This window comes from Oncorhynchus clarkii, chromosome 21 (genome assembly GCF_045791955.1).
Source record: "Oncorhynchus clarkii lewisi isolate Uvic-CL-2024 chromosome 21, UVic_Ocla_1.0, whole genome shotgun sequence".
NCBI lineage: Eukaryota > Metazoa > Chordata > Actinopteri > Salmoniformes > Salmonidae > Oncorhynchus > Oncorhynchus clarkii.
Window position 1 is genome coordinate 28,912,939 of NC_092167.1, and position 72,089 is coordinate 28,985,027.

At 42.6% G+C, this 72,089-nt stretch overlaps 3 protein-coding genes across 4 annotated transcripts; 1 reads left to right on the top strand and 2 right to left on the bottom strand.

Moving 5' to 3' along the window:
• The first annotated feature begins 19,317 nt into the window (after positions 1-19,317).
• On the top strand, positions 19,318-21,498 carry LOC139379379 (VGF nerve growth factor inducible). The gene has a single exon (XM_071122188.1). It carries the CDS (start codon positions 19,329-19,331, stop codon positions 21,489-21,491), a length of 2,163 nt encoding a protein of 720 aa, XP_070978289.1. The 5' UTR covers positions 19,318-19,328; the 3' UTR covers positions 21,492-21,498.
• A 10,131-nt stretch (positions 21,499-31,629) lies between these two features.
• Positions 31,630-51,427, bottom strand: LOC139378832 (adaptor related protein complex 1 subunit sigma 1). 2 transcript variants are annotated; one of them, XR_011628338.1, is made up of 6 exons: positions 51,253-51,427; positions 42,051-42,229; positions 38,382-38,490; positions 34,415-34,552; positions 33,199-33,951; positions 31,630-33,102 (listed from the first exon to the last, which is right to left on the bottom strand). XR_011628338.1 is itself a non-coding variant. In XM_071121370.1 (5 exons), the coding sequence occupies exons 1-5, from the start codon at positions 51,253-51,255 to the stop codon at positions 33,904-33,906; spliced, it is 477 nt and encodes a 158-aa protein (XP_070977471.1). In that variant the 5' UTR covers positions 51,256-51,412; the 3' UTR covers positions 31,630-33,903. The 2 variants fall into 2 exon arrangements, 1 of the variants encoding a protein (XP_070977471.1); XM_071121370.1 differs by having other exon boundaries at positions 31,630-33,951; positions 51,253-51,412.
• Positions 51,428-52,108: 681 nt separating this feature from the next.
• LOC139379382 (serpin peptidase inhibitor, clade E (nexin, plasminogen activator inhibitor type 1), member 1) lies at positions 52,109-59,456 on the bottom strand. The gene is made up of 8 exons (XM_071122189.1): positions 59,237-59,456; positions 57,458-57,696; positions 55,151-55,375; positions 54,696-54,890; positions 54,036-54,335; positions 53,610-53,696; positions 53,228-53,311; positions 52,109-52,948 (listed from the first exon to the last, which is right to left on the bottom strand). Exons 2-8 carry the CDS (start codon positions 57,693-57,695, stop codon positions 52,911-52,913), a joined length of 1,167 nt encoding a protein of 388 aa, XP_070978290.1. The 5' UTR covers position 57,696; positions 59,237-59,456; the 3' UTR covers positions 52,109-52,910.
• Between the last annotated feature and the right edge of the window lie 12,633 nt (positions 59,457-72,089).

The window sequence follows — 72,089 nt, forward strand, 5'->3', positions numbered from 1 at the left end:
CACACACACACACACACACACACAGACGCACACACTAACATTACCAGACATGCCACCAGTGGCCTTTTCACAGTCCCCAAATCCAGAACAAATTCAAGAAAGCGTACAGTATTATATAGAGCCATTATTGCATGGAACTCCCTTCCATCTCATATTGCTCAAATGAACATCAAACCTGTTTTTTTTTTTTTTTTTAAATAAAGCAACACCTCCTGGCACAACGCCTCTCCCCTATTTGACCTAGATATTGTGTGTCTGTATTGATATGTAGGCTATGTGTGCCATTTTAAAATGTATGTAGTACATTTATGTAGTATATATTATGTTTTTGTCCATTAATGTTCTGTATTATGTCATGTTTCATGTTTTGTGTGGACTCCAGGAAGAGTAGCTGCTGCTTCATAACAGCTAATGGTGATCCTAATAAAACGCTAAAAATACCAACATTCTCTGACTCCCAATAATTCGCATTCACAATGAGAACTTGTCTCATGAGTTCTAAAGTTTAGCCTCTTAATTTTGCTTCTCAATAGAATAGATTTAGGGACAGGCTATGAGGTGTAGGCCAGGGCCCTGACTCAATCTAGTAGCAATCACGACATAGATGGAAAAGCCTTACAAGAAATCATGTGGCAAAGACTACAGCCTAGAAAAATTATTCAAGAATAGTAATATTAGGGTAGAAATATGTCAATCATGATGAATGGAATTGAATGTAGCCTAGGTTTTTTTTTGTAACCCATAAATCTCTAGCAAAACGCACAATACAAAGATGAATCAGCAGCGACTAGCATTCAAGCCTTCAGCTGCTGTGAAATGTAGGAAATCCTTGGGTATCCTGTTCTCATGTAACGCACTGCCACTGAAATCTGCGCTTATCTGGCGCCTTAGCCAAACATATTAGCCATAAAGGCTAGGCTTACTATTTCATTCTGGATATCGTGGTGAATGTATTTCGCATTGCCATGATTTTAGGTCATTTAGAATAGCCTACATCTGTTTCTCATAGAATTTCCATTCACCTGACAGGCCATTTGTGATATTTTGGGCAAAAGTAGAGTATACTCTAACACCGTGCATCACAACTACACCACTGATGTCTGGCTTTTTTGTGCTGTGTTTTTATGCTGGAAAATGTTGGCCCAGTCACCTTTACTCAACCCCTGCCACAAGGCAATTTCTGCCTACACCTCTGGCACAAACAGTTGAATTGGCAACCTAATATTTAAATGCAATATAATTTGGGGAGACACCAGTGAACACGAACAAATGTGACTCCTGAACCGATCCCTGTTCAAATGGCCTACTGAGGAAATAAAATAGAGACCGCAACATAAAAAGACTACAGCAAACATAGACTACTAGACTAAATGATTGGGTTTAAAGCCTGCAGAGGTTTTTGTGAATGGAATGCGGCAGAGCATGCTGCATCCAATAAAATAACTCCCTGGCTGAATACAGAATGACAGAATGAGCTGGAGCTGTCCAGCCGCTGTCTGGTGCCAGAATGAATAGGCTACAGCTAGCAAGACGCATTGATCAAAGGCAACTGAGAAACTATACAGACCAAACCCATTATCACGTTCATGCAAAATAGTCAGTGCTTGTAAAATAGGAGGGTATTTATCAATTGATTGAAAATGAAAAGGAGTTAGTTGGCCACGCTTTTAAGCACACATTCATAATATAAAATCGGTGGTCTAGGTCTATAGGCAAATTATTTATCCCCCAAGAACATTTACCCAGGATTTTTCAACAACAACAATCTTTGCGACATGTCTAATTGAAACAGTAGATAGAGAAGACATTTTCTATAGATCAACAACATTTTATCCATTTGAAAGGGTTGGATTTTTCTTTGGTCAAACTTTCTTTACTATGACAAATTATAATGAAAACAGTGTTTTTCTAATAAATCAAATCAACGTTTATTTGTCACATGCGCCGAATACAACAAGTGTAGACCTTACCGTGAAATGCTTACTAACAAGCCCTTGTCCTGTTCAAGAAAAGTTAAGAAAATATTTACAAAATAAACTAAAAAATAATAAAAAGTAACACAATAAAATAAAAAGGCTATACACAGGGGGTACAGGTACCAAGTCAATGTGCGGGGGTACAGGTTAGTCGAGGTAATTTGTACATGTAGGTAGAGGTGAAGTGACTATGCATAGAATATAAACAGCAAGTAGCAGCAGTGTACAAAACAAATGTGGGGGTGTCAATGTAAATAGTGCAGTGGCCATTTCATTAATTATTCAGCAGTCTTATAGCTTGGTGGTAGAAGCTGTTAATGGCACGCTACGTTACAGCGTGCCGTGTGGTAGCAGAGAAAACAGTCTATGACTTCGGTGACTGGAGTCTGTGACAATTTTTTGTGCTTTCCTCTGACACCGGCTATTATATAGGTCCTGGATGGCAGCAAGCTTGGCCCCAGTGATGTACTGGGTCTACGCAGTACCCTCTGTAGCGTCTTACGGTCAGATGCTGAGCAGTTGCCATACCAGGCGGTGATGCAACGGGTCAGGATGCTCTCGATGGTGCAGCTGTAGAACTTTTTGAGGATCTGGGGACCTATGCCAAATCTTTTCAGTCTCCTGAGGGGGAAAATGTGTTGTCGTGCCCTCTTCACTACCATCTTGGTGTGTTTGGACCATGATAGTTCGTTGCTGATGTGGACACCAAGGAACTTGAATCTCTCGACCCATTCCACTACAGCCCGTAAATGCTGTCGTCCACGATCAGCTCCTTTGTCTTGCTCACATTGAGGGAGAGGCTGTTGTCCTGGCATCACACTGCCAGGTCTCTGACCTACCTATAGGCTGTCTCATCGGGAGTACAGGAGGGGACTAAGTACACACCCCTGAGGGGCCCCAGTGTTGAGGATCAGCATGGTAGACGTGTTGTTGCCTACCCTTACCACCTGGGGGCGGCCCATCAGGAAGTCCAGGATCCAGTTGCAGAGGGAGGAGTTTAGTCCCAGGGTCCTTAGCTTAGTGATGAGCTTCATGGGCACTATGGTGTTGAATGCTGAGCTGTAATCAATGAACAGCATTCTCACAAAAGGTGTTCCTTTTGTCCAGGTGGGAAAGAGCAGTGTAGAATACGATTGAGATTGCTGTGGATCTGTTGGTGAGGTATGCAAATTGGAGTGGGTCTAGGATATCTGGGAGGATGCTGTTGATGTGAGCCATGACCAGCCTTTCAAAGCACTTCATGGCTACAGATGTGAGTGTTATGGGCGGTAATAATTTAGGCAGGTTCGCTTCCTTGGGCACAGGGTCTATGGGGGTCTGCTTGAAACATTCAGGTATGTCAGTGAAGACACTTGACAGTTGGTCCGCGCATGGTTTGAGTATACGTCCTGATAATTTGTCTGGCCCCGCGGCTTTGTGTATGTTTAAAGGTCTTGCTCACATCGGCATCGAGTGTGTTATCACACAGTCATCCAGAACAGCTGGTGCTCTTGTGCATGCGTCAGTGTTGCTTGCCTCGAAACGAGCATAAAAAGCATTTAGCTTGTCTGGTAGGCTTGAATCACTGGGAAGCTCGCGTTTGGGTTTCCCTTTGTAGTCCGTAATAGTTTTCAAGCCCTTGCCACATCTGACGAGCGTCAGAGCCGGTGTAGTAGGATTCAATCTTAATCCTGTATTGACGCTATGCTTCTTTGATGGTTTGTTTGAGGGCATAGCAGAATTTCTTATAAGCGTCCAGATTAATGTCCCGTTCCTTGTTAGCGGCAGCTTTAGCCTTTAGCTTGATGCGGATGTTGCCTGTAATCCATGACTTCTGGTTGGGCTATGCACGTACGGTCACTGTGGGGACGACATCGTTGATGCACTTATTGATGAAGCCGATGACTGAGGGGGTATTACTCCTCAATGCCATTAGATGAATCTCAGAACATATTCTGTACCTCAGGCAAGGTACTCTACCTCAGGCAAGCAATACCTCAAGACTACTCTACCTCAGGCAAGCAATACCTCAAGACTTCCGGGAAAGCAGTGTATCCTTCTCGTCGGACTCGTTAAAGGAAGAAGCTTCTTCCAGTTCAAGGGGAGTAATCGCTGTTCTCATAAGAGACGGTTGCAGCAACAATATGTACAAAATAAGTTACAAAATTAGTTACAAACATTGCAAAAAAAACGAACAAAGTTGCACAGTTGGTTAGGAGTATGCAAAACATAAGCCATCCTCTCCGGCGCCATTTTTACAGTTTTAAAATGATGATTTCAGAATCATTTTGAAGTTATGCGGGGCACGTGATGTCATCATTTATACTGCCTTCACAAAGTATTCATACCCCTTGACTTAATCCACATTTTGCATGTGTTGCAGCTTGAATTAAAAATGGACAAATATGTTTTTTTCTCACCCATCTACACACAATACCCCATAATGTTAAAGTGAAAATATATTTTTTGAAATGTTAGAAAATGTATTAATATTATATACAGAAATATCAAATTTACATAAGTATTCACACCCCTGAGTGAATACTTTGTAGAAGCACCTTCTTTCTGGGTTAGTCTCTAAGAGCTTTTCACACCTGGATTGTGCAACATTTGCCCATTATTCTTTAAAAAAAAATCAAGTTCTGTCAAATTGGTTGTTGATCATTGTTGAACAACCATTTTCATGTCTTGCAATAGATTTCCAAGTAGATTTAAGTCAAAACTTTAACTCGGAAACTCTGAAACATTCACTGTATTCTAGGTATGCCACTCCATTCTAGATTTGGCATTATATGTTAGGTTATTGTCCTGCTGAAAGGTGAATTCATCTCCCAGTGTCTGGTGGAAAGCAAACTGAACCAGGTTTTCCTGTAGGAGTTTGCCTGTGCTTAGCTCCATTCTGTTTATTTTTTTATCCTGGAGAAACTCCCGAGTCCTTAACGATTACAAGATTAACCATAACATGATGCCACCACTATGCTTGAAAATATGGAGTGGTCCTCAGTAATGTGTTGTTTTGGATTTTCCCCACACTTTGTATTCAGGACAAAAAGCTAATTGCTTTGCCACATTTTTTGCAGTATTACTTTAGTGCCTTGTTGCAACAGGATGCATGTTTTGGAATATTTTTATTCTGTACAGGCTTCCTTATTTTCACTCTGTCAATTTGGTTAGTATTGCGGACTAACTACAATGTTGTTGATCCATCCTCAGTTTTCTCCTATCACAGCCATTAAACTCTGTAACTGTTTTAAAGTTACCATTCGCCTCATGGTGAAATCCCTGAGCAGCTTCCTTCCTCTCCAGCAACTGAGTTAGGAAGGATGCCAGCCGCGTTGTAGTGACTGGGTGTATTGATACACCATCCAAAGTGTAATTAATAAATTCACCATCCTCAAAGGGATATTCAATGTCTGCTCATACACCCTAGCTTGCTATTATGAAAATCGAATTCAACAATACCAATACTGTTTTCAATTTGACTTTTTCTTTCAAAAGCAGCTCAAACAAAACGCAGAGAGCCTGGATACAGCTATTAGTCATGGTATATTGGCCATGTACCACAAGCCACAGAGGTGCCTTATTGCTATTATAAACTGGCTATCAGTTTATAATAGAGTAAAAAATAATGTTTATAAGGTCTGATATACCGCAGCATTCAGCCAATCAGCATTCAAGGCTCAAACCACCCAGTTTATAATAGTCAGTAATTGCATTTTATCCATGCAATGTGGGAGGGCATCTAGGCTGTCACCAATTTATTAATGCCAAATGTGTCTATCAGTGTGACGCTATTGTGTCCAGCTGTTTTTATCAACACAAGATATTTACAATGGAAACGCACCCTAGCAGGCAATTGTCACATACATTTTCTATAAAAACGTTCTAAATGTCGACAACAACAAAAAATCACTGGGCAAGTTAATGGAAACATTGCTACTGACTTCGCCCGAAATGCCAGCCAGAAATGACAGAGTGACGCAACACTGGCAGTTGCAGTGTTTTGTTGTCTGTGGCCGTGACAGACAGACTCTACAACACTGCTCCCCGGCCTCCCACATCTCCGCAGCCAAGCGGAGGAATGTCCCCCCCCCCCCCCCGACTCCCCAGGGCCCCTCACTGCCAGATTAGCTAATCAATGCGGACTAAGCCTGGAAGAAGATCTATCCCAGTTCAGTGTTTGTGGGCTTCTCTCCAGCACCAACCGGATGCAGATGGAGAATCCGTGGGTGCAGATTATGGCAGCATCTCTATATACTGATCCACGGAGCTGACAATGCAAAAAGTAAAGCTGAAATTGGTAGTTCTTAGTCAAAAGACTTCCAACAAAATATCATGATAATATAGCCTACATTTACTAGCTAAATAATAGGCTTATAATAATGCATATGCTCTATGTAATTTATAGAGTGAGTATAGTGGACAAGAAGCTTGACATCATGTGCCTAACTGAACTCTACTCAGCCCTAAATGAGGCCTGCCCACCTGGTTACACAAACATGGAAAAAGCCTACAACACTGGCTGTGGTGGTGGCTTAGCCATCATACACCAAGCAGAACTGAAACTGTCCCCACTGCCCTTGCCTGTACTGTGCTCTTTTGAATGTCTTGCCGTAAAATCCAAAACCCTCCTACTCCACGACTGTGGTTCTAGTTTATCAGCCTCCTCAACCTAACCCATCCTTTAAAACCTTACCCATCCTTCATCCCTAAAATCACTGATCTGCTCACATCACTCTGTTCCACCTCAACCAACATTGTAATTCTAGGAGTTTTCAATATCCCTGTTGACTCTCCTTCATGTCACTCTGCTGCTGTGTTTCTGAGTTTGATTGACTGTCTTGACCTGAATCAAGTTGTTGACGCCCCCACGCACACCCATGGGCACATACCTGACCTGGTCATCACTGACTCCATCAAAAACATGCAGGTCTATGACCTTGGTGTGTCTGACCACAAGGTTGTCACACTGGACTTGACATTTCTTCCCCCTCTAACCAAGTCAAAGCGTTGCATGTTTTTCCGGAACCAGCCAGTCAGAGAGAACATCTTGAACCCGTCTGTCTCCTCCAGCTTTTTTGTCAGTGGATGAAATTGTGGAGTTTTACAACCAATCGCTGAACAGTGTGCTTGACCTCCATGCCCACATAAAAACATGGGATGTCGCATTCGCTCGCTCAGCTCTCTGGGAAACATGAAATCCACTTTACTCAACCTGGAGTGGCATCTCAGAAACTATTCCAAGGCCCTGAAAGAGGCATGGTCAACATTCTACTCAAGCCTTATCAATAGAAATCCTGTAAACTCAAAGCACCTGTTTTCCACCATAAACCATCTTTTGAAAACCCCAATCCCAGTCCCCCCATGGAGACAACAGAAGAGCAGTGTAACAGCTTCATTGACTTTTTAAAAATAAAGGTCAGCAACTGTCACACCAGCCTTCGCTTGGCTCACCCTCGTTCGGCATCGCCGGCCTTCTAGCTGCTACCGAATCTGCTGCTGGCAAATGCCCCTTTGCACATCAACCCTGGACTTGTCTCGTCATCATTACACACACCTGGTTCCCATCCCCACTCTATCACTGTATATATACTCCCTCTGTCTGTCCCGTCCTGACCTTAGTTCCTTTTTTGTGTCTCTATTTTAGTTTGGTCAGGGCGTGAGTTGGGGTGGGCATTTATGTTTTGTTCTTGTGTTTATATTTCTATGTGTTTGGCCTGGTATGGTTCCCAATCAGAGGCAGCTGAAAATCATCGATTTTCCTTTATTCTCTTGTTCGTTTGTATTTCAGTGTTCAGTTTATTAAAGGTATCATGAACACGTACCACGCTGTGCTTTGGTCTACTCCTTCTTCCACCAACGGAAATCGTTACACTGTCATTTATCTTTGTTGGTCATTGTCAATGTAGCTTGTTTTCCTGAGTACTTTATTATTTTGCACTTTGGGTTTCGTCCCGCTTTTATATATGGTGCTTTAACACATTCAGTAGTTCTAAACCTGCGACTGCTTCCTGCCTACTCCTCTCTACCCTTGTGACAGTATGACCGACCCAAGGGAACAGGACGCAGCAGGACATCCAGACCTCTCCGCTATAGGAGCGAGGCTCCTATACCACGGCTCTTGCCTGGAGCACCTCGGGACTGCCATAGACGAAGTGTTCCAGACCGTACGCCAGAAGCAGACTACACCACCACCTTCCCAGCTTCCAGCGGTCGTTCCAGCCACCCCACCACCAACTACATCACCCGGTCCTGCCCCTCCCGGAGCGGTTTGACGGCACCCCAGCTATCACTGTAGGGGGTTTCTCTTGCAGTGTGACCTACACTTTGCCCGTCATGCCAGGACAGCCTTGGTGATCTCAGTGATGACAGGCTGGGCACTGGAGTGGGTGCGCCATCTGGGAGAGGGACGGTCCAGAAGTGCAGTCCTATGAGCGATTCACCCAGCTCTTCAGTGCCCATCTGACCACAACACTTTCACCCAGTTGTCCTCTGAATCATTCAGATGTTCATTGGCAAACTTCAGACGGGCATGTATATGTGCTTTCTTGAGCAGGGGGACCTTGCGGGCGCTGCAGGATTTCAGTCCTTCACGATGTAGTGTATTACCAATTGTTTTCTTGGTGACTATGGTCCCAGCTGCCTTGAGGTCATTGACAAGATCCTCCCATGTAGTTCTGGGCTGATTCCTCACCGTTCTCATGATCATTGCAAATCCAAGAGGTGAGATCTTGCATGGAGCCCCAGGCCGAGGGAGATTGACAGTTCTTTTGTGTTTCTTCCATTTGCGAATAATCGCACCAACTGTTGTCACCTTCTCACCAAGCTGCTTGGCGATGGTCTTGTAGCCCATTCCAGCCTTGTGTAGGTCTACAATCTTGTCATTGACATCCTTGGAGAGCTCTTTGGTCTTGGCCATGGTGGAGAGTTTGGAATCTGATTGATTGATTGCTTCTGTGGACAGGTGTCTTTTATACAGGTAACAAACTGAGATTAGGAGCACTCCCTTTAAGAGTGTGCTCCTAATCTCAGCTCGTTACCTGTATAAAAGTCATCTGAGAGCCAAAAAAATGTCTAAGTGAGAGGGGGTCAAATACTTATTTCCCTCATTAAAATGCACATCAATTTATAACATTTTTGACATGCGTTTTTCTGAATTTTTGTTGTTATTCTGTCTCTCACTGTTCAAATAAACCTACCATTCAAATTATAGAGTGATAATTTCTTGGTCAGTGGGCAAACGTACAAAATCAGCAGGGGGTCAAATACTTTTTTCCCTCACTCTATGCTCCCTCTAACTTTCCTCTCTGCTCTCGGAGGACCTGAGCCCTAGGACCATGACTCAGGACTACCTGGGCTGATGACTCCTTGCTGTCCCCAGTCCACCCCGGTCCACCTGCTGCTGCTCTAGTTTCAACTGTTCTGCCTGCGGCTAAGGAACCCTGACATGTTCACCGGATGTGCTGTTTTCAACTCTCTCTCTCTACCGCACCTGCTGTCTCTAACTCTGAATGATCGGCTATTAAAAGCCAACTGACATTTACTCCTGAGGTGCTGACCTGTTGCACCCTCTACAATCACTGTGATTATTATTATTTGACCCTGCTAGTCATCTATGAACGTTTGAACATCTTGGCCATGTTCTGTTATAATCTCCACCCGGAACAGCCGGAAGAGGACTGGCCACCCCTCAGAGCCTGGTTCCTCTCTAGGTTTCTTCCTAGGTTCCTGCCTTTATAGGGAGTCTTTCCTAGCCACCGTGCTTCTACATCTGCATTGCTTGCTGTTTGGGGTTTTAGGCTGGGTTTCTGTATAGCACTTTGTGGCATCGGCTGATGTAAAAAGGGCTTCATAAATAAATTTGATTTAAATTTGTATTTTATTTTCCTCTCTCTTTCAAAACAGTTCTCAGGAGGCAGGTTAGTGTGTGTAGAGAGAACACATTTGACTTGGTGGAGTCAGGCTTCTACTTCATTGCCCTGGCCCACTACACCAATGAGGCAAAGGACCTCAAGTTTGGACCAGTGAGTCGCCAACTCGTATTATACCTTACACAACTAGGCACATATTTATCCGTCCACCTTCCTCAAACTCCAGTGCCATACTTTTGTTTGCCTTTTTACCAATGTCTGTGGATTGTACAAGGATTTTAATCTGGGACTTCAACTCCATACAAAATGTAATTCCATCCACTGTATTGATCTGTCTCTCTTATATATGCAAGCTTATTTGTTTACATTTGAGTAATTTATCAGAGGCTCTTATCCAGAGCGACTTAAAGGAGCACTTAGGGTAAAGTGCCCCACTCAAGCGAATGTCGACACATTTTTCACAGTAGGCTCGGGATTCAATCCAGCAAGCTTTCGGTTACTAGTCCAACACTCTTAACTACTAGGCTACCTGACATTTATAGTGTTCATAGTGTATATACTACAGTGCATTTGGAAATAATTCAGACCCCTTGGCTTTTTAAAAAACATTTTGTTACCGCACCCAGGTGGTGAGGTAGGTAACAACACATCCGCCAAGCTGACCCTCAACACGGGGGCCCCTCATGGATGCATGCTCAGTCCCCTCCTGTACCTCCTGTTCATCCATGACTGCGTGGCCACACACGACTCCAACACCATCATTAAGTTTGCCTAATACACGACGGTGGAAGTCCAGATCACAGGCAATGATGAGACATTCACATCGACAGGGCTGCAGTGGAGTAGGTCGAGAGCTTCAAGTTCCTGTGTCCATTTCACTAAGGACAGATCAAGGTCCAAACACAACAACACAGTCGTGAAGAGGGTATGATATCACCTCTTCCCCCTCAAGAGGCTGAGAAGATTTGGCATGGGAACTCAGATCCTCAAAAAGATTTATACAGCTGCACCATTGAGAGTGTCTTGACTGGCTGCATCACGGCTTGGTATGGCAACTGCTCGGCATCCAACTGCATGGCGCTACAGAAAGTATGTCACGCCCTGACCTTAGTTATCTTTGTTTTATTTATTATTTTGGTTAGGTCAGGGTGTGACAAGGGTGGTTGGTTTAGTTTTCGTATTGTCTAGGTGTTTTTGTCCTGTCTAAGGTTTTTTGTATATCTATGGGGTTTTAGTATGTCTAGGTATATGTAGGCCTATGGTGGCCTGAATTGGTTCCCAATCAGAGACAGCTGTTTATCGTTGTCTCTGATTGGGGATCCTATTTAGGTTGCCATTTTCCATTTGGGTTTTGTGGGTTATTGTCTATGGTTAGTTGAATGTCAGCACTCGGTATATATATATATATATATATATATATATATATATATATATATATATATATATATATATATATGTGTGTATGTGTATTTTCATCATAGGTACACTTCAACCATGACAGACAAAATGAGAAGAAAAAAAATCCAGAAAATCACATTGTAGGATTTTTTATGAATTTATTTGCAAATTATGGTGGAAAATAAGTATTAGGTCACCTACAAACAAGCAAGATTTCTGGCTCTCACAGACCTGTAACTTCTTCTTTAAGAGGCTCCTCTGTCCTCCACTCGTTACCTGCATTAATGGCACCTGTTTGAACTTGTTATCAGTATAAAAGACACCTGTCCACAACCTCAAACAGTCACATTCCAAACTCCACTATGGTCAAGACCAAAGAGCTGTCAAAGGACACCAGAAACAAAATTGTAGACCTGCACCAGGCTGGGAAGACTGCATCTGCAATAGGTAAGCAGCTTGGTTTTAAGAAATCAACTGTGGGAGCAATTATTAGGAAATGCAAGACATACAAGACCACTGATAATCTCCCTCGATCTGGGGTTCCACGCAAGATCTCACCTCGTGGGGTCAAAATGATCACAAGAACGGTGAGCAAAAATCCCAGCATACAAAGAACACCATACCTACTGTGAAGCATGGGGGTGGAAACATCATGCTTTGGGGCGGTTTTTCTGCAAAGGGATCAGGCCGACTGATCCGTGTAAAGGAAAGAATGAATGGGGCCATGTTTCGTTTGATTGTGAGTGAAAACCTCCTTCCATCAGCAAGGGCATTGAAGATGAAACGTGGCTGGGTCTTTCAGCATGACAATGATCCCAAACACACCGCCCTGGCAATGAAGGAGTGGCTTCGTAAGAAGCCTTTCAAGGTCCTGGAGTGGCCTAGCCAGTCTCCAGATCTCAACCCCATAGAAAATCTTTAGAGGGAGTTGAAAGTCCGTGTTGCCCAGCAACATCCCCAAAACATCACTGCTCTAGAGGAGATCTGCATGGAGGAATGGGCCAAAATACCAGCAACAGTGTGTGAAAACCTTGTGAAGACTTACAGAAAATATCTGTCATTGCCACAAAGGGTATATAACAAAGTATTGAGATAAACTTTTGTTATTGACCAAATACTTATTTTCCACCATAATTTGCAAATAAATTCATAAAAAAATCCTACAATGTGATTTTCTGGATTTTTTTTCTTCTCATTTTGTCTGTCATGGTTGAAGTGTACCTATGATGAAAATTACAGGCCTCTCATCTTTTTAAGTGGGAGAACTTGCACAATTGGTGGCTGACTAAATACTTTTTTGCCCCACTGTATATATGTATATTTTTTGTTCAGATTTGATTTATCTTAGGCTATCAGAGTTGGCAACTATTTAGATAATTGAAAATTTGTTTTACTTTCATACATATATCAAACCCACGTCCCAAAGGGGCCATGTGGGCAGCATTAGAGAAGGTGAGTCACTGCGGGGAAACGAGGAAGCTGCAAAACAACAAACCCGCGCGCCGCTCTAATATTGAGTGGCAGACGGTAAAATTAAACTGTTATAGGAGAATCTGCCCCCTTGGCACCCGATTACCTGTGTCATCTATCTCTGCTGGAAACACACTCAGATCTACACAAACGCATATACATGCACGCGCACACTCACACACACTCTTCCTCTCTATTTCTCTCTGTTTCTCTTGCTGGGTTTACACAGGCAGCCCAATTCTGATCTTCTTTTTTCACAAATGGGTCTTTTGACCAGTCAGATCAGCTTTGAAAAAGATCTGATGTGAAAAGATCAGATGTGACTGGTCAAAAGACCAATTAGTGGAAAAAAGATCAGAATTGGGCAGCCTGTGAATATGCAGCCTCTGTATTGCACACAAACACTTCCATGTCCAATCACTGTGTGAGTCAGACAAGCACTGCTCATTGTAGCCTGCCCCACCATCAGATTAAATTATCCTTTAATTAGATTGGACTCTACTCTCCATACAGCAGTGTACGCCTTGACATTTGCTGGAGAAAATGCATAATGTTTCCAAATAAAGAAAGGGGCGAGAAGGCATAAGATAGTAAATTAGTCTAACGTTGATAATCTATGATATAAACTAATGGATACAAGCTTTGTTGACATAATAGGCTCATTAATGCATTTCACAGGACAAAACATTCCAAGCATTCCAACATAGGTACAGGTGCCCCAAAGGGACAAAGCTAGAATATCGATACACAACAACCACTACTTTTTGTGCAGTATTAATTTACTATCCCAAGAAACCACTTCATGTACATTACTGTATTGTACATAGGCTGGTCATCTAGGTTTGTGCCTGTAGACTTTCCATCACCATGAAGAAAAACAGTGCACGATACAGTAATTGAGTACATTGAGACATTAAGTGGTGTGTGATGATTTAATGATGTGGCTCAGTTGGTAGAGCATCGTGCTTGCAATGCAAGGGTTATGGGTTCAATTCCACGGGGGACCTGTATGAAAAGGTATGCACTCACTTCTGTAAATTGCTCAGGATAAATCTACTAAAATGGAAAATGTTAGACCAGAATAGATCAGATTAACTATTTTGTACAGATCATTATCAGACTCAAGTTACAAATGCTGGTAAAGACTCAAATACATTTAGTTTTTTTATCACAAAAGTAGTGTACTGGCCCTTTAATAGTTAGCGATTATAGTGTATTCAGTGCAGGCAACAAAAACAAAAATCTGCCCCCCTCCCGTCTGGAAACTAACGCAGCACCCACCCCCAAACTACATCCCGCGGCTGAGTTCACCTATCTCCCTCTCCTGTGGTGTGTTTTTGGCTATGCTCCCCCCTGGCGGGAGAAATACTATCTAATTCACCCCGTTTCCGTTCATTCATCAGGCTACTGCAGTGTAGCAGAGCCAGAACGCTCCTGGTTCATTCGAGCGAAGCGAAAATTCTTATCAATGAAAGCTTGGTTCCGTCACTAGGGGAAAACTCTGACGTCGGGTCACGTAGGCAGGGAGGGGGAGGGGGGCGTATAAAGAAGCGGTGCTGCCGGTGATAACTCACTGAAACAGAAGCACAGCGAATGAGGCAACAGTAAGAAAACCTGCGGTGCTGTCCGTGATAATACTCACTGAAACAGACGCACAGCGAATGAGGCAACAGTAGACAAACCAAAAGGGAGAAATAACTTTCTACTTTATATACACTTCCAAACAACACCGAGCTTTATTTGTGTTGAGTAGACATTGGTGTGTTGAGTTAGAGTAACACGTTGAATCAGAGAGATTTGAGGAGTGACAAGGAGGAGAAAGTAGCCTATCTGGTTTCACCGCAAGACACCAGGTAAGTCTTAACTACTTTAATATATCTTATTTAAAAAGTGATCAAACTGATTGATCCTGTGGCATGAACGACTGAAAACTAAAGCTATGGTCATGTATTTGAGAGTTTGTATGGGATTCCACCTTGCATTTAGTTAAGACAGACTGTAGTTAAAAGAAATAGTAACACAAGTGTTTTAATAATAAAGGAAAATATATTGAATGTGTTTACTCCAATTAGGGGAGAGGTGATAGTGTAAGGGGGAGACAAAAATAATATATATATATATATATATAAGTGCATTCAGAAAGTGATCAGACCCCTACACTTTTTCCACATTGTTACATTACAGCCATATTCTAAAATTGATTAAAATGTTTTTCCCCCTCATCAATCTACCCCATAATAACAAAGAAAAAGCATGTTTAGACATTTTAGCAAATGAAATAAAAATGAAATCACATTTACATAAGCATTCAGACCCATTACTCAGGTCTTTGTTTGAAGTACCTTTGGCAGTGATTATAGTCTCGAGTCTTCTTGAGTATGACGCTACAAGCTTGGCACACCTGTATTTGGGGAGCTTCTCTTATTCTCCTCTGCAGATCTCCAGGTTGGATGGTGAGTGTTGCTGCACAGCTATTTTCAGGTCTCTCCAGAGATGTTTGATCTGGTTCAAGTCCGGGCTCTGGCTGGGACATTCAGAGACTTGTTCCGAAGCCACTCCTGCATTGTCTTGGCTGTGTGCTTAGGGTTGTTGTCCTGTTGGAAGGTGAACTGTCACCCCAGTTTGAGGTCCTGAGCACTCTTGAGCAGGTTTTCATCAAGGATCTTTGTATTTTGCTCCATTCATCGTTGCCTCGATCCTGACTAGTCTCCCAGTCCTTGCCGCTGAAAAACATCCCCAAAGCATGATGCTGCCACCACCATGCTTCGCCGTAGGGATGGTGCTATGTTTCCTCCAGACTTTATGCTTGGTATTCAGGCCAAAGAGTTCAGTCTTGGTTTCATCAGACCAGAGAATCTTGTTTCTCATGGTCTGAGAGTCTTTAGGTGCCTTTTGGCAAGCTCCAAGCTGGCTGTCATGTGCCTTTTACTGAGGAGTGGCTTCCGTCTGGCCACTCTACCATAAAGGCATGATTGGTGGAGTGATGCAGAGGTGGTTGTCCATCTGGAAGGTTCTCCCACCTCCACAGAGCAATTCTGTAGCTCTGTCAGAGTGACCATCGGGTTCTTCTCCCCCGATTGCTCAGTTTCGCGGGGCGGCCAGCTCTAGGAAAAGTCTTGGTGCTTCCAAACTTCAATTCCTTCGACCTCATGACTTGGTTTTTGCTCGGACATGCACTGTCAACTGTGGGACCTTATATAGACAGGCGTGTGCCTTTTCCAAATCATGTCCAATCAATTGAATTTACCACCGGTGGACTCAATCAACTTGTAGAAACATCTCAAGGATGCTTAATGGAAAAATGATGCACCTGAGCTCAATTTCGGGTCTCATAGAAAAGGGTCTGAATACTTATGTAAATTTTTTTTTTTTAAATGTATACATTTGCACAAAAAAAATGTTTTTGCTTTGTCCTTATGGTGTATTGTGTGTAGATTGTTGAGCAAAATAAACAATTGAATCATTTTTAGAATAAAGCTAACAAAATGTGGAAAAGGGGTCTGAATACATTTCAAAGGCATATATATATATATTAAATGTTTTATTTAACTAGGCAAGTCAGTTAAGAACAAATTCTAATTTTCAATGACGGCCTAGGAACAGTGGGTTAACTGCCTTGTTCATGGGCAGAACAACAGATTTTTACCTTGTCAGCTCGGGGATTTGATCTAAGAAACCTTGAGATTACTGGTCCAATGTTCTAACCACTAGGCTACCTGCCACCCCAAAACATATATATATATATATATATATATATCTATCTGCAATATTAAAGATGATCTACTCCCTAAAATAAATAACATATATATATATATATATAACACAATTGTTTTAAAAGATCAACATAAAGGAATGTATTTTCACAAGTTTCAACTTATTTTTCAATACTAATCTTTGTAAATTGTAAGAGATTACTATCTCTCAGTATAAATAGCCTACAAGAAAATGGGTGTGGATTATGAGAAGAGAAATAATCGAATGATAGAATGACTGAGGTTGGCTAATGATTGTGGTAATCATATTGACAGGGATTACCGGAGATCATGATAATTGTCATATCATCATAACCATCATCATCATCATAGCCACGCCTCTTCCCAGTCTTCCATCATCTTTGCCATCACCATGGCGTCACAAACTGCCAAGAATAAACCCAGGAAGACCAAATAAAGACACAGGGTGAAAAGGACACTTTAAACAGCTGCATCTGTCTGCGTAAAAGAGTGGTTTTGCATGTCAAACCAATTTTGATGCTACTTTTTAATAGTTAGTTGAGACATTTATGTACATGCATTAATTATGTGTATAAGTGCTCTGCTTTCTTCTATACTTTCATGCATACTAGAGTTCATGTGGTGATAGAGTTCTTGCACGTTTAATCTTGAGGCAACAGAGCGCTTCTCCCAGGTCGTGTGGCGTTTCGACTGAGCAGATTATGGCTAGATAGGGCTTCTTAAAAGCAAATGTGCTTTGGTGGAGAGACTGCACCCTACGTATATTGCCCTCGTGGATGGGAATTTGCCGATAGAATTATGAGAACGGGTGAGACAGACATATGTGGTTCCAGAAGCTTTTTAATACCTGTACCACCCGAGGGGTCAACATTTACCAAACATTATACAGCAAAAGAATTAAGTATGAAATAGTGGGACCAATAAAGCCAACCAAAGAGATGGAATAATTGTAAGGTGATATAGATTGTTGCTATACAGTTTGCCTGCGCATAACTTGGACATGTTAGGAAAGATCACTCTATTGGGAGAAAGTGAGATTTGTGGTGTGTCATCCACACACACACACACACACACACACACACACACACACACACGGGTGCATCATCCAGGCCAGGTAGGTTGTCTCCTAATCTCTCACTCTGTAGATTACACTGATCCATCTGTGTTTTGATTATCCAGGGGTCAAACCTATATCATGCATCCCAAATGGCAGTTTATTAACTGTTGGCCTACTATTTTGACCAGGACCCATAGAGCTCTGGTCAAAAGCAGTGCACTGTGTTGGGTAGGGAATAGCCTGCCAATTGGGATGCAGCCTCAATGCGGTATTATGATCTTTTAATCTCATGTCCATTTTCAATCTCATCTACATTCTGGGATGATATCTGCAATAAGTACAGACCTGTGTCAGTGGTTAAATCCAATGGGTTTGTGTTTGACATTGTTGTGGCTGTAATGAAGGAGATGATCGATTGTTATTGATTATTTCATCAGTCTATTCATGCTACTTATTGAATTTTTAAGAGAGAGAAAAAAAATCCGAAATCATTGTGTCTGGTAGGTATTATACTGTAGCGATCAATGTGAAATCGGTTGTTGCCATGGCCACTGATATAAATGACCTTACAAATAGCACCCACTTCGTCTCTGTAGCACGCGCATTGGAACGCTTTCTTGCCAATTGCCACCCGCCCTGTTACCACGTGCCTGGAGCGCTCACATGCGAAGGGAGCATTTACACACGCAGGGAACAGCACTAGCTCGAGACACTGAGCCAATTAACCTTTTGTTAGATCAGCTCAGTGGAGGCGCGAGAAAATACTAAATACTGTATAGCATGTGCCAAATCACACGGTTTAAACACAAATCGACGCACAAGAGTTTCATTTATCTTGACACCTTGCAGCAAATAGCCTACAGGTATTCTAGTTTAGCCTGTGGAGCGGAACAATTCAATTGAGGAAAAGTCCAAATTGGACAAACTGGATTCAAAGGCATTGTTGTGAAAGCAATTAATATGAGCCATGGAAGTAGCCGAAAAGCTAGGAAGTCGTTGAGAAACCATTTCAAACAGTTGGCCCAATACTGGTCAGCCATTTTGTGTGGGTCCCTATGCTCAACTGATGTTATTTGTGACCTGCACAGAGGTGCATGATCTACATTGATTAAGGTGAATTAATATAGTATTTTGTCTATTATGTATGTTATATTTATGGGGGAAACTGAGTAGTGTGTACTGAGAAAATGACATCTGTTGTAAAAGCAACCTACTCTAGTGTTTCATCATGATTCTAGGTTGAGAATTGTTTTCGCATGCAGATGAGTGATGACATCATCTACTCCATTTGTGCTAATTATTTGGTTCATATCCCTCATTCCTTTACAGGCTGACTCACGTCCATTAATTCATTTCACTTTAATAATGCTATGAGCTAATGGTTTTCTTGGCAGTGACACCACATATTTTAACTGAACTGTATATGCAGCTCCCGAGTGGCGCAGCGGTTTAAGGCACTGTATCTCAGTGCTTGAGGTGTCACTACACTTGTTCGAATCCAGGCTGTATCACAACCGGCCATGATCGGGAGTCCCATAGGGCAGCGCACAGTTGGCCCAGTATCATCCGGGTTTGGTCGGTGTAGGCTGTCATTGTAAATAAGAATTTAAAAATATATATATATATATATATGTGCTCATTAAAAAAATTGTACCATCCTGTAAAACTTTTTATTATAGGTATATAAAAATAAAATGCTTTCTATTGTATATGGGGGTTAGAATAAAAATTCTACGTGGGTTCACCCATTTTTCTTATTTTATCTAACAAATCTATATTTTCTGTCTCTCATTCACCAGGAGCATCACCTTCCCTCGCCCCCTCTTGTCATTTTTGTGTGGTCATGATGTGGTCCCACTTCGCCACAAGTGCCCTTATCCTACTGGTTGTCCTGTTGAGACTCACCCTAACCCTCCCGCTCACCGCCTCCGTGGCGACCGAGACACACAGCCCCGGCGACAGCCATGCTCCTTCCCCTCTTGGACTTAGGCCAACCGAGGGAGAGAATGAAGGGAGGAAGGGCGGACTTCCACAGAAGGAGAGAGCAGAAGAGGAGGATGAGCTTTTTGGAGGCATGGACCCCAAAACATTAGCAGCCGTTCTGCTGGAGGCGATGAATAAGCCACACGGGGAAAGGAGGAACGGTGTGGAGGATGGGCGCAAGGAAAAGGAGAGAGGAAAAGAGGAGAATGAGAGAGAGAGGCAGGAGGAGGAGAAGGGAGAGGAGGTGAGAGCCGCATTGGATGAGGAGGGAGCAGACCGAGACAGGGACAGTCGCAAGGAGCTTGAGCTGGTGATGGCGGCCGCTGCGGCGCAGGGCAAGGAGGAGCGAGAGAGGAATGAGGAGGAGGAGGAGGAGAGGAAGAGAGCACAGGAGGAGGAGGAAAGACTAACAGAGAAAGTGACTAGCCACACCACCAGCCAGACGATTCCTGGAAAGGAGAAACGACCTCCGGCAGAAGGAGAAAGAGGGGAGGAGGTGGGAGTGAAGGAAGTGGGGGCCAGAGAAGATGCGCAGCAGGGACCACCCACCTCACAGGAGACCCAGCAAGAGGAGGAAGATGAGCAACTAAGTCCAGATGAAGTGCAGAACCTCCAGAGCATGTTGGAGGAACTGCAGAACTACAACACAGCTAACAAGAGAGAGAGGGAGGCCCAGGAGCAGAGAGGGAGAGAGAGCAGGGCCTACAGCCAAGACGACACAGACCAAGCCCTGATCCACAACCAGATAAAACCCAAAGCTAAAGGATACCCCCGAGCCATGTCGAAGAAGCTCAAATGGCAAGAGGAGATGCAGAAAGCCCTGAACATGCCCACTTATAGAGGAGGCAACTTCATGGACGACTTTGACAATCTGGCTCGACCGGCGGCTGAGGAGGATGATGAGGAAATGCTGAGCCCCGAGGAGGAAGAGAGGAGGGCAAAGGAGGAGCAGGAGGAGGTCAGGAGGCAGGCGATGGAAGCTCAGAGGGCCAAAGCCGAGGAGGAGAAGTTGGCGGACATAGCCTCGGACATGCTCCTGCAGTACATGGTCAAACAGGACAAAGGAAAGTACCAGAACAAGAAGACCCTGCTGTCCAACGCAGCGGAGGACAAGCGCTCTGATGAGGAGGTCGTCAGCGAGGACGATGATATTGATCCTCAGACCATTGATAAGCTCATCGAGATCTCCAGTAAGCTCCACCTCCCCGCGGACGACGTCGTTGACATCATCAGCGACGTTGAGAAGAAGAAGAAGAAAGACGCTCCTGAGACATTGCCCTGGCAACGACCCCAGCAAAGACCCCTGGTTTACCCAGCAGCCAAAGCCGTCGATGCCCAGCCTTCACACCCCCGATACCCCACCCTGAAGCAGCCTCTCCCGGCCATCAATCCCCTCAAGGCCTGGTTCAAGGACAAATCCTCCATCAAACCCTCAAAACAAGACCTCTGGATCAAACCTCAACAGAAGTCCTTTCGGACTTCCTCCAACTATCCTACGTATCCCTTCTACCAACAGAAGCCCTATCGAGGCTACTACCCAATTTACTTCCCCCCTCCCAAGCCCAAACCCCTGTTCTATGCCAAGCCTTCCTACATGCTCAACGATCTCCTGTCGAATTCTCTGGACTACGACTTTGATTTCCCCCCCAAGAGGAGGTACCGTCCCTGGGTACAGCCCCGCCCGAGGAAGCCCCCCGCTGCACTCCGGCGGAACCTCTACTACCCCAATTACTCCAACTATCCCAACTACCTCCTCCCCCCACACCCCAGGACATACAACCCCCTACCCGTCCCCGTCCCCATGCCTAAACCTCGCTCGTCCCCACCCAGGGGTCAGGTTCAGCCTCGCCATCGGCACGGTTACTATTACCAAGCGCCCTCAGCACCTTTGGTGACCCGGGACCAAGATTACTATGGGATGCAGGGGATAAGGATGGGGCCGCAGCAGCAAGATAGCAATGAAGACCTGGAGAACTACATTCAACAGGTCTTTATGAAACCCAGGCCTAGGATGTTTCAGTGAAAAGAGAGGAAAGAGAGAGAGGGGGTGGGAAGGAGGGAGGGGAAAAGGGGAGGAAGAGAGAACAATGTTTTTTTGTTTTTTTTACACCACTTACTTTTGATTTCAGGTTTTGCCTTGGTTTCGTCTCTTTAATGTACTGTTAGATTTTTGTCAAAGAGCAACACAAATTACATGTAGCTTTTTTTTTGTATTGAGTACAAATGAACTTGCAGATAGAAAAGTGAGGGAGTCAGGATGACACACATCCATTCATTCCTCTTGCTCTTTTCTTTGGAAGATGAAACTGAAGCTGTTGTCCAAAATGACTGAAAGAGGGGCACTAAACCAATCACATAAAGAACTATAGAACATACAGAAACATAGAACACTGACTCTATAGACTCATCTCAACATCCTGGGATTCTGGAAAATATGAGGGAGCGTCGGCGTCGTTCAGAAGACCAACATTGAGGGGAAATTGCAAATGGCACCCTATTCCCTATGTTGCGCAATACTTTTGACCAGGGTCCATGGGGCTCTGGTCAAAGTAGTGCACTATATATATGGGATAGGGTGCCATTTGGGACTCAGCCTGACTATCATGTTGCCTGTAAATCCAAAACTCATACAAGAGACTTACAGTTGTTAACAAATACACACATGTCAATGTTTGGAGCCAAAATGCACAGTCAAGTGTGTTTATATTCCAAAAGACTAGCCATCGCTATTGGAGAAGAGGCCCTAATGGATATAAAGCCTTTACCAATGTGTATCTGTTGTGTTTTATTGTTATCGGTGGTTCCATTGTCACCATTTCAGTTATACGTCATTGGTTGTTTACAGAAAATGAAGCTTGCAAAAAAAAATATATAACTGGTCCTTTTCAAGAACTCACAGATAACAAACAGTTATCGTCAAGGGCAGAGAAAGTCATTGTTATTGTTACCGATACGCTTGATGATACGGTGCCATACTGTACGCAAATGCAGTCACTATTTATTAATCAAATACATTGTTTGTTTTTTTGATTATTTGTTACTTGTCTGTTTTTAATCACTTCTGTTTTGTTATTTCCTGTCGTTATCACAGTGAGTTTGTTCCAACAACAAAAAACTGTTAAATTTTTATGTCAATTGCCCGTCGGCACACATTTTGATTAACTTATGAATATATGATTTTATTTATTTCATGTACTTGTAATGTACTTGTGTTTTTTTCTACAAAGCAGTGCTAAGATTTACACATTCATACATTCCAAATATTTGTAAGACAAAGTGATTTTAAAGGAAAGAAACTGAAAATACTGAAATACAGTTTTATATTGCCTTATTATGGTTTCCCCCTCATTTTGCTAAGACTGTTGACTTTGTAAAGGGGGTAGAATTGAGTTAAGCCCTTGTAGAGAAATGGGGTTGTGATCACAATTCCATTCAATCTCAAATTCGATTCACAAATTGAAAAATGTTTTGGGGAATTTTTCAATGAAACAGACTTGATTTGAAATGGAATCGTCCCTCACATACTCCCGATGAATGAGTGAAATGAAATGAGAATTAGGGAAAAGAAAGTGAAAACAGTCCAGGATTTTCACTCTGTGCTACTGTAGAGAAACCAAATGTCTCTGTGTTTATGCCTTTAGATGCTGGAAAGGACTGTGATTCAGTATCTCACCACAAACAAAAAAATCATTGTGTTATTGGAAATCAATATCTAATCACCTCCAAATCCTTACTCGTTCAATATTTCCTTGTAAACGAAACCCCAACAAAAATCGTTTTTTCCCCTGTTTTTTTAACCCCGTTTTCTCCCCAATTTCGTGGTATCCAATTGTTTTAGTAGCTACTATCTTGTCTCATCGCTACAACTCCCGTACGGGCTCGGGAGAGACAAAGGTTGAAAGTCATGCGTCCTCCGATACACAACCCAACCAAGCCGCACTACTTCTTAACACAGCGCCATCCAACCCGTAAACCAGCCGCACCAATGTGTCGGAGGAAACACCGTGCACCTGGCAACCTTGGTTAGCGCGCACTGCGCCCGGCCCGCCACAGGAGTCGCTGCTGCGCGATGAGGCAAGGATATCCCCTCCCTAACCCGGACGACGCTAGGCCAATTGTGCATCGCCCCACGGACCTCCCGGTCGCGGCCGGTTACGACAGAGCCTGGGCGCGAACCCACCCTCATGTCTTTAAATAACCATGTGGCAATCTCGTAGCCAATGACAGGGCTTGTGTCCCAAATTGTACCCTATTCCCTTTAATAGTGCACTACTTTTGAACAGAGCCCTATGTGCACCATATGGGGAAAATGGTGCCATTTGGGATGCACTCATTGGCGTGGCTAGCATCAAAGCTCAATCAAACACAGCAGAGACAATCTCAAAGTGAAACCATTTTCAATGTGACTGACGCCACAGACACCAATGAAAAATCCATTCTTTTAGAGAAGCGACGGGGGGAGAAACACTGGGAAAACATTGGGAGTGGTGTTTGATTTGGTCAAAAGGAGCTCACTATATCGGGAATCGGTGCCATTTGGGACATACCTTTAGGACTGTTTCAGTTCACTCAACTGAACTCATTGCATTTTGCCATTTGAGTGGGTCCACTAGAAACACTGATCTAAGGGGACAGATTTGGCCTTTCAAACCTCCTACTCAATACTGAAGTGTAAGATATCTGCTGTAGGAGAGAGAGAGAGAGAGAGAGAGAGAGATTATATGGAAGGTCGTGAAAAGTGGGGAAGGTATACCTAAACATTACTTCCACTTTGAAACAGATTTGTTTGTTTTTTGTTTCTTTTCTAAAAAGAGAGGGAGGGAAAGAGAACATTTACAGGGATGAGAAAGAAAGACAAGATCGAAGACAGTGTGCTGCACGTTTCTGTGTGCCTGCATCTAAAATGTGTTGCTTCTTTTTGATGAACTTAACGAGCATTAAATAAAAGTATAAAAAAAACATCTCAAAGGAGAACTAAAAGATGACTTTATAGAAGTACGAAGTACCCGGGAAAAAAACCCTGTTGAAGTCTTGTATGAGGATGTTCTGATCTATGTGCTCTATTTCTAGATGTACCTTGTACCTATGTCGTAATAAACATGCGTGTTGCTGATTGTAAATAACCGCATGTATCCATGATGACTAGTTTTGCTACACAGAGAGAAATAAATAAAATTAACTATTTTTTATTATGAAAGTGAAATTACTTTTTTTTTTTGTGAAGTTCTATTGGCTCTTGACTTTGACTCCTTTTCTCACCTATCACACGCAGCAACAATGGGACAAACCATCATGAAAACAGCACACTATGTTTGATAGGGATTTCTTGCTTATTCCCTTCTGATTCCGGGAATCTTCCAACAAGGATTTCTGAAACATTTTGGGAAAGTTTTTGGGAAAGTTACCCGAATTTTGCAACCGTAGACAAAACTGATACTGCAACTTGCTACAATGTATTCCTTTATAACACAGTGATTAGCGCACAACCTGCATGAGACTTACAGCCAATCGATGCCAACACACCACCTATTGTCCCCCACAACGAAATCAGATGGGAACTATGGATCTGTCTCCGTCCGTTCGTACGTACTTTAGTCACAAGTGATATTTCAGACACCTCTTGGGTGAATGACGCATCTTGCAACAAAGATCCAGCATTTACAAAAATGACACTGATTGGCCCAAGGGGGCGCTATAGTAATCACCTGAAATACAAACTTTGAACAAGCATATATCCTGTCCCGTTTGTCTCCAGTCATGACGTTTTGTACATACAGTGGGGTCGGAAATTATTGACACCATTGACAAAGATTAGCCAAAATTACTGTATAAAATAAATAATTCATATACTGAGCTACACGGAGTATAATAATATTGAGTTGCACTACCACCTTTTTTTGCCCTCAGAACAGCCTCAATTCCTTCGGGGCATGGACTCTACAAGGTGTCGAAAGCGTTCCACAGGGATGCTGGATGTCCTTTGGCTGGTGGACCATTTCTGATACACACGAGAAACTGTTGAGCCTAAAAAAAAATCCAGCAGCGTTGCAGTTCTTAACCCAAACCGGTGCGCCTGGCACTTACTACCATACCCTGTTCAAAAAGTACAGTTTTTGTCTTGCCCATTCACCCCCTGAATGGCCCATAAACACAATCCATGTCTCAATTGTCTCAAGGCTTAAAAATCCTTCTTTAACCTGTCTCCTCTCCTTCATCTATGCTGACTGAAGTGGATTTAAAAAGTGACATCAATAAGGGATAATGGATTCACCTGGTCAGTCTGTCACGGAAAGAGCATTTGTTCTTAATGCTCCCAAAATTTGAGAAATTATATTATTTTACACTAATACAATTGCTCAGAGAAATAGATTTTGTTTAACAAGTCTCAAAAAGGTTATTATTTACACCCCTGTTTTCAATACCTCACCTCACCTGTTTCTAAATAGTTTCATATGAGTTGGAGAACACATTGGGAGGGATCATAGACCATTCCTCCATACAGAATCCTTCCAGGTCCTTGATATCCTTTGTTTGCGCTCATGGACTCCCCTCTTCAATTCAAACCACGTCGCCTTGTTAATTCTGTACTGACTGAAGAGATGAGGGAGGGAAGAGGTGGAGTGGAGCAGAAGAAGGAAGTGAAGGATGAGGGGATGTTAGGGAGTGGGAAAGAAGAGGGGGATGAGAGAGGAAGCAGAAGAGGGATACAGGGCAGAAGAATGGTTGTGTTAATTTGATAACACATGCACCTAAGGGGAGAGGAGGGAGAAGTGGGGAGGAAGGGGGAGAAAGCAGAGGAGGGAAGGAAGGGGTAAGAGAGGAGAAGAAAGGTTTGTGTGTGTGTGTGTTCAGGGAGCTGTTTGAGATTTAATGGGTGATCAGAGGAGAGGTTGATCTCTGCTCACTGGAGGGATGGATACACACACACACACACACACACACACAACCCATCCATTCACCCCATGTATCCAGCAACGGAACAGGAGGAGAATAGAGGGAAGGAAGGGAGAGAAGGAAGAGGGGGAACGAGGGAAGAGAGGAAAGGAAGTCATGTCAGACTATATGTACCAACAAAGTCCCCTGGTGCCGCTGTGTCAGGGACCTACCACTGTTACTGGGGAGATTCAAACATGCATCACTGTCACGCTGAGATCCAGAGCACAAGGGGGGTCGGCCGGAAGCTTTGATCTCAGTAAGGAGTGCCTGTTTCCCCCTTGTCGAACAGGTGGGCTGCCCCCTCTGGAGCCCGCTGGCAATGATAGAGATATAATGGAGACTCACACTGTCAAAGGTTATTCAATCATATGGCTATGGAAGCATGGGGTAAATTGATGGGTGAAGTGTGAGTGGAGTGAGTATTTATACAGAGTTCCATTTGTTGGTGTTTCTGATACAATAATTTATGTTAGTTAGCTAGTTCATCATTATTATTATTGTTATTCTCTCTCTCTCACTCTCACTCACTCACTCACTCACTCACTCTAGTCTAAATAAAGAGATAGATTGCAAATAAATGAGAGGAATAGAGGATAGGTTGGTGAGTGGGAGGGATGGATGGAGGAGAGGAGGGGAGAGGAGAGAGGGGTGGATGGATGGATGGATGGAGGGAAGGAGGGATGAGAGGAGGAGTGAAGGAAGCGAGTGATGGAGGGAGGAGATATGGAGAAAAGAGAGGAGAGGAGAGAGGGAAGGAAGGAAGGAAGATGGAGGGAGGGAGGCATGGGATAAGGAGGGAAGAAGACAAGAAGGAGAAGAGGAGAGGAAGGGATGGGATGAGGAGAAAGGAGGAGAGGAGAGGTTGATGAGTGTAGCTCAGCCAGCCCACGGAGGGTTAGCAGCAGTGATTCATTGGTCATGTGACTCCCTCCCTTCCCTCCCTCCTCTGCTGGGTGAGTCATCCTTCGCGCCACCATCTCCATGCAGAGCCACTGCAGAACCCCTAGGCAGTCAGCCCAGCCTCCTCACTCGCATGCACGCGCATACACACACACACACACACACAGGACCTACTGCACACTCATGCACATACTGTCATCATATGCAGAGATAGATGTACAGGTAACTGCCAAAATAAAGGCAACACCAGCATGAAGTGTCTTAATAGGGTGTTGGGCCGCCACGAGTCAGAACAGCTTCAATGCGCCTTGTCATAGATTCCACAGCTGTCTGGAAATCTATTAGAGGCATGCGACACCGTTCTTTCAAAATAAACATCATTTTGTGTTTTGTTGACGGTGGTGGAAAACGATGTCTCAGGCGCCACTCCAGAACACTCCCATAAGTGTTCAACTGGGTTGAGATCTGGTGAACTGAGGCAGCCATGGCATATGGTTTACATCTATTTCATGCTTATGAAACCATTCAGTGACCACTCATATTATGTGGAGGCAGGCATTGCCATCCCATAGCCATAGTAGCCAAAATAATGGCCTGTTCAGCATTTTTATGACCCTAAGCCTGATGGGATGTTAATTTCTTAATTAGCTCAGGAACCACACCTGTATGGAAGCACCTGCTTTCAATATACTTTGTATCCCTCATGTTTCCATTATTTTGGCAGTTACGTGTATAAACGTGTACATTCACTTAAACACCCACAGTTACTGCATCACCTCTGTCAAATCAACTCACATCATGTTTGTAGCCTATGCACACAGCCAACCAGCTATAACCACACACACAGCCAGGCCATATCAGGAAATGGAATACACACCCACATAATCAAAAACAGACACCTCTCCCTATTTTCTTTCTCTTTCAGTCTCTCTCTCTCTCTCTAACACACACACACACACACACACACACACACACACACACACACACACACACACACACACAGTGTGCACCTACGACCTGTATCATTATTTGTGATATGTTCCCAGTAATTTTCCATCTGTGTACTGATAAAGTATTGATGCAGTGCATCCCAAATGGCACCCAATTCCCTATATAGTGGACTACTTTTGACCAGGGCTCCATAGGTAAAAGTAGTGCAGTATATAGGGAATATGATGCTATTTGGGATAGACAGATGGAAAACCTAATGGAGCAGCATTCTAACATTCTAAGTGCACTTTATTTCACAGTATCAAACATTATTGATCGCGGCTGATGCGTGACTCCAAAAAAACAATAACACAGGAAATTGTGATATGACAAACAACGGTAAACAGATGCACATACAAGCACCCCCCCCCCCCCCCCACACACACACACACACACACACAAGGGCCCCATATCGTCACCAAATATAGTAGCGTTCTCCGAGAAGGTATGGGCCAATCACAGCAATTTGTAAGGCAAGGATGAAAGGAGGGAGGGACAGAAGAGGAGAAAGAGAAAGTGAGGGCAGGAAGGTTGTTCTTTCATAACAGCAAGAACAACAGTCTGTTTGTGATGCAGAGGGTTAGATAGAGGTCTCTGGCAGTAGGGGAGCAAAGTAGGACCATGTGATGGGAAGAGGGCAACGGAGGGTAGGAGGGGGACAGGCAAGGGAATGGCATAAAGCCTTTAAGGTATATCTAGTGTTGTAGGAAGTATGCATCTAGTATGCAGGGGAAGTGTGTTCATTTAAGTATGCTTGAAAGACCAACGTTGATATCTTCAGTGGATGTTGTGAGGGAGCCGGATAGGCCATGTGAGGGGAGGAGGGTCCAGCAGAGGATACCGTTGGCATAAAACCATGGCCATGTTCAAGTTGACAAACGTTGCAGATAGAAATGCCACGAATAGAGCCGTCATGATTCCTTGTTTTACATGTCAGAGAGGCATGTTTGTTGAACAATACATATTTGTATCTGAAAGTTCCAGAACGTTGTGTCTTGCTGAACGCGCCCCATATCTCCATCTGCTGGCTTGGTGGTGGCCACTGCTACATCCCAACGGGAGCTCTGGGCCAGCCAACATGGCGCCCGCCCTGAATGCCCAGTTCATCTCACCTACTTTGTGCAGTTCTGAAAACATTGAATAGTTTGTAGTAGATTATTCATTGCCTGAATAATCCTTCTCTCCACCTTGTCACTACCATTTTTCTCTGCACTTATTTACTGAGCTCTCCTCCTTTATCTCATCCCTCCATCGCTCCCTCGTTTCTCTCGCTCTCCCCCTCCGCTGTATGGCAAGGCCACGCATCACTGCAACACTGTCACAAAGGAACGGTGACTCACTTAAATGCTCCATCTTGCTTCTCTTCTCGTTTTTTTCCCCTTTCCCTCGCTCCTCCCTCCCCTATCTTACACAAACAGCTTTGGCTTTAGGATTCTCTCTGAATTTCAAACAGTAGCTACATCAACAGGTTTGTATTTACACCTATAGACTTGACATTTCCCACTAAAACATGCATCCACTTTTGAACACAACAACTGTCAACAAATGATAAAGTCCTGGTAAGACACAGTTAAAGGGGCAATCTGCAGTTCAAACAACAACCAGGCAGTCACCTGCCACTGTTTTGGTAAATCAAATCACAGTTTTAAACCATGTTTTGAGGCTATACAGTGTTTGTTTAGAATGATTTTGTTTACAAACAATTGCATAGAAAATATTGTTTTGGGTTCTGATGGGGTATGACAGTTGAACTACGCTCATGAGGCATTTATAAGTGAGGTTCTTATACTCTCAATGGATATAGACTACACTCACCACTTCTACATAAATGTGGATTCTACCATGATTGCGGATACTCATAAATTGTGAATAATGATGAGTGAGAAAGTTAGACGCACAAAGGTCATACCCCCCAAAAAATACACGCAATGGGTTTGTAGTCACAAGCCAAGCTTGATGTACTCAGTGCGTGCTAAGAATATGGAACCAAAACTTGACTACTTTAACACACCAAGTGTGTATTAACGAACTAAAATGTTAGCTTCACTGTCCAAATACATATGGAGGGGAGTGTATATCATTAACTTAAAAGACAATTTTTTTTATATACCAATCACAGACTGCCTCTTTAATGCAACAAATGTTCATAAACAAAAGACAACACAACCTTCTCTCTGACATACAGCTTCCTACACTGGGGCTTTGGATTCTCTTGGAATTAAAAACGTTAGCTACATCAACTGGTAGCTGTGCATTACGCGACATGACCAAAAGTATGTGGACATCAGCTCGTCGAACATCTCATCCCAAATTCGTGGGCATTACTATGGAGTTGTCCCCCCTTTTCTGCTATAACATACTCCACTCTTCTGGGAAGGCTTTCCACTAGATGTTGGAACATTGCTGCTTCCATTCAGCCAGTTAAGAGCCAGTTTGCGCTGTTCTGTGAAGGATGTAGTACACAGCGCTGTACGAGCTCTTTAGTTTCTTGGCAATTTCTCACATGGAATAGCATTCATTTGGTTGCTGATAATGGTCCTCTGTACGCCTATGTAGATATTCCATAAAGAAATCTGCCGTTTCCAGCTACAATAGTCATTTACGACATTAACAATGTCTACACGATTTCTTATCAATGTCGTTATTTTAAAAAGGACATTTCTAAGTGACCCCATACTTTTGAACGATAGTGTGTATATCACACACACACACTAACAGTCAAAAGTTGACATCTACTCATTCCAGTGCTTTTCTTTATTTGTACTATTTTCTACATTGTAGAATAATAGTGAAGGCATGACACATATGGAATAACACATATGGAATAATGTAGTAACCAAAAACAGTGTTCAACTAATCAAAATGATGAAACTGGCTCTCATGAGGAACGCCACAGGAAAGGAAGACTCTGCTGCAGAGGATAAGTTCATTGGAGTTACCAGCCTCTAATATGGACTTTGAAGAATCTCAAATATAAATTATATTTTGATTTGTTTAACACTTTTTTGCTTACTACATGATTCCATGTGTGTTATTTCATAGTTTTAATGTCTTCACTATTATTCTACAATGTAGAAAAAAGCAAAAATAAAGAAAAACCCTGGAATGAGTTGGTGTGTCCAAACTTGTCTATGGACTGACATTTCCTACTATGGAAATCCACAGGTTAAAACATGCATGGGCATTCATAGTTAACACAACAAACATACCTTTTTAAACAATAACTTGCTACATTTACATTTTCAAGAGAGGATAGACGCTCTTATCCAGACCAAGTTACTGTCAGTGCATTCAACTAAGGTAAAAATGACAATAAGCAAACCAGAAGGCACAAGTCCTTTCTAATGGCATTTTATTTTCATTATAAAATTACATTCACACGATTCCCTTTGATAATATGTCTACGTCCCAAATGGTACCCTTCTCTCTTTATAGTGCACTACTTTTGACCAGAACCCTGGTCAAAGCAAAGATTGCACACTATAAAAGGAATAGGGTGCCATGACTGGACCGTAGTTCAATAGTCATTTATCACATGCCACCCACCCCTCATGCTGGATCCCAAATGAATAAAACCCTACACACACACCCCTTTTGGAGTCCCTGAAAAAACGTGAATCAAAATATCTCCTCATTTCTTATTCGGCGCAGTTCCAATAATCCACACTAGCGCACTACTAATAATGAACCAATAGTTCTGTCCCATTGACCATGCTAGTATACCACTTTGAATGGAGCAATATATTGGGCATGCATCCAAAGGCTTCATCCCTGTTCCATATTTAGGGCCTCTGGTCAAAATAACTACACTAAACAGCTGGTGTCCCAAATGGCACCCTAAGTGGTACGCTAGTGTGGATATCGGAATGTAGCCTATGTATTGATACTAATTAGAGTGAAGCAATGTATTGGGAATGCACACTAGCAAGTAGTACACTAGTATAAATGTTGGAACGTATCTTATTTAAATCAAAAAGCTAAAGTCAGGTAATAAGAATGCATGTCTACAGTCTGAAGCCAAACTCTCTTCTAGTTGCACTTTATTCCTATTGGTCTATTCCCTCTTGTTGCAGACACAAACATTATTACTCTTTGGAAAGTGGGTATTTGATCGGCGTAAAATGTACTACATTTAATGTGTGTGATGTTATAGGGATGGCAGGTAGCTAGGTCCCTTATTTAAAAAGTCACGTGTATGTCAAAGTAGTTGGTTTGCCTTTTGTTGTACTTTGCTGCTCAAAAACAACACTCTCCCTCTCTGCCTATATTTTTGTGCCCTGGGTTAGTCTCATCTGAATCATCATCATCACCACTACATTGCATACTATGACATTGAGCCCTTTCCACATAAACACATTCATGCTAGCACAGCCACACACAGGCTAAAAGATCACATCAAACTTCCCCATAGGTTACTTGCTCGATACGCGAGAGAGAGAGAGGGGGTTGAGAGATGGAGGAAATCGAGAGAGAGAGAGAGAGAGAGAGAGAGAGAGAGAGAGAGAAAAACGGTTGCGGAATAGAACACAGAAATATAATTCTAAATTCTATGGAATTCTGGATGGAACCAGAACTTGGGAAGAATCATTCTTCAGATTGACATAAATGGGAAGGGCAAGAATGTGTTCTTTGTTTGTACCCCTACAACATATCCTACGGGTTCAACAGAACTCACCAATGCAGACAATCAATGTGGTCCCTTAAAAACAGCAAACGTATTATATTATTCTCATAACGTGTGGTACATATACAAAATATTGGACGACCATTAATTTAAAAGCAAATTCCTGTCCCCTTCAAATTGCACCCTATTCCCTACATAAGGCTCTGGTGAAAGTTAACGCACTATGGGTCCTGGTCAAAAGTAGTGCACTATATAGGGAATAGGGTGCAATTTGGGACACATTCTAATCTGATAAAACGTAATCTGTTGGGGAAAATGTTTGTTTTATTTCATCACCTGCTAAAAAAATAAAAAACATTAATTAAGACGCATTCTGACCTGCCTCTCGAGGGAAAGTTCCAAGGTCAAATCAGAGCGGGGACCAAATACTATTTCAAATACTTCAAACTGAGCTTGATTGAGCGTCCTGGCAAAACGGAACCAATAGAATGGCCTCCGTGCAGGCTAAAGCAAAACGCTAGAAGTACTTGAACAATTTCAGATAGTATTTGATCCCAAGTCTGGGTCATACAACAGTAGTAGTAGCTAAATCCTTCGGCCAAAAGTGGCACCATTTTCACAGAGCTAATATAAATAGGGCGTGGATCATCATCATGATAATACAAAACAATGTCAGCAATGTCTGGAATTCAGTACCCGAACGTCAACGTGTGAATTTCAATTGACACCCTATTTTTACTTAAAAAAGGTGCACTTCTTTTGGCCAGTGCCCTAGAGTACTATGTAGGGAATAGGGTGCCACTTGAGACACACCTTAGATAAGATTCCACCCCAGCCTTTACCCCCTTCCCAGCCTCCCCCAAAACCCCCTCCACATCAAACCCCCTTTCCTCCACCCTGTTGCACATGGAACCCAAAGTCCACCGTCTCTTCGCCTGTCTGTTGCCTGATTAAAAAGTGCTGTGATCAGAGTACCCTGCTGTCACTACGCCAGGCCCATCTCCTCTAGAACACTTCTCGGAGACTCGTCCTCCTGTAAGGGGGAGACGGGGAACAGATGGCTCAGACTACATGGTGACAAATAAAACTACATTAATAAAGGTTAGTCATAAGGCCCGATTCAGACTTTTATATAACAGACTCAACATGGACTTAAGTCAATAAAGTATGGACTTAAGTTAAAAAATGGTTTTACTTAAGTCCGTGTTAAATACATTTATCTCAAGCCTGAATAGGGCCCATAGTGAGGTAGAGACACCCGATGGAGGTCGCCAGACTGGTGTGCTGGAGTTTTTCCTTTTTAATTAGAGAGATCACTCCTATCATGTACATGCAGCCTAATTTTGACATTTAAAAAAAAAAACTTTAAACCACCTATTCAGTATTTATCCTTTGCCATCCGTTTTTAAATGTGATATTTGTCTGTATGTATTATGTTTGCTGCTAGATGAATTGCCTCACGGAGGACATTAACGTTTTTTCAATCTGAATCCTACCTCCTGTAGTAGGTCGGCCTGTTCGATGGCCTTGAGAACACTCTTCTTGGACGTGTCTTGGATCTCCCCCCCCATCAGAAACTCATCCAGTATAAAGTAGGCCTTCTCAAAGTTAAAGATGATATCCAGCTCACATACCTGCCAGGGCACACACACACACACACAGAGAGACAGGGAGCAATCAGAATCACCTTTATTTGCCAATTACATTTACATATATCAGGAATTTGACTTGGTAAAATGGTGCCAACAGCAATAGACAAAATAGACAAGAGGAATTGACACAGTCTACGTACAATATATACAGGAAGCCTACACTAATTACACGATAGAAGAGTATAAGCACATTTATAGTTGAGGATATACAAGGAGAGAAGCTTGAGCGAGAGGAGAGCAGTGTTTTCCCGGGTTAAGACATTTTTGCCGAACAAGCCCTATTTTGTCGGCTTCTGGTACATTCTAACGCTAGATTGTATTTTCAACCTGCACCAATCAGGTAATAACACTGATCTAATTGTAATTGCACTTTTACAGTGTTAGTTTCATCAGCTGTTGTATAAAACATAGGAAAACAACATTTTGACTGCATTTGGGCCTTTAAAGAACCCTGTAAGAGTCCGCTGACATTCACAGGCTTTAAGCTTCATTTTAAGAGGCATTTTCTCAGCTATCTACAATACAGGTATGACAGGTATCGGTTGTCTCAGGTAGCCTGCAAAAGCCAGCATGGATAAAATGCAATGATTGACTAATGTTTTCCATATTCTAATAACTTCATGTGCCAACATATCTCCATGGTCTGTGCCATGGTGAAACTTACACTCCTGTAGATCTGAAATAATTGGATGGTGAAAATTGCCAGCCAACCAGAAAAGCAAGGTGAAGAAATTCAGACATTCAGGACAATCCTTGTCCTGCAAAGAAATGTTTGTTTTTTTTGCAAGCATTAGGCATTTAGAATTAAATGTGGAGTGGAGCTGGATAGTTCTACTTGACTTGAGTGGGTCGAGTCACTAATGTGATCTTCCTGTCTGGTTTTGCGCCCCCTCGGGCTCATGCGGTGGGGGGAGATCTTAGTGGGACATACACCGCTTTGTCTCAGGGTAGTAAGTTGGTAGTCTGTTCATTTCCCTCTGGTGGTCTGGGGGCTGTGCTTTGGCAAAGTGGGTGGGGTTATATCCAGTCCGGAGGTATCGTCGAACGGGGCCACAGTGTCCCCGACATCAGTCTCCAGTATTTATGCTTTAATAGTCTATGTGAGGGGCTCTAGGGCCAGTCTGTCATATCTGGTGTAATTCTCCAGTCTTATCTGGTGTAATTCTCCAGTCTTATCTGGTGTAATTCTCCCATCTTCTCACCCTCTCAGAGGACCTGAGCCCTAGGACCATGCCTCAGGACTACCTGAGCCCTAGGACCATGCCTCAGGACTACCTGAGCCCTAGGACCATGCCTCAGGACTACCTGAGCCCTAGGACCATGCCTCAGGACTACCTGCCCTAGGACCATGCCTCAGGGCTACCTGAGCCCTAGGACCATGCCTCAGGACTACCTGAGACCATGCCTCAGGACTACCTGAACCCTAGGACCATGCCTCAGGACTACCTGAGCCCTAGGACCATGCCTCAGGACTACCTGAGCCCTAGGACCATGCCTCAGGACTACCTGAGCCCTAGGACCATGCCTCAGGACTACCTGAGCCCTAGGACCATGCCTCAGGACTACCTGAGCCCTAGGACCATGCCTCAGGACTACCTGAGCCCTAGGACCATGCCTCAGGACTACCTGAGCCCTAGGACCATGCTTCAGGACTACCTGAGCCCTAGGACCATGCCTCAGGACTACCTGAGCCCTAGGACCATGCCTCAGGACTACCTGAGCCCTAGGACCATGCCTCAGGACTACCTGAGCCCTAGGACCATGCTTCAGGACTACCTGAGCCCTAGGACCATGCTTCAGGACTACCTGAGCCCTAGGACCATGCCTCAGGACTACCTGACCTGATGTCTCCTGGCTATCCACAGTCCACCTGGTCGTGCTGCTGATACATTTGCTGCTGTTCTCCCTGCTGCTATGGAACCCCGACCTGTTCACAGGACATGCTACCTTATCCTGGACCTGCTGTTTCGAAGCTCTCTCTCCCCCGCTCTACTGCACCTGCTGTCTCGACCTATGAACACTCGGCTATGAAAAGCCAACTGATATTTACTCCTGAGGTGCTGACCTGTTGCACCATCTATAACCACTGTGATTATTATTTGACCCTGATGGTCATCCCTACTGAACAAAAATATAAAATGCAACAATTTCAACGATTTTACTGAGTTACAGTTCAAATAAGGAAATCAGTCAATTGAAATAAATTCATTAGGCCCTAATCTACAGATTTCACATGATTGGGCAGGGGCCCAGCCATGGGGAGCCAGGTCCAGCCAATCAGAATGAGTATTTCCCCACAAAAGGGCTTTATTACAGACATAAATACTCCGTTTTCCCGGGTGGCTGGTCTCAGACAATCCCGCAGGTGAAGAAGCCGGATGTGGAGGTCCTGGGCTGGTGTGGTTACACGTGGTCTGCGGTTGCGAGGCCGTTTGGATGGCTCTAAAACAACGTTGGAGGTGGCTTACGGTAGAAAAATGAACATTCAATTATCTGGCAACAGCTTTGATAGACATTCCTGCAGACAGCATGTCAACTGCACGCACCCTCATTGAGACATCTATGGCATCGTGTTGTGTGACAGAACTTTACATTTGAGTGGCCTTTTATTGTCCCCAGCACCAGGTGCATCTGTGTAATGATCATCCTGTTTAAATCAGCTTATTGATATGCCACACCTAGAGAAATATTAACTAAAAAGGATAAACAAATTTGTGAACAAAATTAGAGAAATAAGCTTATGTATGGAACATTTTGGGGATCTTTTATTTCGGCTCATGAAAAATAAGACCAACACTTTGCATGTTGCGTTTATATTTTTGTTCATTAAAATGAACGTTTGAACATCTTGAACGAATGTTCTGTCCTTAATTGCCATGTACTGTTATAATCTCCACCCGGCACAGCCTGAAGAGGACTGGCCACCCTTCAGAGCCTGGTTCCTCTAGGTTTCTTCCTAGGTTCCTGCCTTTCCAGGGAGTTTTTCCTAGCCACCGTGCTTCTACATCTGCATTGCTTGCTCTTTGGGGTTTTAGGCTGGGTTTCTGTATAAGTACTTTGTGGCATCGGCTGATGTAAAAATGGCTTTATAAATACATGTGATTGACTTGATTGGTTAATGTCGGGCCCTGCACGCGAAAAGAATTTATGTGACAGAAGAAAATAGGCTAAGTGGATTTTGAGTCATGGTTACAACATTATTATGGGACGTGCAAATTCATGCGCTCTTTCTCCGTGTAAATACATTTGACTGCAACGACAGCGCACACAACACACACAATTACCTGTCATCGCTCACTTTGTGACTGACAGGAGCCTGTCCTATCAATAGATGGCTGGAAGATGCATGTTGTTCATTCTAATGGAAGAGGGCTCGGCAGACTTTTTCTGACTAACAAGTTGAAAAGTAGCTTAGTTAATTTAAGTGGGAAAAGTAGCCGGCTGAAATTGTGTCTAAAAATGGTCTACAAAGCCGGCAGACAGCACTAGTGGACAATACTGGGGGAGGGAGAGAAGACTATGGAGAGTTCAATAGATCAATAGAGGGACCGTGAGGGAGAATAAACAGCATATGATGCGAGTCATCGACTTACATGAAAATCCTTTGATTGTCCGGTAGTAAAATAGAAGAGAGGCAGGGAGGATGAAATGGAAGAGAGGCAGGGAGGATGAAATGGAAAATATATGATAAGCCAACGAGTGGAGGTGAGAAATAAGCAGTTGGAGAGAGAGAATGCAGTTGGCTAAAGAAGAGATAATGAAAGAGTTGGCTGGAGAAGTCGGAATGAGAGAGAGAGCGTGAGAGACTCACGCTGCCGAAGTACTTATCCAGCAGCTCTACGAAGCGGTGGATGACCTCTAGAGTGATGAGTTCGTTGTCCTGCTCCTCCACCGCACAGCAAAAATACAGACTGGCATACCTATAGAGCGCGCACACACACACACACACACACACACACCGTATTAGTGCAAACAGCATGCAGAGGCGGAATGGAAGGAAGGAACCCAGAAAACCCCCACACTGTCTTTGGGTTATTGAGGTTCAACACACCCACACCTTCTTCATTGAGATTCAGCTCAGAACTAAAAAGGGGGAATCCATGGAGCTCCTGCCAGTCAGTAACCCAGGGCCATGTTCTGTAGCCAAACGTAGATAGAATGCCACGAATAGAGGGCATGCTCCTTCTACAAAGCATATTTCTACCTGAACGTTCCAAACCGTTGCGTCCTTCTGAACGCGCCCTTAGACAACTAATAACTACTGAAAGACAAGCTTGTTCTGCTGCCGTGTATGATGCCAGTCTATGCAGTGTGCTTGACAACTCAAGGGTTGTGCACTATACCATGTGTAGGGTTGTGTGTAAGGTTGTGTGTGTTGTTTCCCAACTGTGACCCTGGACAAGCACACCTGATTCTACTTGTCAACTAGTCATCAAGCCCTTGACAAGTTGAATCAGGTGTTTTTTGTCTGGGGCTACAACAAAAATGTAGGCTGTCGAGGGTACTTGAGGACCAGAGTTGGGAAACACTAGAGCATTAGCGAAGTCAGCTCTTTGGCTCACTCACCTGGCCAGAAAAAGGTACTGCACTACACCGCAGAGAGCACTGTTGAGTTTCCATCAGATTTACCTCAGTTCTTCCTATTTCCATCTACATTGCCTTCAGAAAGTATTCATAGTCCTGGACTTAATGCACATTTTCTTGTGTTACATCCTGAATTCAAAATTGATTAAATTGTTTTTCCTCACCCATCTACACTCAATACCCCATAATGACAAATTGAAAACCTGTTGAACCTGAAAACCTGTTGAAAACCAATACATTTTAGCAAATATATTGAACATAAAATACATACATATCTAATTTACATATGTAGTCACAATCCTGAGTCAATACATGTTAGAATCACCTTTTTGCAGCGCTCACTGCTGTGAGTCTTTCTGGGTAAGTCTAAGAGCTTTGCACACCTGGACTGTACAATATTTGCCCACTATTCTATTCTAAATTAAAAAAGCTCTGTCCAATTGATTGTTGATCATTGCTAGACAACCATTTTCAAGTCTTGGCTTATTCAAGTCTTGCAATAAATCTTGCCAAGCAGATTTGAGTCAACACTAACTCGGCCAATCGGAAACATTAAATGTTTTCTTGGTAAGCAATGCCAGTGTAGATTTGGCTTAGTGTTTTAGGTTATTGTCCTGCTGAAAGGTTAATTCATCTCCCAGTGTCTAGTGGAAAGCAGACTGAACCAACACTAGGATTTTGCCTGTCCTTTGATCCATTCTGTTTATTTTTATCCTCAAAACCCCCCAGGCCTTAATGATTGCAAGCATACAGTACCCATAACATGATGCAGCCACCACTATGCTTGAGAATATGTAGAGTGGTACTCAGTAAGGTGTTGTATTGGATTTGCACAAAAACATAATTTGCATTCAGGACAAATAGTTAATTGCTTTGCCACATTTTTTGCAAACATGCTCTGACTTGGGGCCAAGGCCAAGCCACTGGTACTTTTCAGCTTGCATTTACACAAGAATGGCTAACTGTGAACTTTAAAACCTTCTCACAAAGCAACTTGATACAGAGGTTGTTGATTCGGCACACCCCAAGTCTTTAGTGTCACACTCCTGGTGGAAACAATTACACTAGAGCAAAACATTAACACTAGGCTTGGGCGGTATTCATATTGTCATACAGACCTTGTGCCATATGGGGATATTCTGTAATACCGACACAGAACACCAGGGGCACTATTTTCTAACCCCACCGCCTCTGTAATACGAAGGTTAGCAATGCTAACAAGTACATGTAAAATCCCATAGAGAATGCTAACATTGCAAACATTTTATACAGTCTCTGACCTAAACCATTTTCAGGACGGACATCCCAGATCACAAGGTAACTTTAAAAAAATGCTACTCACAAAACAAATTGTTAGACAGCAAGGATCTTTATCCAGGAAGGGATTCTCAGCTGTTACAAAGCGAAGCTGGACTTGGGAAGAAGGTAACCACTTAGTAGCTAGTTAGCTACCTAGCTAAGTTAGCAAACCAAATGTGCAACTGCAGAGCCTTTAGCAGATTTTAGACAGTTAAATTATATCTAGCTGGCAAACATTTCATTGTGAATTCCATACTGTAACTCAATCACCTGGCACATGCTGCACAGTAGTGACTCACAAGGCTCCGTTCTCTGGTTGTTGTGTGCTTGTAAACAAATACAACATGACAGGGGACTACCAGTAAGTGTCATATTGAAATGAAGAACGCAATCTCCTTTATCTCCTAACGTATTGCACAAGTTGACTGCAGGTATTTACTTTAAAAGTACCAATAAATAGTTTCAAAAGGTATTAAAAACCATCCCGTGATATTTCCAAATACCCCGGTATACAGCCCGAGCCTAATTAACATAAGAACAGTGGCGACACACAGTCTTAGGTGGAAGTGCAGCATATGATAAGCTTGCACAGATTCACTGTGGTGTAGGTTACTGTAGGATCCTCTGGGCAACTTCTACACCGAGTGCTGTGTGTGGATGGCTTCTGTATGAGGAGATGTGGGAGGTGGAATGAGTGTCCAAATGGTGAGTCACTGAGCATCAGTTGGAATGGAAAGTCAAATCTGTGTTTTGGGGAAACAATACCAAACACCCCTCAGAGACAGCTTGGGTGATAATGCCAGGAGACAGGTCGGGACACACATACAGTAATGTCAAGTGTGTGTGTGTGTGACAGGTCTGTCTCTTTTAATGCCCCCCTGGAGCCACTTTTGAAGAACAATTATTACCAGTAGAAGGAAAGGGGGGGGCATCTTAACATTTAGTGTAGTTGCCTGGTTTGGCTCCCTCACATGGGCAAGTCTGAATACCATTGTGAGAGTTGTACAGGTCTGTGGTAAGATTGAATGGAGAAAGCAAAAGGCTCTCCGAGACATTTACAAAGAGCGCAAACATAAGGGGCAAATAAATCATTTTGGATCTTACACCGACACTGAAGAGCCAGTTCTGCCATTAGGGAACAGACTCAGGACCTCTTAAAACCAAGAGAGCCACTAACAGCTTTGTACCAGCATCAGTACGGCTTTTAAATTAAAACAGTTGTGCGGTTTACGTGTATCTTGTACAGGCCTAAACCTTGTAAACATTGGTAAGGTCACGTGTGAACGTTGCCGTTTATAAGTCTACTATACATCTTTATCTTATTCGACCTGCCACAACTGAAGTTCTTTCTGAAAAAAAAAGAAGTAATTAAATGATTGTGTGAGTGAGAGACAGTGGGAGAGAGAGTATGTGTGTGTGACTACAACTCCAGACACTTATGTGAAGCACGCAGTACCCTTTGTTGAAATTTTTCAAGTGTGTGTTTGTGTGAACAGAGTGTGTAGCAGCTACATGCTGTCTCACACAACCATGAAAAAACACTTTTCAAGGATTTCAATGGCAGAAAAATCCCTGGCGTGTGCGTGTATTCCAGTACCTCTTGTAGACAATCTTGAGGTCCCTCCACTCCAGGAAGCTGCACATCTTGGGCTTGCGGGCCAGCACCACCTGCATGAGCTCCCTCACCATCTTCTTCTTGTCCCTCTCGGCCGTGGCCGTGTACCACTTCTGGAGACGCAGCTTCCCCTGCCGACTGAACAGCAACATGAAACGCATCTAGAAAGGAGGGAGACCAGGGAGAGTTAATGTCAGTTTACAGGGGGAGGAAACAAGTGGGGAGAAAGACAGGATCGGAGACAGGATCAATAGCATACAGAAAGGAGACCAGGGCACGTTAGTACCAGGTAACTTCAGGATGAACTAGTGTGTACAACAGACAGAACATAGAGGGTAAAACAAAGACTAAAATAGACAGTTCTGCATAAAGCGGGAGGACTTCTGGAGACGCAGCTTCCCCTGTCGACTGAACAGCAACATGAAACGCATCTAGAGAGGAGGAGGTGGGACAGCAGACAGGGCAGAGAGGTCGTGATATGTAGGCCTACACAGGCTAACAGAGAGTAAGCAGTAAGACCTAATTCTGGTCACACCACACGGGGTTAAGCTTTCGCGCCGGCGCAGCAAGTCTCATATATTAGCAACCTGGACTGGGTCTCAAAACAGGAAAAGGGGGATTATAAGTATGATGGGGAAAGAGATATTGCTCCATGTACAAAGACAAAAAAAAATGAACATCAGATCTGCATAAAGAGAGAGAAAGATTATGAGCGAGAGAAAGAGAGTCAGTGGGAGAGAGAGAGGGGAGGACAGACAGACCATACTTTTTATGTCACAAGTTTAGTAGGGCCTACATGTGTGTCTAGATCTACATATCAACCGTGTTAATATTGACATGGTGGAAAAAGTACAGTAACAGACTACATCTCCCACCGGACTTGTCCTAGTTATCGAGACCCTCCCTGAAACACAATCTCCAATCTCTGCTTTTAAACTCCCTGGCACCACGTGGTGTGGTGGAGCGTCAATCTCCTAGAGACTGCCTGGCCACGAATGTAGCACACACTCTAATGTTAAACTAGACTACTAACATCAGCGCCCACCTACAAAATAATCTGTGAAAGTCACCTTTTGAAAGGAGTATCATTCTACTTGCATTCAGTGTGTGTGTTCTCAAAAACACTTCAGAGGGCGAGAGAGGGTAGTGAGCTCATGGGCTCCTGGGTTCTTCTGCAAAAAAATATAGAATTAGAGTTGGATAAATGTAGATAAGCCCGATAAACCTGTATAAATTCTAGTTTATACAGGATACTAACCTCAACATCAAAACCTTGAATCCAAATTCCATACCTAAAACATTGATTTTGGACAAAACTACCTGAATGGTCTATTACTACCAAGGACTATCAAGAAAAAAAAACTAACAAACCAAAACCTGCAGAAGAAACACAGCGCAACCTAAAAATACAATCCAACACAAAACTGAGTGAGTAATGTGGAGTCTGAACCTACAAAAAAAAGACACTAGGTAATTTTGTTATACAAAGTTTAATAAATAAGGCTACCAAGCTGCTAGGACAGAACTGACCTGGCTGCAACTTCAATTAGCACTTAAGTGTGAAGTGAGAGGTGTGAAAACTCTTGAGCCTGACAATGGCAGGAGAGTTTCCCTACCCAAATGCAGAGGCCATCCATGTGCAGAGGTCATTACAATACAGTACCCCATGGATATAAAAAATAACACTGCATTGAATAAGTACAAAAAAAGCTCCTTAACTTCTTTGGGACTGGGGGCAGTATTGAGTAGCTTGGATGAATAAGGTGCCCAGAGTAAACTGCCTGCTACTCTGTCTCAGATGCTAATATATGCATGTTATTAGTAGTATTGGATAGAAAACCCAGATAAAAATCCAACCAGGAAGTGCCGCATTTTTTGAAACCGCCTCATGCCAATGACTCCTTATATGGCTGTGAATGAGCTACGAATGAGCTTACGTTTTCTACATATTCCCCAAGGTTTCTACAGCATTGTGACGTCTTTTTGCGCATTTTCGTTGAAGAATAGCCGTAAGGGACCATATTTAGCAAGTGGTCACATGGTGTCTCCCGCATAAAATTTTGCGTAAAATACTGAGGTAGCCATTTTTCCAATCGCTTCTTATGAGAAACCAATTGCCTCGACGGATATATTATCGAATATATATGTTGAAAACACCTTGAGGATTGATCCTAAACAACGTTTGCCGTGTTTCTGTCGATATTATGGAGCTAATTTGGGAAAAAGTTTGGCGTTGTAGTGGTAGCATTTTCCGGTCGATTTCTCAGCCAAGCATGATGAACAACGCCTGGGCATGCTCCTGATGAGGTGGCATCAGCCAGGAAGCATAGGAACTGAAAAGTGGTCTGTGTTCACCGCCTGCAGAACCACTCCTTTATTGGGGGTGTCTTGCTAATTGCCTATAATTTCCACCTGTTGTCTATTCCATTTGCACAACAGCATGTGAAATTTATTGTCAATCAGTGTTGCTTCCTAAGTGGACAGTTTGATTTCACAGAAGTGTGATTGACTTGGAGTTACATTGTGTTGTTTAAGTGTTCCCTTTACTTTTTTGAGCAGTGTATATCAACGAATTGGCAAGGGCACTAGAACAGTCTGCAGCACCTGGCCTCACCCTACTAGAATCAGAAGTCAAATATCTACTGATTATCTGGTTCTTCTGTCCCCAACCAAGGAGGGCCTACAGAAACACCTAGATCTTCTGCACGGATTCTGTCAGACCTGGGCTCTGACAGTAAATCTTAGTAAGACAAAAATAACTGTGTTCCAAAAAAGGTCCAGTTGCCAGGACAACGAATACAAATTCCATCTTGACATCGTTGTCCTAGAGCACACAAAAAGCTATACATACCTTGGCCTAAACATCAGCTCCACAGGTAACTTCCACAACGCTGTGAACGAGCTGAGACAAGGCAAGAAGGGCCTTCTATGCCATCAAAAGGAACATAAAATTCAACATGCCAATTAGGATCTGGGTAAAAATACTTGAATCAGTTATAGAACCCTTTGCCCTTTATGTTTGAGGTCCGCTCACCAACTAAGAATTCACAAATTGGGACAATAAACAATTTGAGATTCTGCAAAAATATCCTCAGTGTGCAATGTAAAACACCAAATAATGCATGCAGAGCAGAATTAGGCCGAAACCCGCTAATTATTAAAATCCAGAAAAGAGACGTCAAATTTTACAACCACCTAAAAGGAAGTGATTCCCAAACATTCCATAACAAAACCACCTACAGAGAAATTAACCTGGAGAAGAGCCCCCTAAGCAAGCTGGTCCTAGAGCTCTTCACAAACACAAACAGACCCCACAGAGACCCAGGACAGCAACACAATTAGACCCAGCCAAATCATGAGAAAATTCCTTGACACATTGGAAAGAATTTACAAAAAAACAGACCAAACTAGAACGCTATTTGGCCCTAAACAGAGAGTACACAGTGGCAGAATACCTGACCACTGTGACTAGGGTTGCACATTTTGGGGAATATCCAGGGGTGGAAACTTTCCGTGGGAATTAACAGGAATATATGCAAATTAATATTAATGGCATTTAAATGTAGATGTTTTTTGCATTGGATATATTTACTATATCATATGGAGACAAACATAAACCTTTTACCTTATCATAAGTAGACATAGTAACAAATGATGAAATCCTTCCAAAAGAAATTTAAAAAACAATTTAGTTACAAATTGAACTTTAATTAAATGAGTTGACTCTTCACATGGGATGATTTCACTGAACAACAAAAGGGAATATTGAATGATCCCCAATGATCCATTGCATCTCCCAAAACCATTTTCAACATACTGTACAATGATAACCAAAGCTTTAGTTTCTAGACTTTCTTCCTCTCAGGCTTCCATGTCTTCTCCCTGGACCTCCTCAAATGTCCACCTCTTGAGGAGGACTCATCTTCACTGTCACTTTCCAACCTTGTTGAGGATGGCTCATTGTCAGGCTCAAAAAGCCTCAAATGTGCCCGGATGACCATCAATTTTTCAACCCTTGTATTGGTCAGTCTGTTACGTGCTTTGGTGTGTGTGTTCCCAAACAAGAACCAGTTGCGCTCTGAGGCGGCTGATGTTGGGGGGATTTGGAGGATGATGGAGGCAACAATGGAAAGAGCCTCAGATCCACAAAGTTCCTTCCATCGGGTGGCTGATGAGATATGTTGGCACGACTGCCATATTGCATCTCCACCCCAAAGCCAGACTGCCAAGAACCTTGCCTTCATCCAGGCCAAGGTGGTGAGATACAGTAGTGATGACAACATAGGCCATTTTGATCTCTGCACCAGACAGGATGCTCTTGCCAGCATACTCAGAACTGCAGTTTCCTCTGCTTGGAGCAACATCTCTGCAAGCAGAGTCTGAACATCAGACAGGATGGCATTGTCTCCCTCGATCCGTGCAATGACTACTGCTACAGGTTTCAGGCTGCATAGCAGTCTCCCAAAATACATCATCCAGGAGGATCCCCATGAGGGGATGTCCATATCAGCAGACTGTGATAAGGCAATTTCTTGGAGAGGCTCCTTCCCCTCCAGGGGACTGACAAACATGATAACAACACCACCCCAACAGGTGTTGCTGGGCAGCTTCAATGTGGTGATCTTATTATTTGCTTGGTGAGGTAGATTGCTGCTATAACTTGATGACCCTTCACATACCTAATCATTTCCTTGGCTCTCTTGTAGAGTGTATCGATTGTTTTCAATGCCACAATGTCCTTGAAGAGCAGATTCAATGAATGAACAGCACAGCTTAAGGGTGTGATGTGAGGGTAGGACTCCTCCACTTTAGACCAAGCAGCCTTCATGTTCACAACATTGTCTGTCACCAGTGCAAATACCTTCTGTGGTCCAAGGCCATTGATGACTGCCTTCAGCTCATCTGCAATGTAGAGACCAGTGTGTCCTGTGCTCTTGTAGAATACTGGTTGAGGGGTGGAGATGTAGTTAATTATTCCTTGCTCACGAACATTCCACCACCCAGCAGAGATGATTGAAATACAGTCTGCTTTCTCTATGATTTGCTTGACCTTCACTTGAACTCTGCATCCAGCAGATTAGTAGATAAAGCATGTCTAGTTGGAGGGGTGTATGCTTTGCGAAGAACATCCAGAAATCTCTTCCAATACACATTGCCTGTGAGCATCAGAGGTGAACCAGTTGCATACACAGCTCAAGCAAGACATTCATCCGCATTTCTCTGACTATATTCCTTCATTGAGTGAAAAAAACCTTCTGATTCCAGGAGGACCATGAGCTATTGCTATCGATAAGGTGTCAGATTCCTAATTTTCCCCTCGAATAGAAGTACAGGGGCTTTTGTCAGAGGTTGCTTGTTGTGAGCGCTGAGGGAACTTTATGCACTTGGCCAGATGATTCTGCATCTTTGCTGCACTTTTCACATATGATTTGGCACAGTATTTGCAAATGTACACAGCTTTTCCTTCTACATTAGGTGCAGTGAAATGTCTGCACACATCAGGTAGTGCCTGTGGAATTTTCCTGAAAAGGATTAGGAAAAAAAATTGTTAAAAAAAACGTATACAATTCCATGTACAGACAAATAGTTAAGCAGTTAGATTAAACAACTCCTTTGCAAGATAAATGTTTTAAAATGAAACATGTATGGGAACAGGTGAATTAACACTCCAAAGTTAGCACGCTCAAGCAAGCTAAACCCCATATGGTAGCAAAAACTAACTAACTAGCAGAAATTGTTAACCAGTTAGAAATGATTTAAACACACTTTGCTGTAGGCTACCATTTACTAGTTAACAAAAAATCATGTAAGTCATATAAAATATATTCACCCCACCCAGTAATGTAATCAAAACTTACCAGAAAGCATGTAGTCCTTAGCTCAGACAGTGTAGTAGCGTGGGCTCAATAGCATCTCATTAGTGTGCAAGATCTTGAGAATCAGCTGTACATGTGATGGAAGAATGCACTGTGCATGCAAAGGGCTGCAATTCCATTGAATTGGGGATAGTTTAACCAAAATATGCCACAAGACCTAGAAATGCCTTGTGTATCCCACAAAAAAAGGATCACTGTTATAAGCGAACTTTTTTGATGAATTTAAGCAAAATTCCCAAAATATCCAGGCTTAACTTCCCATGGAAAATTACCAGAAATGTACCGGAAAGTTTCCGACCCTATGCAAACCTAACTGTGACTGATACAAAATGAAGGACATCTTCAACTATGTATAGACTCAGTGAGCATAGCCTTGCCATTGAGAAAGGCCGCCGAGGGCAGACCTGGCTCTCAAGAGAAGGTAGGCTATGCACACACTGAACACAAAATGAGGTGGAAACTGAGCTGCACTTCCTAACCTCCTGTCAAATGTATGACCATATTAGACACCTTTCCCTCAGATTACACAGACCCACAAAGACTTTGAAAACATATCAAATTTTGATAAAGTCACATATCTACTGGGTGAAATACTAGTGTGCAATCACAGCAGCAAGATTAGTGACCTGTTGCCAAAAGAAAAGGGCAACCAAGGAAGAAAAAACACCACTGTAAATACAACCTATATTTATTTGCACATCATTACAACACTGTATATATACATAATGACATTTTAAATGTCTTTATTATTTTGGAACTTTTGTAAGTGTAATGTTTACTGTACATTTTTTATTATCTATTTCACCTGAATTGGCAATGTAAACATGTGTTTCCCATGCCAATAAAGCCCATCTGAACTGGAATTGAGAGAAGAGAGGAGAGGGGGACATGTGACAAGGGAGTGTGAAGTAAAGAAGGCCATGATGTGCATAAGAATAGACTAGCTTCCTTTTGGGAGATTATGCTTAAGCTCATCTGTGTCAGATCCTACAATGTGAAGTGATTTAGCAGCAGCAGTCCTACTTAGTTATAAAGCAGTCAAAAGACCAACCATATTCTAGCCTGTGCCCAGATCCGTTTATGCAGTCTTGCCTCACTCCTATGGTCAAAGGACCCACCATATTCTAGCCTGGGCCAAGATCTGTTTGTGCTGTCTTGCCAACTCCTATGGTCATTGTCACACTGCACAAACAGATCTGAGACCAGGCTAACACTATTCAACTTAGCCAACACAGTATACTATGTACATTATATCTCAAACACAAATATTGGTACAAACCATCCCTCTTCAAGAAGCAATGGCCAGCCAACCACAAATATTAGTATAGTACTGGTAATCAAATTTGACTGACAGCAAGTGGGAGTCTATTTGTGTAATGATGCCAACTCCTTGTCATGCCAAACAAGAAGTTGACATGATAGTACAAACAGATTGTCACTCCAGGCTAGTTAGCTAGTTAGTTGCTGACCACAAAACATAGATGCAAAGATGAGCTACACATGATTTTAGGTTAAAAACACAGAACTGGACAGACCTTACAAACTCTACTGACACCAATCAATTTACAGTCAACTACTTTGCTAGTTACAGTCGAACCCACTCAGTGCTCTCTCTCTAGTGTTAATCTGACAGAGAGGAGAAGACATGGAAGGGGTTTTATGTTCTGTAAAAGGACACTGGTGAGGACAGCAATACCCTATTTTTATTTTATTTTGTAACCTTTATTTAACCAGGCAAGTCAGTTAAGAACAAATTGTGATTTGTTCTTAAGTGAAAAATGAAAAGTGATTTGGTGATGACATTTCAGATCCTTATGTTCTAAAATACATTTTACCAAGATAAATATGAAGATTTGTGTTCTGAATTGTTCAGTGAGGTCTTTCTCTAACATATGATTAACACTATCTGCAAAAAGTTGGATTTCGTAACTTAATACATCTGATAATTAGCACCGAGCTCTGTTGACATAGCGGTCAGGTTTCTTGTAACAACTTCTGAGGATTTTACATTTTGTGGTCTTCCAAGTTGTTACTGCGGGTCAAAAAAACAAAAACATTTGCATGACAAACGGAATTAAACGTAATAGGCTAAGAAAATAAAAAGCTTGGTATACGCTCAGTGCTTCGTTGACATTTCACAAGAGATACGCTTGTTTTTGTGAGAAATCTTGAAAAAGAGGAATTTCGTATTAAAATGAAAATCATATGCTAAAATATTTAAAAACTGCATGTCGTATCAAAATCGATTTCCATCTTAACTGCAGATTCGAGAAGAAAGATGAGTTCAATGGTAAAGTTAGCCTGTCGGGTAACCAGTAGCCTTTAATCCTTGCCCAGAATCCATGCCCAGCTGACTCGATGCAATTTTCCTGATATTTGAACACTTTTTTCCCCTCTGGCCTCCATTGATTTAGTCACCCTAATTCTGACCCTTGTAGGACAGCAAAAACTCCAATCAATAGCTTTTTAACAGATTGTGATCGAGACATGAGGTTTGGACCAATGGTTTTCTTAAAGGATTATCCACACACAAAATATTATTTAACCCATTGGTCAAAATATGTGTTTTGATTGGACTTCAAGTTGACAAAAGTGGCAATTGTCTAATAGTCAACAGTTTATCATTTTGTCCACAGTAAAGGTGCAGTAAACAGGCAGCAATACAAGAGGCAGCCTAACTGACAACCAGATCAGCAAAAGAGAAAGGAGTGTCTGAATAGTTTAACACCATTTTATCAATACACATCGATCATTGTATCAATGTAGCTAGTGCAGGGTCAGTGTTAAGGGTCACAGAGTATCTGCAACGTGTAGGCAGTCAACAGCCAACTTTACAGCTGTTAACACCAACTATGTACACACACTAACAATGACAGTAACCTGAGGAACATGTCAAACTACCTAGTTCAAGTGTACATTTCGTTGCAAGCAAACAGAACCAGCTAGCAAGCCAGCTATTTGGCTAATCACGACATCTGGCTAGCTAAACAAGTGTCAAAAGGCTTAGTTATGTAAGGTTACCTTCGAAGATAACTTGTTAGCCAGTGAGCTCAACATACATCTTCCTAGCGAAGTTAGAATTTAGACTAGGCAAAACTCTAATGTGCGGCCTGTCCACTAGCAAACAAGTTGGCTACTGTACCTGTAGCTATGTTAGCATTAGCCACTTTACCTTGCTAGCCAACACAGGTGGCCAACCAGCTTGCTTCACTCTGCTTCCTGAAACCATACACCTTGCTTGCAGCTAAGGTAATGAGCTAACCGGCTGGTTTGAGCTATTCAGCTCTTTTTATGGCGAAATTACTTACCATTTTATCAGGCTCACAACGCAAATATTAACTTGGATCTTCGTATATGAATTACTTGATTTTCCTTTTCGTTTTAAACACAGCAAACGTCAACATTCCATGTCTGTTTCAGAATACTACGGCTCGAGCGAGCAACTCATTCAACCAGCTAGCTAGTAGGAGCGATTCCGGTGACAGACGTCAGCTGTTCCCCTCCTCAGTGAACATGCGCATTGCGCATTTTGAGGCAACCGGTAAAGTCAGTTTCGTAACCAAGCCAACCGAGGCGAACTCGCTTGATCTACTAGATCTATTTCAAACACTTTCATAACTAAAACTAAACATGTATGTAGACACAACGCTGTTTCGTTTGAGTTTAGGAGTTGATTATATTACATTTGAAATCTGATTCGTGGTGCTCTAAGATTTTTGGAGGATGGGGGGGGGGGCATGTGTCTCTAGCACCAGTACAATATGTTCGGATGTTGTTGCCATGACAAGACGGTCGATGTGGTTTCCATGGAAACTGAGTTCTTACGAGGTGATGGCCAAAAAGTGTGCGTTCAGTCAGCAAGATAGAGATTTTTATAGATTTCTACACAATTTAGCATGCCAGTTGTATCATAGGCTCTACAAATAGTTGCTTGAAATATTACATTTAAGTTTACTCTGTTGCCTAAAGTGACTGCAACCACAACAGGTAGGTTACAGACAGCTTATGTCACCTAGTGGGGCATATTTTATTGTATATTTATCTGAATTAAAACCTATATTTCTGGATCCAACTAGTCCAACCACTAAATTATTGCTTTTCTAAGTCACTATTCATGTTATGAACACCAGAGGTCAAAACTAATACATTGTAGTCCGCAACATGTAAGGTTTTTAAAAAGGTTTTCATTTTAATAAATATATAAATACTGCAAAAATAAGACTTGTTGGAACAAACAGAGCATTACAGACAATACAATTCAACAGCAAAATAAAAATATTTCTTACCCATTCAATAATTTTCCCTTCATATCAATATCAGGCATTAACAACCATACCCATTGCTCACAAATTAAAAAAAACATATCCCATCAGCGCAAATAATAGATATATAAACTTTCACTTATCAAAATATATGCATTTTGCCAATTTGGTAATATACAGATTAAGGATCATTTAAGTTACAGTTATTGTCCAGGTCATAGATTTAACTATGGTCAGTTTCAGTAGCAAGTTGATTGACAGGTGTCCCTGTCAATGGAATGAAAGGAATGTTCATGGTTGTTGTATATCAGCACAGGTAATCCATTATATTGAACAGATACTCAGGTCAATCTCTTCAAAAATGGAAGGCAGTCGGGAGGAGGCAAGATCAGGTGGGACCATTCTAGTTAGCCAATGGGAGGGCAGATATGCGTGTGAAAAACAGTCACAACTCCGATATAAAGTTGCCGGGATGTCGTCTGACATATTTATATCAATACACTTGTAACAACCTAAGCATCAAGAAACATGTATTAGATAAAATAAGCCACATGTAGAAGATAAGCCATTCATTTTTTTGTTAACCAAATTTGACACTCTCATTGACCACCATACAAAAACTCCTCGCTGGAGAAGACAGATTTTGGGCCGTTATTCCTCTCGCTTCTCTTCTTCCTCTCTGGTATATTGGTCTGTTAGTGTTGCTAGGGTTGGTTGACTTGACCCATGAACAATACAGCACCTGGGAGGGGAAAACAAACATATTTTATATTAGAGGACGAACAAGGTAGGAAGTATGTCAAAGTGTCTGAGGGACAAAGAGAATTCCATACAAGATCATACAGTATATGCAGGGACAAAATAGCAGGACTTCCCCTGAACCTACTTGAAAGTGTATGCACTTATATAAAAAGGGCACAGCTTGCTAGACTTGTGGTGATTTGAGACATTGGATAACCAAGGCTAACATGATGTCGTTTTTAACATAGATGGTGGTGTAGGCACATTAGAGGAAACTCACCTGTGGACTTGTGTTGGATGAGGAAAAGGAAGGGCCTGTCCAGGGTGATCTCCTCTATAGCCATACGAGAGAACATAATGGCAGCTGTAAGGGGCAAAGAGAGGAGACAATACAATGAAAACACAACTCTGTACAGTAACATCACTTTAACATCAATTAACTATTGTATTATGTATTGTATTATTGTATTATGTACATCTAACTATTGTACTATGTACATCCGTATAACAAGCACTGTCAAAACACAACTCTGTAGCCTATGCTATCATCAATTCATCATAAATGTATTGTCTTTATGTACATCTGTAGAAAAGACAAGTCAAAACACTTCTTTATACTATTGGTTAAATCATCAGGAATAAGTATTGGTCTTGTAATGTACCTGTGGCAGCTGATCCCTTGGTTCCCTTCTCGTTCACCTCAATCTTGACTTTCTGCAGAACCTTGGACACACACAGCCTTTCCTCAGCTGGCAGATAAATAAAGAGAGGGGGTTTAGATTAGCTGTCTAAAAAGAATGAGAAGCATGCAGTATTCTGTATTTGCTAAACACACAAACTGATCATACCAAGTCTGTCACTTTCCAAAGTCCATACTTTCATACCACAGAATGTATGCCCAATACATTCCTTCATTCTAAAGTGAAATGCTAGTAGTGTGGATATTGCAACAGAGCCAATCCTATTCCCTACATAGTGCCCTACATTTGACCAGAGGCCTGGGCCCTGGTCAAAGGTAGTGCACTATATAAAGAATAGGGTGCCACATCAGACACCAGTTCCTAAGTGATGAATGGTAGGGTACTCACTGGTGATGCGAGTGAAGTCTGCTTTGGCCAGGTTGAACATGTCCCCCAACCCCATGCTGGTCAGTGTAGACTTCAGATCCACCTCAGTGTCCAGGGTAAACTTGGGCAGAGCCAGTTGACGCTTGACGCTCCTCAGCTCCTCTCTCCACTGTTGCAGGCGTCTGGTGGTCAGCTCGCTATTGAGCACGCTCACTGGCCTCTCAGACTCGAAGGGGGTGACCAGCAGCATGCTCAGGGACTCTCCCTCGTACGGAACCTCGATGACATCATAGTCCACTCCGTCGGAGGTCACGAACTCACCTGTAGAGGAGAAGAGAGGAGAGGTTGGATTAGTTTCAGTTTGATTGGTGGAGGTAGTACTTGTAGTCATGTCTGTTTTAAACACTGGCTGCTGGGCTGCGGCGGACTCGTTTGAATCACTTTTGAAGAATGCATGCCTTAAGGACCAAGTCCTAACTAAATGTGTGTAAATAATATCGATGGAAGACACGAAAACTTGAGTTACATTTACAGATCACATGTTAGGATTCTGCCAAAATGAGGTATTCTAAGTTAACTTCTAAAGTATTTAAAAAGAAGAGAGGATGTACTCATGTCAAGGGGATGTAAAAATGTCTCATGGGAAAATTCTACACTTGAAAAACATCCTGAGGTACCCACCGTAGTTGAAGCGGTGTGTGAGCCTCATCATAGGTACGGGCACAGAGCTGCCATTGGCACAATGGAACAGCCTCTCCTCGGTCATCTTGGGGTCAAAGGGTACCTTCCATAACCCCTGGAAGTGCAGAGCGTTCAGTAGGACCATGCGAGTCTCGTCGGTCAGAGCACCGGACGACAGGAATGAAGGGATGGTACCTGGAACAGAGAGAAGAGAGGAAAGAGAGTGTTAGGGAGGTTTGTTTTGATTATAAATCTGTCTCATCCCACAAAGAATTAGATTTTCTGGAGAAAACAAGCAACTTATATCCTCTCTGTCTGTCACTGGTTGTGTTGTATGCATTGTTGTTGCTATATCTACTACAACTTCATCAATTTTAACAAAGTGCACACTTGCAATATGTGGGGATGTGCATGACATTGAAGGTATGAGCCAATACTACACTACTGTATCTCACCTGCGGTGTGGTCAGAGACCCAGGCATTGATGAATTCCAGGGCCTGGTCTGGCCTGGAGAAGTCCAATTGGTGAGGGGAGGCCTGGAAGGCTTTCCCCAGCCCCCTACTGAAGCTTTTCTCCAGAGCCATCTTCTTCTCTACCATGATGCCACTGGCCAGCTCCACTCCCTCCTCACTGGAGAGGTTCTGCTGTAGCAGACGCTGCTGACGTGACATCCCTCGCTCTGGAGGAGAGGAATCATTGATTTTAATTTATGATTAAAAGTACAAAAAGGCTGGAGAGGAAGAGAAGGAGGAGAAGGGGAATGGAAAGAATGAGAGAATGAATGAGTCACGATTGCATATAGAGATGGTGAGAAAGTGTGGATGTTGCTCGTCGCCGGCTAGGATGGCTCTTTTTGTTTTGATTATGTCAGCCTGGAGTTATGTTCTTGTCAAGGCCTCATTGTGTAGACAAAACCAAGTCTACCATCTGTCTCACTTTGCAAAACTCATTCAACTACCCTATGTAGTTGCATGAGATGACGCGGATGCTACACCAAAGGACTGTTTTGCTATCACAGACTGGAATATGTTCCGGGATTCATCCAATGTCATTGAGGCGTATACCACCTCAGTCATCGGCTTCATCAATAAGTGCATCGACGACGTCGTCCCCACAGTGACCGTACGTACATATCCCAACCAGAAGCCATGGATTACAGGCAACATCCACATTGAGCTAAAGGCTAGAGCTGACAGTTTCAAGGAGCGGGACACTAATCCGGACGCCTATAAGAAATCCCGCTATGCCCTCAGACAAACCATCAAACAAGCAAAGCATCAATACAGGATTAAGATTGACTCCTACTACACTGGCTCTGACGCTCGTCGCCAACAGATCCACAGATGATGCAATCTCAATCGCACTCCACACCGCCCTTTCTCACCTGGACAAAAGGAACACCTATGTGAGAATGCTGTTAATCGACTACAGCTCAGCGTTCAACACCATAGTGCCTACGAAGCTCACCACTAAGCTAAGGACTCTGGGACTAAACACCTCCCTCTGCAACTGGATCCTGGACTTCCTGACAGGCCGCCCCCAGGTGGTAAGAGTAGGCAACAACATGTCTGCCACGCTGATCCTTCACACAGGGCCCCTCAGGGGTGTGTACTTAGTCCCCTCCTGTATTCCCTGTTCACCCATGACTGTGTGGACAAAGACGACTCCAACACCATCATTAAGTTTACTGACGACACAACAGTGGTAGGCCTGATCACCAACAACGATAGGGAGGAGGTCAGAGAACTGGCAGTGTGGTGCCAGGACAACAACCTCTCCCTCAATGTGAGCAAGACAAAGGAGCTGATCGTGGACTACAGGAAAAGGCGGGCCGAACAGGCCCCCATTAACATTGATGGGGCTGTAGTGGAGCGGGTCGAGAGTTTCAAGTTCCTTGGTGTCCACATCACCAACGAACTATCATGGTCCAAACATACCAAGAAAGTCGTGAAGAGGGCACGACAAAACCTTTTCCCCCTCAGGAGACTGAAAAGATTTAGCATGATCCTCCAGATCCTCAAAAGGTTCTACAGCTGCACCATCGAGAGCATCCTGACCGGTTGCATCACCGCCTGGTATGGCAACTGCTCGGCATCTGACCGTAAGTCGCTACAGAGGGTAGTGCGAATGTCCCAGTACATCACTGCGGCCAAGCTTCTTGCCATCCAGGACCTATATAACAGGTGGTGTCAGAGGAAAGCCCATAAAATTGTCAGAGACTCCAGTCACCCAGGTGATAGACTGTTTTCTCTGACACCACACGGCAAGCGGTACCAGAGCGCCAAGTTTAGGACCAAAAGGCTCCTCAACAGCTTCTACCCCCAAGCCATTAGACTGCTGAACAATTCATAAAATTTGCCACCGGACAATTTACATTGACACCCCCCCCCTCCCCCTCTTGTACACTGCTGCTACTCGCTGTTTGTTTGTTACCTATGCATAGTCACTTCTTCCCCACCTACATGTACAGATTACCTCAACTAGCCTGTACCCCTGCACACTCATTCGGTACCAGTGCACCCTGTATATATCCTCGTTATTGTTATTCTTATTGTGTTACATTTTCTTATTACATTTTATATAGCATACTTGGTAAATATTTTCTTCTTCTTGAACTGCACTCTTGGTTAAGGGCTTGTAAGTAAGCATTTCCACAGTAAAGTCTACACTTGTTGTTTTTGTCACGTGGCAAATTAAGTTTGATTTGATGTCATTATACATCACAGCTGTGGTAAGATGCTACAAAACAGTCCACCCTTACCTTGTAGAGAGAAGCCCAATTTGGCGTTGAGTGTCTTCCGGGTGTTGCCCCCAGCACCCAGCTGAGCCATGCCCAGGATGGTGGCCACGCCGTAGGGTGAGAAGGCCAAGTTAGAGCCCCTGGAGGTCTGGGCCACATGAGAGAAGACCCGCATCCCAAAGTCTGTCTGTTTCTCCTGGAGGTTAGAGAGGGCCGCTCCAGAGAGGCTGAGGAGGAACCACACGTACAGGCACAGCATCCTGGGGAGAGGAAGGAGGGATGAGTGGAGTGGTAGACAGCTCTAACAACATTATCTAACGGCAAAGCATCCTGGGCAAAGGAGGAGGAGAGAGGGTTAAAGGAATCTAACAACATTGTATACAGGTAAAGCATTCTACGGAGATGGGGAAGATTGAACAAGAACAAAGATAAAGAATCCAAGGAGAGAGGGAAGCGAGGAGAGAGAGATTTGTGAAATTACAGAGATTCAACAATATTGCATATAGGAAAATCGGGAGAGGACAGGGGAGAAAGATGAGTCAAATGATAGAAGGATCAAAGAAAGACTGAACAAGAAGATGAAAGATGAAAAGATCTGTCAGATGCATTGCTGCGGTACATACAAGAGTGTTACCTGAGGGGTTACTTAAAACCATAATTGTTAAAATCGTATGTTCTCTACAAATACACAGGTCCGTTTCGGTCTCAGTTGCATAAATTATTTGGCACAGTTTTTGCTTACTAGCCAATCGAATTTAGAACCATTTTAAAAAGCATTCCACAGTGTGTTTATAAATCTGTTTCTTGTTGGGCAACCTTCAAAGATATTTTCTATTCCACCGGACCAGTATAGACATCACAGACAGAGGTATGTACCACACTTCTGGATGGAGGATAGTAAATCAAAATAGTTTATATGGTCATATTCACCAGGCAGCAAATGGAAGAAAACTGACTCAAACAGGGAGGTTCTATGCAGCAAATTGACCAATAAGAAACATCTTTGTTTTCTGTAGCAAAACATTTAGCTATGGTGTCTACTAATGAATACGACCCTGGTTCTCAATGGAAAACAAACCATGGCACAGTGACCCTGGCATTGGTTTACTGTGGTACAGACATGGGTGAGACAAAACAAGAGACAAGACCCAGGTGCCAACCTTGGACATGTTGGCGTGACACACACACACACACACACACACACAGAGAGACAGAAAGAGATAGAGAGAGAGGCAGACAGAAAGTGAGTGTGTGGGAGAGAAATAAAAACAGAATTGAACAAGTGTTTATTGGGGTGCAACTTTGCATGCTATTGTCATTTGTTGTTGTCCTATATTTGTTTTCATATATGTAAAAAAAAATATGCATCTTAATTTTTTAATCAGACTGTTTAATTGTATACTTGGACCATAATGCTTCATAATAAAACATATTTGAAACAGAATGGTTCATTTTGCCCTCAAGGCTTTTAGTGCAGCGGTGGTCATTTGAGTTCATACATCTTTAAACACACATTTCTGTTGTATAATTTGAAGATATACAGTGTTTTTTCCCCCAGAAGTTCAGGGTTCAAATATTGACTCATACAACATGTTGTCTGTATGCAACTTGCAGTGCAATTGTTACAACCTCTCAGTTTGTTTAGTGACGCACACAGACAATATACTGTATGTATCCATTTGGTGATTTGTTTCATAATAATAACAACAAATGGAAAACAAGACTAAGTTTGCCTTATGAGCATATTTCCAAGAACTTTAACATTTGCTCTAAAGAATATAATCATAAACGCACTCTTACCTTGAAGTTGAAGTGTTGAAAGATGTAGACGAACTTGATGAAGATTAGCTTGATGTAGCTCTTGAGTTGCTTGAGAGTTGCTGGAATATTAATAGCTCAGTCTCTCAGTGTTTTCCCTGTGAGTTATTAGAGAAGCATCATTTGAGTGTGAGTGTGTGTGTAAGAGTTCTACTGCTTTATATAGCGTAGACTAGCGGCATGGCTCCCTAGGCCCCTCCCTCTTCACTCTAGGCCCCATTCCAGTAGACATGTGCAGAGAGGAAGTTACTTGTGACTATGAGGTCGACATCCCTTACTGCCTAGACAGGCTTCTACTCCCTAGCGAGGCCGTTACACACACACACACACACACACACACACACACACTTTCGCTCTCTTTCTCACTCTGGCACACACACTCACTTATGTCCTCTTTATCACTCTCTACCTCACACAGAGACTCAGGCACATTTTTCTCTTTGTTTCTTTTTGCACTTGGGGAGAGAGAGTGAGAGAGAGGGGGGGGGTAGGTTCAGTCATGCTGTTTACTCAGGGGAGTTTGGAGCTCCCATTGTCTGGCAAAGGTCAGGTGGTTCCAATTCTACCTGTCTCTGTGTCTACTCGTCCATCCCCGCTCTTCCCATGTAGTTCTCTCTCTCTTCCTCTTTCTCTCCCTTCCTCTCCCTCTCTCTCCTGTCAGAGAGGGGTGACACATAAACACAGATCTGACACATCAGAATTCCAAATTTGGTTCTGTAGCTGCCAGCATTCCATGGCCGCGTATTCACAAAATGTTCACACACACACACCATTGCCCCATCGCACCTGCTGTCTATAGTCCTTGTGCTTACATTATTTACCTTCAGAGGTGAATGTATCAAACCAGTTGCCGTGATAAAAGTGTTTTGTTGCTGTGCACTCTCCTCAAAAAATAGCATGGTATTATTTCACTGTAATAGTTACTGTAAATTGGACAGTGCAGTTAGATTAACACAAATTTAAGCTTTCTGCCCATATGAGACATGTCTATGTCCTGGAAAGTTTGCTGTTACTTAAAGCTGTCATGCTAATCACGTCGGTGCACGTTAGCTCAGCCGTCCCGGTATAGGGACACCCATCCTATAGATTAAGGTGTGTGCATGCATGTGTGCGTATTCTTTGACATTTTGCTGAGAGGCACTGTATGTATTTCCTTTTCTCCAACTGCTATGTGTGTTTAAGAGGTGTGAAAACTGAAATGACCCACCACTGCAGTAGAAGCCTTTGAGGCCAAAACATAACAAAACGGAAAACTGGTTTGGTCAAGCTGGATGATCTCCCAGAATTCTTGTTCCTTTCCACTCTCCCTCAAGCATCTTACTGTAACTCCACGGTTTCCACGGTAACTGAGAAGGAGGGGGGTTAAACCTGAGGCAACATGGTAGTAAATTTGGGGTCCCTTTGACTCTGTGATGTCATAGGCTGTTAACGTTTTATTGTTGTTTTTGAACCTACATGTGTTATAGTTGATGTTGCTGCTTGTTCACATGAGCTTAACTGCCTAGTTACACACAGCATGTTGATAGTGTATTGTAGATTTATACCATGGCATTTTTTAATACTCCTTTCTGATTGTCTTAAAGGGCATTCTAGAGCGTGCATTACTTCCCTATAAGGCACGATATATTTGCACTGTAAAATTCCATGGCTATAGTTTATTTTTAGAAATGTTCTTTGAGCTGCTTTTGAAAACAGTATTGCAATTGTTGAATTCGATTTTCAGAATAGCAAGCTATGACTGATGGTTTGGTTAGCTAAACAAGCAAATATGTTTGTTTGGTTACCATAGCAACTGCTGTAGCTATCTTGTAAACTTGCTATCTACTTCAGTGGATGTCGAAAACAGCAAATTAACACATTTCTGGTGGCAAATGTGTTAAAGTGGAACTGACAGAGTTTGAACTACTTTTCAGATGTGAAACAAACAGGCAATCATAATATCAGTCAAACATATCACATTCCCAGTTTATGCAACAAAGCCAACTTTATAAGAGGTTTTAAAATTAGGTTCTATTTGACGCAACGTTCCATGACGTACACTAATGCATTGTTGGCAGAATACATGGATGCAATGTTTGATGAATATATTTCACCAATACATTCCTTGGTAGTCCAAAACATATTGCTATCAGGTTGTAAATCACATCTGGCCTGGTACATTGTTTGATGCCTTATTTCGGGATGCACTGTTTCAGTTTCAATGACAAAAACAGACAAATGTAAATAAGGCTGGGAATGTCATTACACTCAAACTAGCAAGGGCAATGATCACAAGTCAGTCATAACGTGGCTAATAGGCTAGCGCATCTGTTTATGTGGCAAGCTAAAAGTGTAACAGTATAACTTTAGACCGTACCCTCGCCCATACCCGGGCGCGAACCAGGGACTCTCTGCACACATCAACAGTCACCCTCGAAGCATCGTTACCCATCGCTTCACAAAAGCCGCGGCCCTTGCAGAGCAAGGGGAACTACTACTTCAAGGTCTCAGAGCAAGTGACGTCACCGATTGAAACGCTACTTAGCGCGCACCGCTAACTAAGCTAGCCGTTTCACATCCGTTACAAAAGCACGGAGCCTAACGTTAGCTAGATAACTAGCTAGGTAGCCGCTAGTTGGCTGACGTCATTGGATGAGGTGAATTATTTACTTTTCCCCCCTTATATCATTTTCCGGTTGTCAACACAGCTAGAGATGCGGGTGTCACTTGGTTAGCTAGCAAGATTTTGAACGACTGTTAGCATATCTCTGGCGTTGGCAAATGTATCTCTGGCTACCTTCTCCGATTTCAGAGCACTCTCTCTGAGTGTGACAGAGCGCAGAATAACTGATGAATTCACTTATTTTGATTGGCAACAAGTCCCTTTGGTGGAAACACACCACTGGTGGGGAAATTCGCATTTTCTTCATGCGGATTTCAGAGTATTTGAACGAAAATCTGTTGGCAATTGGATGGAAACCTAGCTACTGTCATGTTTGTTTGTATAATGACGCTAAGTGGCGGCAGGTTGTCTAGTGTTTAAGAGTGTTGGGCCAGTAACTGAAAGCTTGCTGGTTCAAATCCCTGAGCCGTCTAGGTTAAAAATCTGTCGATGTGCCCTTGAGCAAAGCACTTAACCCTAATTGCTCCTATAAGATGTTCTGGATGCATCTGCTAAATTAATCAAATGTAAACATTTAAAAAATCTAAAAATATCATCCCACCCACAAACCCCCAGACCCCTTCATTTGGTACATTCCTTATTAGTTTGTCAATGGAAATCTGGTTTGACCTGCCCACTCCATTTGAGATAACATGAGCATGGGAATGGGAACTCACTGTTCTGTTACTACGGGAAACAGACTAGGGGTACTCTGGAAAAGAAATGAACCCAAAATACATTTTGGATGAAAGACAAACAGCTTTTATGCAACAGTAAAACTTCCCTTCCAACCACTTTCTCAGATAAATTAATTCCACATTTCTACTCAGGCAGTTCAGGCCCAAGGCTACTCAGATCTAAAGTGAAACCAAAAAGCTGCAGTTTGAAGGAAAAGTTTTAGTCATAGAGTTATGTAGTAAGAAAATAGATCTAAAACCGTCCTACATTTGAAATATGCATTGAGAAATAATCTGTGAAAATGTGTTTTGTTTCTACTATACCACAGAGAAAGAGAAACTGCTAAGCTTCTGTGGTTTTAAAGAAAAGTTTTAGGGATAGTCATAGAGTAATGTGGAAAGAGAAAAAAAAAGCTGTCATACGTATGATATACTGTATATTGCATAGAAAAAGCGTCAGTACAAAACACATTATGACAAGCACAGAAAGTCACCACCCCCTTTCAAAATGTTAACCTTATGATGCCTTACAGCCCCCCCCCCCCCCCCCCCCCCCCCCCTTTAGAATTGCAATTGCAAACTTGCTGTGGTAGAACCAACCACCTTCCAGATCACAAATAAAGCTAATTGGCTTCCATCTGTGATCAATTGTAGTGACTTTGATTAGAATAAAAGCAGTTGTTCATATTGAACTCCACTGCTTAGTAGTGTAATTCAAAGCAAAGAATCCACTATGTGCGGAAAGGTACTTTCAAAAGCTCTATGAGAAACAGTTGTGGAAAGGCACAAGTCAGGGGATGGATATAAAAAGATTTCAAAGCCTTCGTCTATCCCTCTGAGCACAATTAAGACCATTATTAAGAAGTGGAAGGCGTATGCCAAACCCTGCATAGATCAGGCCTCCCTCCAAACTGGATGACCGGGTAAGGAGGAGACTGATCAGAGAGGCTACCAAGAAGCCAAATGCGACTTGGAAGGAGCTTCAGGCCTTTATGGCAAAGACTGGTCAATGTGTGCATGTGACCACAATATCAGAAGCGCTCCACAAATCTGGCCTCTATGGGAGGGTGGCAAGAGAAAAACCACTCCTCAAAAAAAGTCACATCAAGTCTCGTTTGAGCTTTGCCAAAAAGCACATTGTAGATGCCGAGACCAAGTGTCAAAAGGTGCTGTGGTCAGATGAGACCAAAATTGAACTTTTTGGTCTGAACGCAAAACGATATGTCTGGCAAAAACTCAATACATCTTCCACCCAAAGAACACCATGTCTACAGTAAAGCACGGCTGTAGCGGGGTGCGTAATTGGCGGCAGAGAAGTCAGGAGCAAGAGAGCAGAACTGGGTAATAACCAGAGACTTATTAAGCAAAACCATCGGCATCCAGAACAACAAGATAAATGGGCACAAAATAACCTGTTGTGCGCTCACGGGGAACATGCACAAGCACTACAATAAACAATCCCACACAAAGACATGGGGGGAACAGAGGGTTAAATACACAACAAGTAAATGAGGGAATTGAAACCAGGTGTGTGGAAACACAAGACAAAACAAATGGATAATGAAAAGTGGATCGATGATGGCTAGAAGGCCGGCGACGCCGACCGCAGAGCGCCGCCCGAACAAGGAGAGGACCCGACTTCGGCGGAAGTCGTGACAACAGCGGTGGCAGCATCCTGTTGTGGGGGTGTTTTTCTTCAGCAGGGACAGGAGCACTTGTCAGGAAAGAAGGGAAAATGGACAGTGCAAAATACCAACATTTTCTTGAGGAGAACCTGCAGCCCTCTGCCAAGAAGTTGAAAATGGGAAGATGGTTCACATTTCAACATGACAATGACCAAAAGCAACCGAACAGTGGCTGAAGGACAAGAAGGTGAATGTCCTTGAGTGGCCTAGTCAGAGCCCCGAGCAAAATCCCATCGAGAATCTGTGGAAGGACTTGAAGAGCGCAGTCCATGAGCGGTTACCATGCAAATTGACTGAGCTTCAACAATTCTGCAAGAAAGAATGGGCAGGTATTGCACAGTCTAGGTGTGCAAAGTTAGTAGAGACTTATTCAAAGAGACTCATGGCTGCAATTCAAGCATAAAGGTGGTTCCACCAAGTATTAACTCAGGGGGGTGTTGACTTATTTTACTGTTTTAATTCGAGTTTTTAGATGTATTTTTTCACTTGGATATTGTGGGTTACTGTGTGTAAATAAAGCTGGAAAAAGTCTGATTTGATGTGTTTTCATTTCAGGCTGTAAGCCAACAAAAGGTGAACATATTGAAAGGGGGTGGTGACTTTCTATACCCACTGTAAGTCTACAGGTATATATTGTTTGATCATCATATTGATCATCATATGATGTGGTACACACTCACTTACACTTAGACTACACACACACACATTTCAACACACCTTAGGAAACATCCTCCGCTGTGGAATTTTCTCACATACAACCTGAATCAGCTGTAGAGTAATAACTGCAATCCATCTGTTGTCACTTTAAAATTCCATATGTATGCTCTGTATAACAACTCCTAGACATTTAGAAAGAATGACTAACTGTTTAATGCAACATTAAAACTTAGCTCTCTTACTTTCCCAGACAAATGAATTCAGCTGAATAGCCTGAATCGGATCCAGACCAAATATTTTTCCACGTAGAATCAGCTGGCTAGTAATTGCAGCAATCCATTTGTCGTCACTATCAAATTCCATAAGTACATTGTACTGTATAACAACTCCTAGACATCTGCTACGATTGCTTGTCAGGCATATCATTGTGTTTAAGACAAAGGCTACTATTCTTAAGAACTTCTATGCTCAACCTTTTCCAATCAATCCACTTGACTTTGCTACTGCAATGGATCAGCTAATTTAATGTATTTCAATAAATCAGCTTCTGAACTCTAACAATTATGATCTCTTAAATAAGTAAAGAAGGATAAATTAAGCAATGACAGTGGGAGAAAAACACAATGACTCAAGAACGAAGAGAACAGCTTGGGCAAGGCCAAAAAGATATATTGCGCAACAAGCCAACCTATTCTGAATGAAAATTGAAAAAAGTTATTTCTTTATTTGTTCTTCTATCATAATTCACTGTTAAATCCCTTTTCTGAACTCTTACTTTATGGGTGTGGTATACTCCTAGAAAGAAAGGTGCTATCTAGAACCTTAAAGGGTTCTACGGCTGTCCCCATAGGAGACCCTTTGAATAACCATTTTTGGTTGCAGGTAGAACCCTTTTGGGTTCCATGTAGAACCCTTTCTACAGACGGTTTTACGTAGAACCCAAAAAGGGTTCTCCTATGGGGACAGCCGGAGAACCCTTTCAGAACCCTTTTTTCTAAAAGCGTAGAAGAAAACGACAATGACTAGACAATAGTTCATCCAAATGAAGACTAAAATAGACTTATCTATTGGTCTGTGCTTATTTTGGCTAGTTGTCAAGATAACACATATACACATAAAGTAGCCTACACTGTTATGTAACCAAGAGGAAATCTGGATATTATTATTGTTGTGGTCGTGATGGCAAATAAATAAACAACTTAGAAAAGAAGCGAGGAAGAGAGAGATCGTGGGCATAGGTCTTAAGGACAGATGGTCTGGGAGCGAGGGATGGGGGACGGGGAAATGGAGGGATGTGATGTGCGGGGGAGGAATGACTAGATGAACAATGAAAGGAGGGGAAGTTAGAGGAAAGGGTGATTAGAGGGAGACACATGACGAACATGAGGAATGGGTATTCCCTCAAAAAGGCCAATCCTGTCAGAAATGCTGACCCCGTCTCCCTGACTCCTACTCATCCTCTGACTCTCGTTGAGTAACAGATATCCATAAGCAGCGAAGATGTGACAGAAAGTGGCAGGAGTAGTAATCAGTAAAATCATAGTATTCACTAATAATGTTCAAGCAGGCATACTTAGAAATAAAGATGACAATGAATTACCCAATGAAAAATGTGAAAATTGAAAGTGACTAAGAGTTAGCTACAAAGTATGTTACAAGATATTGTGGAAAACAGGACTTTTCAATGAAAGTTGTGAAATTGCTGTTTGAACAAAAAACTTTTCCTACAGTAATTCTGCTTTGTAATAATGACAGTGTCGATGACCCTTACAGGAATATTCACGTTTTTCTGACGTTAGTATTCATTTTTGTCTGATAACGGTGGTTGCTTGCCCAGCGAACCAGACTCAACAACAGGAAGTGAATAAGGAGGTGAAATTGTCATGGGGAAAATAACATTTCCTGAACCCTCCCCAGAGAAAGAATAGCTATGGTGTCAGTGGTTAGTAATAAGGACATGCATGCACACACACACAAGGAAGAGCATGAAATGGCAATGCACACACGTCCCCACACATTTCTAGATAGCTAGAAATTAGTGGAATTCTACTGGAGGGTCAACAAAGTATGAGCGGTCAAATTTTCCAGTTGGACACCATTGTCTGTTGAAGATTCCAAGAAATGATGTGTCAGCCCTACTGGAAGGGAAGGTGCTTGGGTTTTGAATGGAAAAGTGGAGGATTTTCTGATCAATGGTTGCATCCCAAATGGGACCCTTTTCCCTATATAGTGCTCTACTTTAGACCAGGACCCAGTGCCCTATATAGGGAATAGGGTGTCATTTGGGACACAAACAATGGTGATACAGAGGAGGGAAGACATTGTTTTGACACTGATAAGTGCGGCTGGCCGACAGAGCCTAACATGTAAAGAATTTGGCTAGACGAGTCCGACATACCCACTCACTCTTAAAGAAAGTGCTAGGCCAATGACTGGAGTAATTTCAACCTGGTCTATGAGCGATTGCCCAATTTTGGAGTAATAGTAGCTTGAGCCCTGAGTTTTTCCACTCCAGGGAAAGTTTTTATAACAATTTTAGTTTATATTACAGGCTGTAAGTAGGGCACTGAGTTTTTCCTGGTCATATCGCCACTTCAAGTGTAGGTGCAGTCAAAATGGATGAACAATTGAAGAGAGTAGAGACAAAGCTCTAACTGGTAGAGTCAACATTTATTGTAACTTCCTTTGTCATATTTGGCCTCTAGCCAACAATACTGCTGGGTTACCAGTTCTGCAAACACAAACCAGCATCAATGTTAACGTCATGCTTTTGTTTCCACTTCAGGAGACTGCGTGAAAAGAACATCCCCGTGGGGTGCGTCTTTGGTAATTGACCACAACTGGCAACAATTCAGGTTTTTATTTAGTGAAAGAAAATGTTGTATTTGGTGTCTGCCTGGCTAGTGTGAGCCTGCATGTTGGTGTCGTTCTGGTAAGTTATTGGGAGAGGTTGTGGTGGTTATAACCACAATATGTACAGACTCAGGACTGATACTGTATCTTAAACACACAGCGCACAGTTCACACACAGCACGCGCTCGTATTAACGCACACACGCTTGTATAAACACACAAACCGAAACACACACAAACTCACACACAGGACGGAACACACCCAGACTTTTACGTAACCTGTCTAAGTCAAATCGGACCTGACACATCAGAGGGGTATACAGTACTACAAAGCAGGATCAATGAGATAGCCAGCTAACTTTGATAAGCAACCAGAAATAACTATTGATTTTATGGTTCATTAACCAAACATTGTGTGTTTTAGCGTGATTAGAGGGGGCCGAGATTTAGCGGTGCTTGTGGGATAAGGGCGGATCTGGAAGGGGACCAGGGCCGGGTCTTTTTTTTCTTCCAAAAATGCCTGTTTTGCTCTATGACACTCACAAGCTACACAAGAGCCGTCTACATAGAAGATCATAGGAAATCCCAGGACATAGTGTCTATAATATTGTAATACGCTCAAAATGTTGCTGTCACAAACGCCAATCGCCACAGAGTTGTCACTGACGAGTTGGACATTACTTTCCCACTGAGCAAACATTTTCTGTACTTACAGCGTTCTTATAAATATTATTGAACTATTGAAATAGCATGGGCGACAGGGAAAAACGAATTGGTACAATTTAAGGCGATGTGACAAAAAACAATGTTGCAACTAGGGATGGGGGTACAGAATGAGCATGTCTGGGGCAGATGAGATGTAGTCGTTGTTTGTGTACGTCTGTAAGTTGATGTTTGTACGTGTATGTTTGTATCTGGTGTAAAAAATAATAATAGAATATTATTTTTAAAAAGGCATTCATATAAATTCATTTTTACCTGGCTTTTGCTTTGGCAAACCTTCTTTTGTTGACATTTGTCAATTAACACTCATGCAAGCAACTGTTTATGTCAATCTGTTTTGTGTTGTACTTGTAGCCTGGTTGTCCCGAAAAGAACATGCTGAAACATTTCATTGTGCGACTAAATACAAGGGCTGGTCATAAAGATAAATGAAATGAAAAGTCGATTTTTGCTTGGGCCTCGGGACTGATATGGATAAAAAAAAGCTTGCATATGTCTTTTCATTTGTTGAAACAATTAGACCATGCCTATTTCAAGCTTATCTTTCTACAAAATAAAAAGGCAAGTTAGCTATCTAACTCCATGATCCTGCTGTGTACTGCATTATAAACTGGGTGGTTCGAGCCCTGAATGCTGTTTGGCTGACAGCTTTGGTATATCAGACCGTATACCAACCACGGGTATGACAATACATTTATTTTTACTTCTCTATCATGGCCGTAACTACATAATGAGGACTCCGAGGTCCGGATATACAGTATATATACAGTACCAGACAAATAGTTAGGACACAACTACTCGTTCAAGGGTTTTCTTTATTTTTCACTATTTTCTACACTGTGGAATAAGACATCAAAACAATGAAATAACACATATGGAATCATGTTGTAACCAAAAAAGTGTTCAAATAATCAAAATATGTTTTATATTTGAGATTCTTCAAAGTAGACACCCTTTGCCTTGATGACAGCTTTACACACTCTTGGCATTCACCTGGAATGCATTTCAATTAACAGGTGTGCCTTGTTAAAAGTTAATTTGTGTAATTTCTTTCCTTCTTTATGTATTTGATCAAATCAGTTGTGTTGTGAAAAGGTAGGGGTGGTATACAGAAGATAGCCCTATTTGGTAAAAGACTAAGTCCATATTATGGCAAGAACAGCTCAAATAAGCAAAGAGAAACAACAGTCCAGCATTACTTTAATACATGAAGGTCAGTCGATCTGGAAAATGTCAAGAACTTTGAACGTTTCTTCAAGTGCAGTCGCAAAAACCATCAAGCGCTATGATGAAACTGGCACTCAATGAGGACCGCCACAGGAAAAGAAGACCCAGAGTTACCTCTGCTGCAGAGAATATTCATTAGAGTTACCAGCCTCAGATTGCAGCCCGAATAAATGCTTCGCAGAGTTCAAGTAACAGACATCTTGTCACGCCCTGACCTTAGATCCTTTTTATGTCTCTATTTTGGTTTGGTCAGGGCGTGAGTTGGGGTGGGCATTCTATGTTTTGTGTTCTATGTTTTCTATTTCTGTGTGTTTGGCCAAGTGTGGTTCTCAATCAGAGGCAGCTGTCTATCGTTGTCTCTGATTGAGAACCATACTTAGGTAGCCTTTTCCCACCTGTGTTTTGTGGGTAATTGTTTTCTGTTTTTGTGTCTGCACCAGGCAGAACTGTTTCGGTCGTTGTCGTTGTTGTTTTTGTTATTCAGTGTTCAGTTCTATGAATAAATCATGAACACTTACCACGCTGCACCTAGGTCCTCTTCTTCAAACAGCCGTTACACATCTCAACATCAACTGTTCAGAGGAGACTACGTCAATGAGGCCTTCATGGTCGAATTGCTGCAAGGAAACCACTACTAAAGGACACCAATAATAAGAAGAGACTTACTTTGGCCAAGAAACTCAAGCAATGTACATTAGACAGGTGGAAATCTGGCCTTTGGTCTGATGAGTGCAAATATGAGATTTTTGCTTCATACCGTCTTTGTGAGACACAGAGTAGGTAAACGGATGATCTCTGCATGTGTGGTTCCCACCATTAAGCTTGGAGGAGGAGGTGTGATGGTATGGGGGTGCTTTGCTGGTGACACGGTCTGTGATTTATTTAAAATTCAAAGCACACTTAAAGAGCATTGCTACCACAGCATTCTGCAGCGATAGGCCATCCCATCTGGTTTGCGCTTGGTGGAACTATCATTTGATTTTCAACAGGACAATGACCAACACACCTCCAGGCTGTGTAAGGGCTATTTGACCAAGAAGGAGATTGATGGAGTGCTGCATCAGATGACCTGGCCTTCACAATCACCCAACCTCACCCCAATTGAGATGGTTTTGGATGAGTTGGACCGCAGAGTGAAGGAAAAGCAGCCAACAAGTGCTCAGCATATGTGGGAACTCCTGCAGAAATGTTGGAAAAGCATTCCAGGTGAAGCTGGTTGAGAGAATGACAAGAGTGTGCACAGCTGTCATAAAGACAAAGGGTGGCTACTTTGAAGAATCTCAAATATATCTAAAAATATATATCTATTTGTTTAACACTTTTTGTGGTTACCACGTGATTCCATATGTGTTATTTCACAGTTTTGTTGTCTTCACTATTATTCTACAATGTAGAAAATAGTAAACATAAACAAAACCCCTTGAATGAGTAAGTGTGCCCAAACCTTTGACTGGTGCTGTATTTACACCACCTTTCAAAAGTTTGGGTTCACTTAGAAATGTCATAAATTTTATGTTATTTTAATGGACAAAAAAATTAGCTTTTCTTTCAAAAACAAGGAAATTACTATCTGATCCCAAACTTTTGAACGGTAGTTTATATACGTATACAATAAAGAAAAAAACTGTTAAGGGTCATCTAAATATTGCTCCCAGCTTTGATCAAAGCTCAGAATGCTTATATTCTTGATCTGACTGAGTTCTAATAACGCCTGCCTCTTTGCAAAGGAGTGGAATAATGAACAGTGGTTTGTTCGTTATGTTCGCCTGCGTCCCCCGGATTTGCTTCCCCGGATTTTCCATTTTAGCAGCACATTCACCACTCTCTCAAACAACTAACTCCTCCATCTCGACATGAAACGAACTACCCCAGCTCTAACTACCCTAGCTCGCAGTCGGCAACTAGTCTAGACGCGCTGCTGACGGTGTGTTGGGCGAGATGCTGGACAAAAGGCAATGTTTCAAGATATGTTTCAATATGCAAATCAAAATGCAAACAATACAATTCTAAAAACGTCATATGTTTTTGTTTCGTTGCTGATGTTACATTCGGTCTGAATCATTTCTCGTATTCCCCCCCCCCCCCTTTCAGGGGTAGCCTACAACGTTGCAATTGAATAGCTAATAGGCTATGTGCTTGTAGATCGACTGAGGTGAATTGACCTACAGCAGCCATGGTGATAATGGCTGGGGTCATATAGCACACTAACATCAGGATGGTATCCTGATATTTCTAGTACACAGAGCAAATGTTTTTCCCCAGCAAAACCGAGAGACTCTTCCGAAATGAAAGTAATAGTCTAGTGAAGAACTCAAATGAAAAGGATCGCTGTGTGCCTCAGAGTTGTCCGACTGAGTGAAAACCTCAATCGTT

Bases quoted from the DNA above. Each gene is read 5' to 3' on its own strand.
- LOC139379379 (XM_071122188.1), top strand. From the start codon at position 19,329: ATGATGTGGTCCCACTTCGCCACAAGTGCCCTTATCCTACTGGTTGTC.
- LOC139378832 (XM_071121370.1), bottom strand. The intron at 38,491-42,050 runs GTACTGGAATAC...CGCGCTCTATAG, and splicing joins CTCAAGATTGTCTACAAGAG to GTATGCCAGTCTGTATTTTT. The intron at 33,952-34,414 runs GTAGGATTCAGA...TCCCCCTTACAG, and splicing joins AGGCCGACCTACTACAGGAG to GAGGACGAGTCTCCGAGAAG.
- LOC139379382 (XM_071122189.1), bottom strand. From the start codon at position 57,695: ATGCTGTGCCTGTACGTGTGGTTCCTCCTCAGCCTCTCTGGAGCGGCC. The intron at 55,376-57,457 runs GTAAGGGTGGAC...CCTCTCCTCCAG, and splicing joins ATTGGGCTTCTCTCTACAAG to AGCGAGGGATGTCACGTCAG. The intron at 53,697-54,035 runs GTGAGTACCCTA...TTTATCTGCCAG, and splicing joins AGACTTCACTCGCATCACCA to CTGAGGAAAGGCTGTGTGTG.